General features: G+C 40.3%; 1 protein-coding gene across 1 annotated transcript; it reads right to left on the reverse strand.

The window, feature by feature from the left end:
* Window positions 1-1,510: 1,510 nt before the first annotated feature.
* Window positions 1,511-52,989, reverse strand: MOXD1 (monooxygenase DBH like 1). The gene is made up of 12 exons (XM_027795929.2): window positions 52,613-52,989; window positions 40,477-40,623; window positions 38,829-38,996; window positions 38,619-38,702; window positions 20,536-20,715; window positions 18,127-18,229; window positions 14,878-15,044; window positions 13,275-13,466; window positions 10,424-10,483; window positions 8,338-8,480; window positions 4,658-4,826; window positions 1,511-2,003 (listed from the first exon to the last, which is right to left on the reverse strand). The coding sequence occupies exons 1-12, from the start codon at window positions 52,877-52,879 to the stop codon at window positions 1,839-1,841; spliced, it is 1,845 nt and encodes a 614-aa protein (XP_027651730.2). The 5' UTR covers window positions 52,880-52,989; the 3' UTR covers window positions 1,511-1,838.
* Between the last annotated feature and the right edge of the window lie 19,100 nt (window positions 52,990-72,089).

Genomic DNA, 72,089 nt, shown 5'->3' on the forward strand with positions numbered 1-72,089 from the left:
GAGGTCTGACCCCAAAAAATCCATATCCTATCTGGCATACACCTTTCCCTTTACCTTATCCAGCACCAGTGGGAAAGGTGGCAGAATATACTGCTGTCCAGGTATATTTAGAGCAAGCAGATGCTCAACAGTGAAGAAATTTCCCAGGATTTGGTCAGAGTTGCTTCTGCCCCATGTGCAGACTGCAGCATCAGGAGCATTTAGCTGGTCCTGTGAACCTCTACCTTCATGGCTCATTTTAAAGTCCCTTTGTGCATAAATTTTGTAATGAGATTGTTACAGCTCCTAGAAAATGAATCAATTCTCTCATCTCTACTTGAGGCATTAGCTGCTTCAGTGGCTCTCTTCTGTGTTAATTGTCACACACATTGTCATTTTGGCTACCCACAAAGGAGCCCTTACAAGCTTTGTGATGCTTTCCTTCTCACTTCTCAAATGCAGAGAAGACAGTTCCCAAATCTCCTCTCCCCTCCTTATTTTCCTTCTTATGTGAAATTTCTTTGCGTCAGAAAAGCCTGCCCTCATTAAGAGGTGCATGACACAGACAGGTATAAGTCATTAAGTTAACAAACAAAAATATTCAGAAAAGCAGTTTATCTCAGCTCAGTCAGGTTCTTGATCGATGACATAAAACGTACATAACAAAATCTGTATGTAACTAAGTCTACAGAGGTTAGTTGTAATGCAGGTGCTGCAGTGGTCACAGAAGCCTTCTAAACATCCAAAACAAGGTGGTTTTATAGCCACACTCCAGTAAAGTTTATGCAGGACTGTGGAAAAATTATAGTTTACTGTAACTGCAGAGTGGCTATAAAAATAAGGGGGGGGTTGGATGTTCAATGTCCTTTTCTACTCTGTTGCATAATTTCATTGGGGAGCAATAAATCAGGTATCTTTTGGGAATCTTCCCTACCCAACACCATCTGAGTAAAAAAGTTGCAGATTTCCAAATAATTAAAAAATTGTACACGAGACACAAAAATAACCTCTTAACAGTTTGGCCTGTTGCGATGCTCAGCATGTGCAATAGCTCATGGCAAACTTGTACTCTGGTTCCCTGGTATATGCCAGAGCCTGGCCATGCGATAGATCTTTATTGCTACTGCTGTCCAGATCAAATCTAACAAAGGTGTGCCTACCTGTCATCAAAGCTTTACTCACTGTACAAATGCCTTAAGACAAAAGAAACTCACTGAATTGAGAGAGACTGGGGAAAAGAAATCCCTGCTGAGTCAAAGGACTCATACAGGAATGATTATGGGGAGATCTGAGGTTCTGCCTGTGTTTTCATCCCTTTCACAACCATAGTGCCTGCTTCTCTCAGGAGCTGAGACAGTCTGCAGTGTGTTGCTCCCAGAGATGTCCTCCCTGAATGAATCCTTCCTGTAGCTTTATGGCTGTGCCAGTCAAACATGCCCAAATACAAGTTTGCAAGACCTGTCCATGCAGCAGTAATTTCATAACCTGCAGATGTCAAGAACCAAGACAAAATAATACAGCACACATCAGGTTTAATGTGATTAACTCAGTTGCTTTTAGTTTATTAATTTTACCCATATACATAGTTGATTTTGAAAACACCACGTGAAAGAGCCAGGACAAAGTGTAAGAAAATGGTACAGGAAAAGATTTCAATATGCAACGTGCCAGTGTACCTTCTGTGTTTTATACATACTTTACATAGAAAACCAAAAACCCCACAGTTTTCAGAGGAAGCACACACTTTATTTTCAAATGGCAAATTTAGTTTATTAATAGGTAAAAAAATAAATCTACAATAGCAACAGTGCAAACACATCCGAACACATGGCACACAGAACACAAATGAATAAAATTTATTATACAGAGGACCCAATGTTTCCTAGGGTACTGGCTGTGACATATACAACAAATAACAGGGTGAGGAATAAACTGCTACATAAACAGGAAGATGAGCTGCATGTTATTGGTTCTGTCTTGTACGGTCTCTCTATTTCAGGTGGTAAAGCTGTCATGCCTTGGATCTGCAATTAAAATAATAAAAAATGATCAGAGTTTTATCACATAAAATTAGAAATCTGTATTTTGCTCTCTACCTAGTTGGCAGCTTGCGTGAGAATCTATTGTTAGTTTTGTACTGGGGTTATGACTCTTACTGTTGAGACATCAAGCTCAGTAAAAAAATATATTGCGTGCCAAATGATCAGCCAGCGTGCGCATCCATCACTCTCAGCTTCGTAACAGCTGTACACACCCAGCATCCTCTCCAGTAAAGCAAGGTTAGGCTTCTGTTGGTTGATTTGTGTGACCTTATTTTCCTTTCTGTAATTTTTTAGTTAGTTTGGGGTTTTTGTTTTTATCTTTCTGGTAGATAAAAGTGGAAGTTTACAGTGTTACAGTGCTCTAGGGATATTGGATGATATTTGAATGCATTCATCTGTATGTACAAGGATTACACTTGCATGTACAAGGCAGTTAATTGTGTACACATTATTTCACGGAATCACAGATTGGTTGGAGTTGGAAGGGATCTCCAGAGGTCCAATGTCCTTGCTCAAGCAAAGTCACCTACAGCAGCGTTATATTTCTATATATTAAGTATTTTTTACTTTTCCCTTAGAATTTTTATGCAATTTTTATGGAGTTGGACAAAACTACCTGCCTGCCATGGTTTTGATGTGAAATTAGAGAGATTTGGGTACACTGCTTGGCTATGCTTTTCCTAAATGTACTCTCTACATGTTACAGAAGCTCTGCAAAAAGCAAGCTCCTGGGCACAAAAGTTTTTGAAAGTTTGAATGCCCACCTGCATAGCATGTGCTTCCTTTGTTTTTTTTCATGTTGCAATTATCCTGCACTGCAGAAAAAAATAATCTAAATATTGACTTAATCTTAGCAAACACAACACGAAGCTGAAACTGATCAAGAGATCATCCCTACAGAAGGATGAAGGTATTTTCAACTCAGTTCCTCTGCTTCAAGTTTTTTCCTCCTTGTAACAACTCACTGATTGTTTGGCTATTCAGGTTGAATCTGTTCTTGATTTTGATGAGGATGGCCAATTTAATGTAGTATCACTAATAAAGGAAGGGAAAGGAAAGAGTCCTAATCTTAGCTTTGATGAATACGTCCTAGTCATTTGACATAGGAAACTATGATTAAAAGGAAGAACTAAGCACTCCCAGTTCCACTGAGCTCACTTTTTGACTGCATTCTTTAAGTCGTATTATTCCTTCATCCTGTAAGATAAAGGGGAACAGCATTTTCCAGAAAGCATACCATTAAAAAAAAAAAAAAAAGGCAGCCTACCCCCTTTTGATAAAATGTGTGCTTTCTGACAAATAATTAGTGAAAGAGTGCCTGCACTGCTGCTACTGGCCAGCAGTTACAGAGGTCAAGAAGTTTAACCAAAACTGGTGAATGGTTACATGTACTGTCAATAATTGCTTTTTCTTTGAAGGTCTGTAGTGGGACAAATATTAGAAAGAAACAACTTCTTTGATTACTTATAGCACACGGTATTTCATTGACATCCCGTAGGCAGAATAGTCTGATTGATGTTGAAAAGCCCTGAGAATGCCACTGTAGGAAGGGCAAACTGAAAGCACTGTGTGACCTGCTATGAGGTGGCGTGGGCTCTTTTGTGGGGTGAGGAGAATGAGGCAAAGGTCCTTTCCTAGGAAGTATTTAATCAGGAGTATCTTGTATCAGCTACTAGGCTGGACTAAAATCATGGTAGGACATAAGCCAGTACAAGAGAATCTCCCCTTCTGAGCAAAAAAGCTCAAAAAATTAAAATGGAATCTTAATTTGGACTCTGTAGAGGAGTTCACGGAGAAATATGTATTTTTCAGCATCTGCTTCAGGGATGATACTACATGCACTAGTAGTTCTTTATAAAAACATATCGACACTAAAAATGACAGCTTTTCCCAGCAGCCCTGTTAAAGTACCAGTAGACATTTACAATAAATAATAACTTACCCAGGAATTATTTTGTTATCTGATAGAGTTTTTTTCATAAGGAGAAGTGGAAAAGAAAAGCTATAGAAGATAAAATCTTCCAAAGGTGCACAAAGGAAACAGACAATCCAAATGTATGTTTTCTGGCCCAATACTATAGACATTTTAGACACAAGACCAACAAAAACCCAAGAGATATTGGAAGAGTACTTATATAATTTCAGATAGTCTAGATACCTGAGTTAAGATGTTAGATTCCCGAGGCTTCCTTATGCAGTCAGTAAGCTTCCCCCTACAGAGTGCCTCAGAGAACAAACCAACCTGATGTAGGGATTTTGATTCATCCATCATAAGACCCTAACATAAGTCCCTGAACAGTGAGGCAGCCAAGGGAAAACAGCTTTCTAACTTGGTCACCTAATCTGCACAGATACGGTGAGTCTCCGATCAGACCCAGACACACTGAAAGACTCCATACTCCTATTACTGATCCCATCTGCTGATCAAAGCTCCAATTTTTCTATTCTTTCCAAATACTTCTAGGACTTGAGTTAGATGAAAGTGCCAAAAACACATTCTCATCATTTGTTATTGTATGTAATTGTAATATAGCTGTGTAAACAGTCTGAAGATGTATAACCAGGTACTTATTCATATGCAATGAAGGACAGTAAATCACATCTGTTTCATGTCACTGTTGTCTACTCAGACTTACCGACCATTCTGCATTATCTGTTTTTGAACATCTCACGTTCACTGGTAGTTTAAGCACAAGTTCATTATAGGAGAGACCCTCCGATCTGGACCATTTGAATTTGTTCATTGCATCCATAAAAGACAGGTTTTTATATTGCTTAGGACTCTTGATAATGAAAGGCCAAGTCCTAAAGAAAAATAAATAAATATGTTTTTAAAAATACATAAATACCATCAAGCTGGACCTGCATTTGGAGAATCTACTCAGAAAAACAAATATACTATTATTAATGTCAACATTCTCAGCTAAGTTCTCCACTAGTGGAAACTGATGCAGTTTCATTTATTTTAACAGACTTACAGAAGGTTGTCAGCAGTTTAGGACTTGCTGCCAGATGCTTTTAGAAATGAAGGACTTTAACTTAAGGAAGAGAATTACCTTGCTGTTCTCTGATCTACAAATTGAATACACAGGCAATACAAAACAGATCTTCTGTTGTAACTTCTCAAAACAAAACAAAACAAAACAAAACAAAACAAAAGCCACACCCTCTACTTGGCTTGGCAAACAGCGTTACAAAGAACCATTTGCAGTTTGAAAGCTCCTTCCAGACAGCTCTGCCAAGCTCAGGTCACAACGCAAATCATAGGTCAAAACTCAGCCTAGCACAGGAGTTGCTCTAACATGCATTGGTTTGCTGCAGTGCAAGATTAAATGAGAATAATTGGTGCTGTGGACATTGCCTTTGGGCATGTCCCTACATGCTGGCTGCAAGGGGACTTTTGGCCAGGGGTAGGGTAGAGACCTGCTGTGCTGCTGTGAGAGATCCAACTATATGCCCACGGGTGGGAATCCTCCCCACGAACAAGTGAGGCCAATCCCATTTGCCAGCAGCCAAAGATGTGGAAAGGGAAGGAATGATACTTCTTGTCTTTTATTTAGTAAAGAAAACTCAAAAATAATAACAAAGGAAAAATTAAAAATAGCTGAAAAGCTTTTCCATTGTTCTTGCTTTCTCCTTGTTTGACTCTGCTGGGATGAATAGAAACAACTTGGTGGACAGGTCAAGTTCTTAAAACAGAAAGCCCAATACAACTAGTAGAAGAACTAAAGTAGCTAAAACTTTATCTAAGCAACCTGATTAATACTTTGGTCAGAGCATGACTTATCTGTCTGAAGTGCTTTGAAAAGATCCGTGTTGCTTTGCAGTAGGCTGTCTCCCACTTGCTTTGGGTAAAGTGCTGCCTATGCCAAAGTTCTCTAGTCAACAACTAGGCACAGAGGACATAATTTTAATCAAGAACCTATTTTACGCTGTTGTGGTCCATTCACTTTCATCTCAGCTCCTCATGATTTATACCACTGTCTGTGCCACTAGACTGAGGAAAAAAAGGGTTTTAAAGTGAGACACAATGCCTTGATCCTGCTTCCAGTTCGCCTTCATGTGTAAGTCAAGAGAGACTTTAGAGGAGTCAGTGAAGCAATTCCAGCATAAGACTGACACAAGAAAGATAAAGATCAGGTCACATATCCTTAGGCTGACAGAGCTTAATGAAACGAATTGTGGATTAGGTCATAAATACTAGAGGCATTAATAATCTCTTCTTCTAATTACTATTCCATGTGCGGCAGACAGTCTGCATACTTAACTCTATTCAAAACATCTTTATTTCCCCAGGCCAAACACACATTTTTTCCTTAAGTACAGTTATCATGAATGAACACTCAAGAGAGCATACATTTGTTAGACTATTTTCTTTCTAAGCTCAGAAAGACTCTTTTAGCTAGGATTAATTTAGAAACTGTGCTCTCCCTGTATTAAAAGAGATTGTAAATAGAAATAGTGTAGAAAATGAAGTAGACATTGATTGCATTGTGACTTTCTTCAAACTCTTCTGTCTTGGATATAAATTTCAGAACTAAGACCAGTAAGCCTGTATATCGAATTACTTTGCAATAATAGTTGTATATGGTTTTGTTAAACTGTATAAGGAAAGACAACTTTTAAAATGTAAATGTGATGACATACTATTAGTCTATCAATTTTATTTTAAAATCTTACTGTTACCTTAGTTTAGTGCAACCAACAATACAAATGTAATTCACCTTTCACCACTGACAGTGCATTCTACTTTCTATTGTTTGATTATTTTTCTGTACTTGGTTCATTTGGGAACTTTCCTCTTTAGACTATTCTCACTGTTCACAATCACTTCCACTGCTTATCTGCTATTGAGATACTTTTCATTTTAAACACTGCAAGAAACAGTTAAAAACTGAAATACACTATTAATTGATTTTTATATATTCACACAGATTTATCCTGTCTGTAGTGGGCTTCCTCCCATCTCCTACCAAAATTTAAATTTTATGTTGGATTCTGGAAATAACTCTTGCTCTTAATGAGTGATACCATTGTGCTGGTCATCCTACTGACATCAAAGGACAGATTCAACACACTGGGAAGCATTTTATTCTTGCTGAGGACCCTCATGATGAAGGACAGCAACACTTCTGCTGACTTACTAAAGAAACTGTAACACATTGTTTAAAATTTACCAGCCTGTGGTTTACCCCAGCACTGAGATGCCCTCTGAACTGCACAGACCTGAATGCAATGGTGGTTATTATAGATCCTGAGTTGCCTAAATGGTAACAGCCCCCAACCCCTACCATTCACAGAGTGGGTATTTAATATTTGTTAAGCATTGAGGTAGGAAGATCTTACAACAAAATTACATTACCTCTTTTGAGCTGAGCAGCAGGCCAATATTCAGATTCTTGTGGCTTATTTTTATTAGGAAGAAGAATTGATGAATGAGCTAGGTGGTTTTCTTTCTGACATGGATTTACATCTCAAAAATGTGCAGTGTCCTTTTTCACTAAACGGTAGGAGTCCAAGAGTAGTAGACTCAGTAGACAGTGTCTTTGCACAGAATTGCAAGCTCCTGCAGTCAACAGTTCACTTAAAAAGCTCTTTCTTCCTCTTGGCTAGGTTCCTACCACTGGTACCATGTTTTTCTCTCTACTTACCTTGCATATCATCCTCTGACTTCTTATTCTTCCAAAGCCTTCTATCTCTCATTTCTCTCCATTGCGATGCTTATCTAGAACTTATCTTTCTCTATGAACAATTTAATATTTTCTTAATCCCTCAGTTTCCTTTCTAATTTACAGCTTCTTCCCCTTTTCTGAATTTGTCAGTGTCACTGAGACAGCGTTAAGTTCTGTATGTGAGCAACAGCTCCAAGATCTGGTTGCACTGATTGACTTCAGCAGCATTATAAACAACAAATCTATCCAGGGTAATTCAATATCCATGCTCTCAAACTCTGTTTTCAAAATTATCTCTATATATGTTAAACACTTCTAAGTTTTAATAAATTGATAGATTTTCTGAAACAATGATGACATTGAATAGTGTTTTTACAGATGGTTGCGGTGAAAAAAAAATGCTGTGAGGAATATTATTTCTTTAACAGAAAAAGCTGCTTTTGTATTTACAAAAAAGGGGAGGGGGGGGGAATAATTTGGCAGGAGAAATATAGCAGCACAGCATAATGACCGAAAGGAAGTGGCATGAGTGACCCAGCAACATGTTGCACTACTAGAAAGCAATAAAGTTCATAAAAAAATGACCTTGTAATCCCACAGACAGAAATAGAGGTGCTACACATATTCATAAACAGTTTACTTGCCTGACTGGTCTGTAGATTTCCTTAACACCAATGAACTGGAGCTGTTCCATTATATCTGGAATGCTTGCACATCGGGTGAGGTTGATTCTTGGGTAATAGAGCAGATATGACAGGCACATTTCATTCCTGGTGCTCAGACCACCCTGAAAATGGGATTTTTCTTTTAATTAAGATAGCACTGGAATCTCACAGATAAAAACACCGATTAGCATTTATATGCTAATGAAATGTGTATCAGGAGGCCCAATTCAACAGGTTTATCTTGCACATTGAGTTATCAAGTAGCAAGAAGTTATTACATAATTTACAAAATACACTGCAAGCTCAAGCAGTACCTCCTGAGCTTAAAAAAATGTCAGAAAGAACATCAATACAGGAAGACTCCTATTATGTTGAAGAGAACTATCTGAGAAGTTCAGGTTTATTTTCAGCTATCTCCAAGATACTTACATCTACCACGTTTCAGAAAAAGGGCTTCAAAGTAGAACAGATGTAGAAAAAATCTGGTAGGATAATTAGTCTGCTTAATAAAAAATTAAGTGAGCTTTGCCTAGTAAAATGGAGGCCAGGATGGAATACGTATCTATATGGACTCTCCTTGTAAGTACATACACAGCAAAAGAGTAAGAAAGAAGAGTTATTTAAGTTAACAGATAATGTTGACTCAAGCACAAATGAACACTAACTATAAAATAATTAATTAGATTAAGATTTTTAGCTAGAAGAAACATTCTTAAACAGTCTTCCAATGAAAGCCAGGGGGCAAACAACTAATTTAAAATTAATCCTGGTAAATATGGACAAAATTATGAGCTGCATGTTCTTAAATCCTGTGTGGGAACAGTTCCACAAACCTCACAGAACCACAGGAATACAAATGGAGAAGACAAAACATGAACCAAGGCTCAAAAGCTAGTGTCGTCACCACACAAGAAAATAGGACAAAAACTCAAAGGTTTTCATTCTCACTCTTTCGCTTTGCTTTATATACCTACTGCATGCACGTACATGCAAGCCGTGATTCAGGGAGAGGTATCCCTGTGTTCTCTGGATGCCAGGAACAGGTCTTCCTTGCTGAACAGAACTCCCTGAGGTCTCACCTCCCAGAGGTCTGGATCCAGCCCCTTCCAAGGAAGCGGGATCAGCCCCTAGCAAAGGCTGGGTGCTGGCAGCTACACCCCTCCCATAAGCATAGTGGGTCTGGCATCACTCTCCAATTTAATAGCCAGCTGGCACAGTCCAGCTCATGTCCCAACAACCAAATTCGCTTCACCTTCAAAACCAAGTGGTCGCATTGCAACAGCCAGTGTCTGCTAACCTAAAAAGTTGTGTCTGCGACACTGTGCACTGCCCTGTGCCAAACCTGAGCCAGAACCCCTCGACCCTGAAGAGGCTGCTCACCCCCTGGCCATGGCCCTGCCTCGTCTGCTGCTGCACCAGGGGGCTGCAGCACAGCTGCTCCTTGTGCCTTGGCTGCAAGTGTGCACAGGTACGGCACAGGCTTCTCGGGTGGCACCCCAGGGGCAGCAACTGCCCAGGGGGGTCACTGCGGCTGGAAAACCCACCTCATGAGAAAGGTAGCGTGCAGAGGCTCAGCCTCCTCCTCCCAACCCAAAGCTCCTGTATTCTGCCTGGATTCTACATTAGGCACAAAAGCAAGTGGTCCTGTCTTGATCATGGCATCAATAAAAATCAGTATGTAAGAACTGGCAATTACAACTTTGAGGAAAAATGTGTAACAAGTTTATAAAAATAATTCATTAGAATATGCAGAATTTGCACGTTAATACATGTTATGAAGAAAGCAATCCTTATGCCAGCAGAGTCTGATTTTTAAAGAGCTTTCATGAGCTGGCTTGCTTATTTTTATAAACTAGTCATATGAATGCCTTTTGCAAGAGATCAGACTGTGATCGTAATAGTCCTGATGACTTTAAAACCTAAGAATCTATGAAAGGAAAGATAATACATAATTACATGCACACAGGCAAGTTAAGTCCACACTTTTTAATAGCATTTTATGAAAAAGATGTTGGTCCCCAATATTATCTGTGTACTTATTTTGATCCATTAAAACATTTCTTACCCATGTCATGCGAATTCGGTCCACAGTATTGTAGTGGCATTCCGTGATTAAATTATCCCCCTGAAACACAAGATTTCGGAAGTTCACAGTTCTGAAGTTTATCAGCATCAGCTTCAGGTAACCACAGATGACATCAAACACTTAAGAAATAGAGATCAGAGCAGTGGATACTATTTTTTGAAAGAGCAAAGGATTAGGTAATTGGTGTGTGCTAAGGCCTGGGCACTTAACATTCATGTTACCCCAGATCCTCAGGGATCCCCCATGGATCTAAACAGAGTCCTATCCAGAGTCTTGTATGTTTTTGGAAAACAGCAATGGAGATGCCCAGTTATAATCCTATTATCGGGAAAATTATGTATGTAGACAGTATGTATGTGTAGACATATACATGATTCTGGCTCCCAAACTCATCCATTGCTACTTTGGATAGCTTTCCCCAGGCCAATTTATGATGCCAACTTTAATAGAAATACTTGCCAAATGAGGAAAAGAAGGCTTTCCACATCACAATAACAACTATTTATCTGCCAAGCCTGGGAGTAGAGGAGTGGCAGGCAAAAACTTAACTACATTGACAGATATGTATGGGAAAGGCTGAATACTTACCTTCTCAAGTACATACAATTAACTTCTTGCTGCCTTGACAAACCGATCTACAGTTTGGTAGTACCTTTATTCCCTGTACCTAATCAAATACAAATCTCAAGATCACCATGATAATCAAATGGAAATTAAAATTTTGAAGAACATAGCCAGACATCAAAAATCTAATATTTTTGAGCAAATTCATATCACAAGGATGTAAGATGTTTATTTGCTTTGGTACATTTTTTGGGGTATCATCATGTTTCCTTGTCACCCATTGTATTACTCTTCCCTGAAAAAATTAGATCACCCTTCAAAGGTTAATAATTTCTCCTTTCCTGCGGGCTGTTTCATGGCCAGACCAGTGCTAGTACTAACTGTACTCCAGGCTTCTGGGAGAAGGTGTGTCAGCCTCCTGCCAGCCAAATGGAGACAGAGGTTTCTGAAGCAGCATGAAGTGGCACAGCTTTGCTGCTCCCAGCAGGAATATGCTGCTTCCCACCAACCAGGTCTCTAGCTTTTGAGGCTTAAGGAGTAGATAGCATTCACTAAAAGTGTTCTTTCTGTGACATTAGATCTTTTGCTTCCAAATTCAGAAGAGAGTGTTAGTATATGAAGAAAACAACCTGGACTCCACAAGCTGAAAGATGGATACACCCTTGAAAAAACTTGCAGAGGAGAGGATAACAGAACTTGCACAAAAATTTTTAATATTATTAGTTAATTGATTAGACTGTGGTCTGCATTACACCAAATGATATATGTAAAGCTGTACTGGTAGTTTTGCATAAGATGAAAACAAAAAAAAGGCATAAAAAAGGCTCATTTCAGAGAAAGAATTCCAGCTTTTACTTGAGCTGTCTTTTTTATGAAGTTGATACCTCTTTTAGTCTTTCTGCTTTCTACTCCCTTTTGTTCTTGAATTTTAAGAGGCCTTTCTCTATAATCTGCATGGATTTTCCTAAAAATATTACAGGCTTTCTCTGCAAACCTGTCATCTTCTGCCAGCCCTTTTCCTAAACCCTTCAACACTTCTTTCCTGGAGGAGGTAACACCATTTTGTCTTTGAAGTCCTTGTGGAGTACAAGCAGTTTGACTTCAAAGAATAAATGCTGCACCTGAACATCCAGGTTTTGCTGTAGAAATTAAATTATAAAGTTAATATTTTAGCTTCTTGCCTTTAAAGGACAAATATCAATGTCTCCCAGCATAGGAGAAGAGACCTAAGAGAGAAAGCGACTCGGAGAGAAGCCTGGAAGTTTAAAACATGGGGCTCCTGAGTATACTTGAAGTTCAGTCATTTCAATGGTCTTTTCAGCTCCCTTTTCCTTACTGGCTCCAATTGTAAACAAAATACAGTTGTATGACATTTTGCATCTGACCAATTTCATTGGTAACAGGCCTGTTCACGTGCAGCAGAACAAGAACTTCTTCAGTTGTTCTGCTGGCCAGACCTGGAGCACCCAACCTCTGCTGCATTAAACTTTCTGTTCTCAGGCCAAAGCTTCAAAAACAGATGCTGGCTGGAACTAACTAATTTTTAAACGAGTGACTCATCTAAAAACATACGGACTCTTTTCATGCAATACCTATGGATACCTACTGCTTTATAATATAATTGTAGTTGGGATTTTTCTGAAAGTTATATTACATTATTCTGACAAGAATAGCAGAATTGCATAATTTCTTCTTCCAAAAGGTTCTGCTTACTAGTGAAACCTCACACAGAACATAAACATGGAGTTTTACTCCCAACACCAACTACAAATCTGAAATAAACAGAAGACTTGGCTGATTTGTAGACATGTTTGCAAGGCTGGATGAATACTTGCTGTGTGTACATACTTGAGATGTGCTACTTGGTCTCAGCGGCTCCATAAAGCCATGTGATGGCACTTCCATTCTTCAGCTAGCTGGATGCACAACAATGGCACCACCAGGCACGTGTGATTTTATAATCTGCTTTGTTCAAACATTTGTGATAGGAAAATTTAAATTGAGTAATTGTGGACAACAAACACACCCAAAGAACAGCTTGAATTGATGGGTCTGTAGTGAATTGGGTGGACACTCCTGAGACACTGCAAATTTAATGCATTAGTTACTCTGCATAAGTTACTCTGCAGTAAGTGGAAAAATTAATAAAACATTAAAGAATTCTATGATTCCCTGATAAGAAACTGTAGAAAAATTAATCCTAAATGTGAGTAAATGTTAGGCACATGAACTCTTAAACACTCTCAGGGAAAGAATTGTATCTTACTGGCAAGATGGTTCTTTCTTCTTTCAGATACTGAAACTCCTGGAAGTTAAAGTCAAACTCATCATCATAAGCAAGCAGCTTCTGCTCCTCGCCGTTGCGAAAGTGGCGCATCCTGATAGCTCTGCCAGCAAGATGAGCATGAAGAAGTACTGCAAACACATTAATCCCAGCAGGTCTCTCAGCACCTAGAGCCTGGCCAGGGAAACCAACACCATCAGTGTGCCCAGATGCAATGTCATGTAATGTATTACAATGTACAAACAGAGTAAAAATATATTAATAAATGAGTTTTACATTCCCTCAGGTTACAGCAAAATGCAGTCCAAAGAAAAAACAAATCTGTATGTGAAATTAAGGTTTTATATACAAAAAAAGGCTAGTTTTTTTCCATGATTTTTTTCTTTTTAGGAAAAACTTAACTTACTCCCAATGCACACAGTTTTTACGCAAATCAACTGGCCTGCCAATAATTCTCAACAGATTAAGCCCTTCAAGGGAATTACACTAAAACCTGCACATAATTTCAGTGCTAGTGGTTGACACTAGTGAATGTGGATCTTTACTGTGAAAAAGAATACCTATGCAGTTTTGAATGATGTTATCATCAACATTGTACCAAGAGAAGCACTATAAACAGAGACTGTAATTATAATATGCTCAACTTCCCATCTTCAAGTCAACTGATGGTGAAATACTGTAAGTTTACATCTGAAACTTTTTTCCAGGTCAAAAACATTTTAAAATTAGCTTTTTGAAATTGACACAAACCTGACATCACTCCCATTCTAGCTGAGAACTATGGATCTGAATATATGCTAGACTTGTTTAGAGCCCAAACTAGAAATAATCTGTTATTGCAATACCTTTCAAGTACAGCCTTAAGGTCAGAAACGTCACAATAATAGATTACTCAAGTGTTTTTAGGCTGAAAAATGCTATGACAATAAGCAAAATTTAACACCACCAAGAACACATCTAAATTCCATATCTAATTTAACCTTCACTCTAAATCACATCATAACCAGTACTGATTCAACCTTTCTCTATACGTGACAAAGCATATGAGAATCCTGTGATACATTAATCACAGATTTTAGACAATACTTCCATTATCTGTGAAGTTATTTAAATTATCTTAATGAAAACCAAGTGTTTAATGAATGCGTAATATTGTACTTTGGGCCATGCAACAAAACCTGTTCAGGTCTTTAGTTTCTGTGGTTGGTCTAATAATACCTTTCAGGATTTCACTATGCCATTAGGAGCCATTTGCACATGAAATCTGAATTAGTCTCTCTCAACATCTTTTTGGGCTAACATTCCAGGCTATTAATAGCTTCGCCATGGAAAGCAACATATGCTTATATATTGAACAAGCACTGTGTCATCCACTATTACTCATATCAGTAAAGCAGCTTGAATACTGAGCACCTCAAATATCCTGATCAAAAAGACTCAGCATTCTGGAGGGCAACACGTAGCAGATGCCTTGGCTCACATGTCTTTAACCAGTAACTATCAATCTTCCCAAGAAGTTAAAGTGGCTGGCTGTCCAAAACTATTTCTAAGAATGAAAAGCAATGGATTTAGGCAGGAGACATACCTCTTCCAGACATTCCAGTGTGCAGTGACCCTCTGACACAAATTCAGGCATGCCTGGTGGGATATTGTGGAAGAGGCTGACCCAAAGACCGGCTTCAATAACCCCAGCATCGTATTTCCTTAAAACTGGAGTATAAATTAACCTCAGACCAGAGTTATCTATCAAGCCTGCAACAAAAGAACACAGTCATCCATGGCTGTAAATCAATATTTTAAAGAAAAGAGGAAAAAAAATCCAATTGTTTCATATTTTTCAAGGTATGTCCTAAGTTTTAGATGAAAATCGATGAATCAGCCTCTACAACCGGGGTCAAACCATATGCAGGAAACAATAAATAGGGGCACCCCACAAAAGGGTTGTTAAACATGGTATCATAATGTCTGTGGAGTTCAGATGTGAATGAAAAATATGTGCTGTCCATAGCCCTCATGTCTCTTCTGCTAAGTTATGGAATATGGACCTCAGAGAAAAGAGGTTAGATCACAGGCAGAGCAAACAATACAAGGAAATAATAAGACCTCAAAAGGTTCCATGTATGATTTCAAATGAAATATTTAAACAACAGTTTAATGTTATTGTGGTTTTTTTCTTTAAAATTTTCAAGTCGTGCGTTATTTTCTACCTGTGAATTTGTCTATTCCTTCACCCTAGGCCCTAGCATTAATTATACTTCCCTTTGGTTTGGACTGCCTGTCACATTACAGCACACCTCAGATGACCAAATCCCTTTTACAATCTCCCCAGTTAAAAGATCATCAACTAAACATGAAAATTGGCTTCCTGAATCCCAAACCTGAAGACAACATCAGCACCTTGCATAAAGTAGACAAGAGAACTACAGAGGACTTTAATGCTGCACTCACTCAAGGACTTCTGATTTCAGAAAGTAGCTCAGAGAACCAAAGCATGCTGTGAAAAGATTGAGTCTTTAAGACTCAAAGTGGTATGAATATATTTTGTTCACCTGCATGTTCAGCCATACGTGATTGTTTGTATATCTATGAATAAGTTTTGTTGCCTCCATCATCTACATGCTTATAATTATTTATCTTCTATTAGCCATTTTTATTAGGCAAGACATAAAGATTAATTTGTGTTGCACAAGCCCTGCATTCTGCTAGTTCATCTGTTACTTTCTTCTTTGTTGTCCCTTTGCAAATTTCAATTTTGAAAATTAAAAATGCAAAAAAAATACCAAATCTCTCAGAGAAGGTGAGAGACTTTCTAATGACCTGTACTAGTCTTCTAAAAAACAGAACAGATATAGCAGTGCCTGAAACCAAATTTTACATCAATGGGAAATCAGCAAGCTATTTCAAGATAAGCAAATGGCAGAGGAACAGAGCAGGGACTAAGTTACCCAGTCACTAAAATACTTGAGACAGAGTAGTATATAATTATTAAGGAACAAAGGATATGAACTATGCGCTGCCAATTTAGAGTGGTATTCAACTATGAGGCATTTTGCAATATACAAATCATGACATTTCAGGTGCTACATACTGTCCCAAAACACCCCAGTTTTAAAGTGTTTGGGGATCCATACTCATTACCTTTCTGAAGTTATTCGTATTATCTCATCAACTTGAGTATTTCCTATGTGGTATTTCCCCTTCAAGCTTGTTGCTAAATGCTAGAAATCTTTGTGATATGTAAGAGGTTTTGATAAACAACCTCAAAAGAGGCCACCTTTCAATTGAAAAGTGAATGTTAAGGATTTCAGAAACAGAAACTTTCAAAACCAGCCATGTTAGGAGAAGTTCAAACATTTTTTAGTCTAACTGGGAGCCAATGCTGCCTACCAATCTGGGTCACGTGTGAAAATATTACCCCAGATCACAACATGAGGCTAACAATGCAGCCTTTAACTGCAAGACCCAAAGTGGGAAAATGCAGGTGCCAAAATGCCAAAACGAAGGTGACCCAGTGGCAGGTTTGGTGCTGTGTCAGGGGGACTCACATGCCCCCACCTGAAGCGGATGGAGCACCCAGGTCTACTCCCTCACACTCCTGGCACAATCTTATACCGTGTGTTTTGGCAAGGAGGAGAGAAACAACCTGGATTACAGACACCCTGCTCTGCCTTTGCTGTCTGAATTTTCCCAGGTCTTTGGCAAGACCCTGTGTTCACCTGGGGCTGTGCCAGCAAGGCAAAGGTGTCCCATTGCTTAAAAAGGAAATGAACCATTATTCATTCTCTGTCTTTCTGTGTGCCACTTGAACTAAAACAACGGTATCATACAGCACAGTTGATTAAAACAAAACAGTGGATTTAGGGACACAACCAACTCAAACAGTTCTTCTCCATGCATCTTCTTGGGCTTTCAGGTAACATTTGATGGAAAAGCATGCAACATCAAGGATGCAATGGAGTTTACTCTATCCCATGCAAATGTGCATGCTGAAGGAGAGAGTCTGTCATTAAATAAACCAATTTTGAGATAGTTCATCTAGTACAACAAAAAGAGGGGGAATAACAGTAAGACAGAACACCGTGACCCACAGAGAGGATTTTCTTTTAACATGTGAGGGTGTGAAGAAAGGCCAGTTCACTGTGCTGCACTGGATTTTACTGGGTTCATATATAGCAATCACCAGAATATTCTCAGGTACAGTAATTAGCTCAATAAACTTTTGTTTCAGAACAAAAAACTATCTTTCTAAAAGTCAGCTTCAAAGATCCCTAGATTTTCTGGGGCTCCCTGACTTCTTCCTTTAGCTGCTTCTAAATATAAATGAATTTTAGAAAGAAGATTAAAAAAAAAACAAAACCACCATTACAAAAGAAAAGCTTAACTTTTAAGATCACCTGCTTTTACCCAGTGAACAGTCTAGTAACCTGAGTCCATACTTCACTTTCAAAAACTGACCACAGTTCAGGTAGATGTCTTTTAAAAAGTGCTATAAAAAACGAATAAAAGGCTCATTCCCTGTGTTGCTGTCCCACAGTCTGGGTGCTATGCTATGTGCTCTGTCTGATTGGATTTCCCAGCAAAAGGAAAGGGACATAACAAGAATGTAGTGATAAAAGTGATGTATTCACCTGGTCCACAATTCTTTGGAATCTCTCGCTGACTTCAGGTTAAGCTTTTGAGGGCAGTGAGAAAAACACTGGGAACCAGGAACAATTGAGCAGGAGAAAATAAGCCTCAGCTTTGCATTTGCTCTATTTGCCATGCAATGCAATGAGGCACTTGGGTCTATTACATCTTTCAGCTTTGTGTGTTATAAAGAGTGTGACGTACAAACCTTCTGTGTAAGATGGATTGTCATAATGCACCTCCATGAGGACGAACTGGGGGTCAGCTGCTGTGCCAATGGATAAGCCAACATGAGGAGGATAGGTGAAGCCCTGGAAATCAACACATGCATACAGAGTTAAGGTATTTTTTGTCACAGTTAAAAGTTAATTTGTTTTTTACAAATACAATGACTTTTTTTTTTTCAATGATACAGTCATATTAATGATAAATTAAGAGGTGATTTCTTTTTAAATTCTGAACATGGCATTGTGGTGTAACATATTTATTATATACTCGATGCACTAAATAACTAAGTCAATATAAAATAGTAGATCCTACACTTACTAGAGGATAAAGCCCTGAGAAAACTGGTCTGACGTCACCACTGACCCTGTTTGAAGTAAGAGGCTGGACCAGAAACTTCCTGAGGTTCTTTTCAACCTGCATTATCCTGTGATCTTATGATTATTTATCCTGTATTTATTGCTTGAGCAGAAAAGGAAAAATTCCATTTAAAATGTATAAATATTGCATCATCAAGCAGTTTGTCTGACAATAAAACCCTTATGAAGAGGTGAATCTACATCTTAAATGTTCCCAGTTTCTAAAAGCAGTAATTTCCAGGGAATACTGAGGTTGTACATAATTAGATTGTTTTTCCTGCACAAATCACTGTATTCTAAGTAAAATGATTTGAACAATAAAGGTGATCTTCACGGCTACATTTACATTAGCAAGCCATGTAGTGCAAAAGAAATAGCTCTGTACAGTGCAACAGCTTGTGCTGGACACACTGTTCCCAGATGATGCTCCCCTGGACAAGCTCTGTTCAGACCCCATGCACAGAACGCCATTTATTGTTGGGAGATGCTGGGTTCACCACGGCACTATCAGTTTAACTTCATCCCAAAGGGGGCTGTGCAAGTTCTCAAACCACTCATGATGATAAACAGAGTCTGGTAAGTGGAGATAACCAGGAGATTTACTTAAAACCTTGCTCCGGATTCAAACTGAAACACCAATATCTTCTAAGGGAACTCTTTACCAAATTCACTTTTATAGGAATTAATCTGCATCATTTTATATTATATAGCTAATATTTTAATATGCAATTTGAGATTCTAACTTTCTGAAATGTGCAATTTGAGATCCTATTCTTTTCTGATGCTTGATGGACATTTAATGAATTAACCATAGTATACAATAATAAATATTATCACCTCCATTTTACATAAAGGTAAATTGAAGTAAGTGAAGTGAGCACTCTGGGAAACCTGCATGTAACCCAGATCTGTCAGATTCCTCCCTACAGATCTTTAACAGTGGGATCATCCTTGCAAAAACCTCCATAGTGCTTGTCAAATGATAACTTATTTATGTGAGGTTTTTATTTCACTTAGATTAAGACAGTTGAAAGTACAAATACTAGGTCAGAGCATAGCTGATGGCAAAACTGCACAAAGCATACAGCAGGGATAATGCTCGTAGTGGATTAAACTTTTTTTCATGGGTCCATGTAGCAGCTCTATCTTCCTCACACTGCAGCACTTGAAGATGGTTTTGGACTGCAGGCTGGCAAATGAAGGCTCCAGAAACTACCATCACTCCAGTCCCTCTCTGTGCCCACACCATCGTTTGTGTGGGCACTAAGTGAATCAGGGGGCTAAAGAAGGGGTGGTATTCATTCGGCAGTAATGCTGCCTTATGTCAGATTAAAGCATTAACTGCAGCCAAAATTAACATATGAAATAAGCTGAAAACAGAGCCTGGGGTCAACTTGGCATCAGAGACTGTGTTTTCTTTAGATATGACCCATTGCCATGAGCAAAGTGGTCCTTGTGCTGGCTCTGCACCAACACAGGATCACTCCTACACTGAAATGATGTCTCTTTGGGCTGGGTAGGAAACTTCAGAATGGTATGCCTGAATGGGGAAACACTGTAACCAGGCCCTGGTGATGCACAAAACTAATTAAATCTACGCTTGACTTTGTCTGGAACATTTCTCCTCCATGTCTTTCATGCAGTCACCTACAGAGACTGCTTTTCTTTTTGGCATTCTCCACAGGTAGCAGATACTGGTCATTGCTGGAGGCAGTGTATCTCCATATCAGATGAGACAAGATGGTACAGGGACAGACTCCCATGCTCCCAAGCCATCTTTCTTTCCCTAAGGCATCAACTCTCTCTATACTATTTTCATTACTTGTAGCTTGTCACTCAGGATGACCATTGCATTTCATCCTTAAAAAGTTAACAAGAAGTTGAGGACTTACTGCTGAGGCATTTAGGTATTATGATTGTGTACCCTTGAAAACAGACAAAGTAATCGCTAATACACTAGGAAGAAGCTTCATGATGATACACACCCTCCTAAATCCCCATTGATGAACCTGTCAGAAAGCCATTCAGCCTACCTCTCCTCCAATGGCCCAAGCAAAAATGACAGTCTCACATGTGAGAAAAGAGTCTGGCATGTTGGGGTGGTAACACTCATGTCCGTAGTCCAGCACACTGTCGTTCAAATTGCTGCTGCACTGGTAGAGCAGGATATGGTGCACCAGATTCTCATGGCCTTTCTGGATCAATGGCTCAACCTGTCAATGTAAAAATGAAAAAGAGAAAGGAAAAGAAAGGGGGAAAGAGAGGGGGAAAGAGAAGGGGAAAGAGGGGGAAAGAAGGGGGAAAGGAAGGGGGAAAGAGAGGGGGAACGAGAGGGGAAATGAGAAAGAAGAAAAAGAGAAAGAAAAGAGAAAGGAAAAAAGAAAAAAAAGAGAAAAGAAAACGAAAGAAAAAAGAGAGAGGAGAAAAAAAAAGGAAAAAAACCCACATCTCAAATGTGATTATTTCAATGTACATATGCAGACCAAACTAAAAACTATATGGCACATTTATTTTAAAAGAGGAGGCTCGATGTTAGATTGTAGTTAGGTTGAGATGTTACTTCAGCATTCCGCAACCCCAAGTACTGAAAACTTCATTGCCCAAGTGCACCAGTGGGGGACAGGAAGAAAGTTTTGTGTCTTGATGAAACCTCTGTTGCCATCTGTCTTGTTCTCTCTTCTCCCACCCCAGTCTCCTCTTTCCCACTGGCACTTATTTTTCTCCCTGCCCAATCTTGTTTAGTGACATTCTGGCATGAAGGGGTATGAACCAGCTGAACGTCTGTTCAGCTAAACCAGCTTGGTATCTGAACTATTCACAACTTTTCATCCCTGCTTCTGCCTCTTTTGTACTATTTCAAACTAGAGCTGCCCATAGTTTCTATATATTTAGGGTGAGCCTGGAGGTATACCCCACATTACTCAGCAGCTCAAGGTGGACTTTCACATTTTTTTGACATCTACAAGAAATTAGAATTATTTTACAATCTGTTCAGTGGTAAAGACTTTATTAATATGAAGTCATTCCTAAGAGGTTGGGTGCTCCAGCCTGTTTATGGCAGTGATGAGCTGGAGGGCTCTCAGGGGAGCCCGGGTGCCCCCAGTATAATTTAACCACTGAACTTCAGGGGTGGCTGAAATTGTTTAATTCCCATGTAACAGTGTTCACTCTCTATTTGGATGGATGATGTTAAATCATCTCTGTCAGAGATGACATCCCTGGGGCAAACATGAATACTTCTGAAAAAAATTATTTTGTTTTTCAGAAAGATCATATTCCACAAAACATCAGCGTATAGAAAACAGTATTAAAATGAAAGGAGCTTCTCCCTTGCTTTTGCTTCCAAAGATTGCATCCAGTTCTATCATATCTACCATATCATATCAAGTTGAATAAGATAAACATTAATGTTTCCACAAGAAAAGTAAAGCTTTGGCAGTGCAAGTTTTAAGATGTAGGGTGCCATGCAATATTGCCTTTTAATATTAGGAAAGATACGGTCTTTTAAACAGGCAAAAACGTATGTACATTCCAAATTTGCATCCATTTGTTTTGCAAGCACATGAACCCCAGCTACCAGTGGACCAGAACAGGGTAAGCAAGAACAGTTTATTACATTATTAAAATATTGTCAGCACAATATTGTTACCAGAAATTTATTTCTCTGCACTTTGTTCAAACCACTAAACCAATTACAAAAGAGGAAGGGCAGGAAGAAGCAACCAGAGCCTGTGCATATCAAGGCCACCCTCGTTGATATGAATCTGCAAAATACCATTGAAGTTGGACTCTCAGGGAGTCCAGCTGCTGCTGAGTACCTGCATGTCTGTCCAAGAAGTGCACAACCCAAAACCACCCACTTCACTGTGCTTAGAAGTCAATGGAAGGATGCCAATTTACACGGATGCATCGAAGTTCTGTTCTCATGGCAAGACTGAAATATTTCACAAGAGGTCTTCTGTGCTGTTCTCAGTGATCCCTATTTCAGTTAGTGTTACCATCATCATGAATTACCGTACTGTGAAGTAAAAGGTATTTATGAAGGAGATAAGAGTCAGTTTTCCCATCAGATAATAATTTATTCCCAAATATATCAGACTGACTGGCAAAGATTCAGAAATCCATTTCAGCTTGATCTTGTGTCTTCCCTCTGCTCTGTCATATACCTGCATATTTATCCAAACACTGCAGAACCAAAACACACTCATATCGTGGCAGCTTGTACATTAAATAGCAGTATACATCTCAAGAATTCTGAAGCTGCACATAATGTAGAGGTTAGTCAGAGAAACAGTTATGGGAATATTATCCCTGTATCTACCAAGAAAGAAAAGAGTATTTTTGTCCCAACATGTGATAGTTCTGCCTGCTGCTACAAGACCCCAGCACCTGCTGTGCTTACAATCACTACTTCAAAACCAACTTCCCCTCAAAACGATGGGACATCACCAAAATTAGAAACTCACATCCTGTCATCAGTTTTTAATGTCAGTTACCTAAACAATAACGGCACTTCAAAAAGTAGCTTTGTTCAGTTTTCTTTAATGAAGAAAAGAAAAAAAAATACTAGGATAAACCCATCAGCATCTTTCTGATGCATCTCGTAGGACAACTTATATTCTTCAGATGCACAAATAAATAATGAAAAGCAGCAGCAAAGTTACACTTTTTACACATTTTTATTACAGCTTGGTTAAAGAGGTGCCACCTCTCTCTCTCCCCTTCTGAACAAATAGAGAAAAAAAGAATCTATTAGGATTGGTCAAAAATCTGTTAACAAAAATCTTAGGCAAATCTCATTAATCACAAATTGTTCGTTTCCCAGAAATGTATGGAAATATTTCAATGGGCAGCTCCCTAAGGCTCACAGCATCATTTCTGATTGAAACAAGAGAAGGAAGAGGAACAGACCCCCTAGACACACAGGGCTCCCTTTTCCTGATCCAATGAATAGCTAACTGTATTTACGTACTAGAATACCTTCAGCAGAAAAGAAAATTAAATCTTATTCTCTACTGTAGCAATTAGGTACAGCAGGGATTTAAACATGCCATTCTACATCCCAGGTGAGTGCTGCCCTATTTACTCAGCCATTTGTTATTTTAGCTTATAGAAAAAGTCACTTATTTAGGCTGCTTCCCTCTTCCTCTCTCGCTTTCCACAAAGAGCATCTGTAAAGCTTAGTTTGCTCCAAGCCGAAAAGAGATTCCAAAACCTCATTTTTTTTCAAGTAAACAAAATTCTTGTTTTCTGGCCAGACTTACAAACAATGATGAACAATGACTGAGTTTCTCAAACATGGGGCCAAATTCAGCAAATCCCTAATGCATTTAAAAGGCCACATGAGTAGTCTCAGGTATAAAATTAGTTGCTAGAGCAGGTATCTACAATTAAGTATCTACATCAGGGTGGCTTGGTTTCCAGAATACTTGTAACCTCAGTGAATGCTAATGCAGTTTGCAGGGTTCATCTCCTGCAAGGTTCTTCCTATTTTAACAGATCGTTATGCCTTGATCCATGACTATAGGCATTCATTTGTAAAATGTGGACTTTTTAACGCACACATTCAAAGTTTCAATTCTTTTGAATTTTTATGAATAGAGTTTTGGTTCTTTCATAGTCTTTGTCCCCAAATCACACAACTGAAAGCTAAACTAAGCTAAGGTTTAGTTTTGCAAGTCTCTAGTCACAATAATAATGGACCAACCCTGAAAAGTCACCTTGACTGTCTTGTTAATTTGTCTCAGGAAGTAGTGCAACTTTTAGTATACTTATAAGAAGATAAAAGACTGTGGTAAGTTAAGACAAAGGAGAGACATACAGGGAAAAAAAGTGATAAAAGTAGGCATAGTACATAACAGTCAATAAACTCTGCAGATTTATGTGAACAATTCCTTTTAATGTGGATTTTATTTATACATAGACTTGCTTACTCTGTTCTCGTAGTGTAAGGGAACTCTCAAATGATACCTTCAGCCACCAATAACTGAGTAATTTAGATGGGTTGCAGTGAAAATAGGAATCTGTCTTTCACTTGCAATAATTATGAGGAAACACATAATGAACTTCGAAACACAGTTCATTCTCCTTTCCTTGCTAATTCCTACCCACCTCTTGTTAGACAAGGGAGTCAAAAAAAAAGGTGAAAGAAGACTGAAGGGGAATATGCACGTAACTACCTATTTTCCCCATTTTACCTCATTCTTTGAGGCTCATCTGTGGTGTTTTCACTGCTGCTGACATGCAGGGAAGACCCAGCTGTCAGGGTTCATCTCTTTGCAGTGTTATGAATAAGCCTGCAGAGATACTGCACCACCGGGGCACCTCAGTGACTTCTTCCCCTGCAGGCAAAGTGCATTTTCTGCTTGACATTTCCTAACTGCCAGAGGCTCAGAGAACAAAAGTCCTATATCCACCCTACATGAAAGTGCCAAAAGCGTTTGGGACTGCAGAAAATAAGTGCGTGCAACAAGACACAATCCTTCCCGCTTTTCATGAAACCTGCAGAAAGAAGCCCCTGGTTTTTTATTCATGATGATTTACTTACTGCATCCTCTCTACCTTTCTTGAAAGCTTGGATGAAAGATCTTTCTAACTGAGCACACTGACATATATGAACCTATCTAACTCCTACTAACAGAAGTAAAAAATAACAGGTGCACTATAATCCTCCACCACAGCAGATCAGGGTTTCCAAAGGAGGTATTTTAAATACACCGCAATCAAATGCAAAATGAAGACACTACCACCTGCAACCAAAGGTATGGGTTAAGGTCATGGTGTCTGGCTAGCATGATCTGTACTCATCGTGCAGGTTGAGAGGTTTTACAGAGCTCCTTTCATCATACTGAATATCTTAGCTCTTCTAAAAATACTGACTTTCAAAGAATAAAAAATAACAAATTTTCACTTTATCATCAAGTTAACACAGATAAGACATGAGCTTTCCACCTGTGAATCTAACAAAAGCCCTATTCTAGTCAAGAAGCTGACATCACATGAACAAAGAAAATGCTTACATCTGCCAGTGCCAGGTTACTAAGTTTCCGTTTTTCTTCCTCTTTTCTCTATTTCCTATTATCCCTTTACCTATTGCACAAACTGAACATACCACATGTCATTGTTCCTTAAAAAAACAAGACAAAATTGTAACATAATAGAGCCCTGCATCTCAAGCTGTCAATAAGCAGGGTCAAGATACTAAGTATGATGTATTAAATAGGGTGAAAATGCAAATGGCTCAAAGGGTCCAAGAAGTCACATTCCCTACAATGGAAAAAAAAACCTCCATAAACCTAGAAGTCTTTCTTGCTTATTTTTGGTTTTCTCCCTTTTTATTTACTTTGCTTTCTTTGATGTTAACAGCTGTGGTTTGTTCATGCCTGCTTATGCAAACAATGAAAGTTCATAAACTATATCCATAGTCTCCCCATAGTGTCCCTGTTAAAAAATACAGCCCACTGAATGACAGAAAACCAAAAGCTGAGTTTATTTTATATATGAAAATGGCAAGAAGTTTTTGGCCTTGTTGCAGTGATGCTTCCACACTGAAATGTCATAGAAAAATGTGATTTTATTTTTTCTGGCTCAAAAGATACCTTCAACTTTATCTTACATTTTAAAGACACTGTGGAATAGTGTATTGCCATATAACTGAATAAAGCCACAGCCCTACACAACACTTCATGTATGGAGCCCATGGTGACACAGGGAAAAAACATTATTCTAGTGTCTCAAAACTGAGAGTACAAATCTGACACAAAATTTTTGTCTTGGCTCTGCTGCATCTAACAGAGTTTCTAGCTTCTGGTTGGTAATTTCATTTATATGAGCTTGCTGTGACTCTGATTAACTCAGACCAAAAAGTGATGGTGGTGAAACTGAGTACTGGCTGACTTTACTTGAGAGAAATTTTGTAGCAGAAGACTGAGTTATAGGGTTTCTGCTTTCTATACATATCCTCAGGAAGAGCTGTCTTTGTACTTCCTTCACAAGTATGTACCACGTACATACATTGAAATATTTGTCTGACAGAAAAGTTGTTGAAAGGTAGATGTGATGTCTTCTTATTAGCATTATCAAAACTTCTGATTTTTTTTGCTTTTCAGAAGTGCAGTTGTGGCATGAACAAATATTTATCTAACACATCTTGTTTACTGGTTTAGATTTTTCTCCAGAAAAGCAAATATTTAGAATACTTGGCTTAATAAAGTTGGAACTTTTCCAGCAAAAAACTCCATGTATTTTAGAAAAAAACTCAGTAATAATATGGTCTGTCATAAAAGTTCTGAAAGAAAAACACCTTGTTCGCTATCTAACTTTGCTTCTTGCACACAACCCAGAGGTGTGCCGAGTAAAAACTCAAGAGCTGGAAATATGTCTCTGAGCTGGGGTAGATGTTTAAGTCCATGACTCCGGGTCAGACTAGGATTTGAACCCTAACAACCTAACAGCTATCTTGTGTCAGTAGAAAAGCCTGCCTAGGCCAGCATCACATCTGGAACACTAATCTGCTGCAGACTTTCAACCCGGAGTTCATGCATTCTGGGGTCAGGCAGGGACCACCCTCACAGCATCACCATCCCACCCTGCCTGTCAGAAAGCACTAAATTCATGCCGTGGAATAGGTAGAGCTGAACGAGGTACCTCCAACGCTCAACCAGCTGCAATCTAGCATGGACTAGAGGCCGTAATCTATCCTGAGATCAGCAGTACCGCTTGCATGTATACAGCTATGTGCCCATTTCAGTTTTCCTCACTGCACAATCCGAATCCTAAATTCAGCCATCATTACTAACAAAGCCCTTTGAATCACACTCTGTCTTGAGTGCTTCTGAATTTACACTGTGCCACTTACTTAGAAAGGCGTATATTTTGGTGAGTGAATTGCAGGAGGCAGAGCAAAGATGCTGTTTCTGGTTCACTGATGGTAATCCATGTACAGCAAGGATCATTACTGCTTAACTTGAATTGTCCTTCAAATATAAAAATGCTCACCCAAATTATTATCATACACATGTTTTCACATCTTCCAGCTGGAGGAAAATACAACCTGTGTAGTCAGTGACATACTTTGTTTCTCCTATGTTAATAAAACAAGAGATGGGGATGAGAAAAAGGCCCAGGCGACAGCAACCATCTCATCTCCACCCCCAATCTCATAATGTGGTTAGTTAAGATTTCCTTGGAGGACTGAAGTTTTCCAGACCAAAAACTAGAGGTTCCATACAACTTAAGCATTGAATTTTGCATGATTCACCTTTAATATGTGTGGAGGCTGGGAGGTTTTTTTGGTTTTTTATTTGTTGTTTTGGTTTTGTTGTTGTGTTTGTGGTTTTTTTTTTTAACAAGGCAAGATTCAATACAGGATATAATCCCAAACTGAAAGTGCTGGCTTATTTATTTAAGCTGTATTGCTGGTATTTGCATTTAACTGGGTTTGGGTATACTTTAAAACATATAACAAAAATTCTAATATCACTGTGGAGAAAAAGTCCTTACCACATGAATGGAAAACCTTATTCAAAGCACAGATATTTCCTGCTCTTGGCGTAAAGAATGAAGTATTTGTTTACTCAGTGACTGAGCTGTTCAGCGAAGGCTCTTATTTAAGTTTTATTAGTATACCGCCTTAAGAAGTAATTACCATACCTCCATTTTAAGCTGCAGAATTTTATTGGAAAAAAATATGTACTCTCAGGTAAAAGTTACCATTGCTGTCCTGTTAGCTTGGAGAGGAGGCTATATATCTAAATTCATACAAACCATTCTACCCCAATATACCAGTGCTAATGATTACACTGTACATCCAGAATTTCTATAGGTCAATGTGCAGAAGAACTTAAATATTTTAATCAGGAAAGAAGACTCAACACAATAACCAATAAAAACAATTTAAAAATGAGAATTAGAGATGGATTTAGGTCTTGTTCTCTCTGCCATCAAGTCCGTTCCTAAACTCTTATTCCTAATGAATTGTCTGGAACTCTGCCATTCAAAAAGAGTTTCAGACTGCAAAGGCATGCAGTAATTTAGGCTAAATCTAAAAGAAGTGTACCTCAAAGAAATGTTCATAAAACATTGTTTCTGCCTGACGTACGTCCGAAGATTTAAGATAATGCATTTAGTAACAGTTAAAAAGTATAACCCTGAGGAGCAATCTGATAAAAAGCTCAGGTCAAGAAAAAACATGTTTCATTCAGCTACGCTTCCTGGCAATACACTCATTGCACTCCTAAGCAGCAGAAACATCAGCAAAGTGGTTGCGGTATTTTGTACGGCCATAGTCTCTCAGCGCAGTTGACACACTCCAGGCAGAATTAATTGGCAATTAATCAGCAACATCATTACTTTCTTGTGAAAATAATATCATAATAAAGTAATATGTAACCAAATATGTTTCAGATCTAAAGCCAAAATGGGTAGTCTATAAAGAGTTTATATTTATTCAAGAGGAACATGTAATTTGAATAGTATAAATAATAAAGTCAGTGAAGGTACTCCCTTTTGCTCATGAAATCACCATTCATGCATAGGGATGTCTGTCTGTTTCTGTCGGATGGCAATGAAAGAGGTTTTAATTCTATTGTAGAACTGTAAAGTGTTCCCTTTGATTGTGTAGCTTAATAACATTATACTTGTTCTCCTCCTGCTTGGGAGTGAACACACAGCTTTGCTCAAAGACAGAACATGAGAATTTACAGTGTGTCCATTTCTTGTTTTACACATACTGGGGTATACTGTTAGGAAACATGCTTTCTGACAAGAAAATGCTGACTTATGCGAAAGACTACTGAAACAGAAAACACATGAGAAAAACCTTAGACATCTGATACTGAGCTTCTACAGGAGTCACCACCCTGGATGCTCTGGCACCTAAAGTTTGCTGAAGGGAAAGTATAGGATAAAATGAGCACCAGGGTCATGATTTTGTCACGACACAGCCTCCTGAGTCAGCAGAACAAATCTCAGGAATGACTGCTCATAACCCTCTAAAAATTTATATTTACAGGGTTAACATACAAATATGAGATGAGTTACAAAATAAATGCGGTTAGGTAACACCTACATAAATACTAAGATTGCCATATTTTCTCACACTGAGCCAGGTCCTGGTAGCCTTGTGTAGGGCTCCAGCACCCCTCAACAGCACCATGAGGTCACATAAGAAGGGTCATTTTCAGATTACTTGGTTCTTTTGAAGTCATTTGAGAATACTGCATTAAAATTTTACTGTATTAATTCTCTAGAAACCAAAACTGTAATTGGCACTTCATAAAACAGAGACATTGTTCTAGTCCAAGCAACTCAAGAGACAGTAATGGAAAGGTCACTGAAATGAGAGGATGGAGAGACTGAAGAGCACTAGTTAGCCTTTTATAATAATTTGCTTCAGTACATGTTTTCTCAAGTTAGGGTGGTTTTTTTGTATGTATTTTAGTTAGATCCAAGTTCTAAATAATTTTCATATTAGGTAAAACTTCATTTCAGTCTCGATGCAAAGAGAAACTATTCATCATCTACCTGTGGTTCATTTATCATCTGTGTGGATTTTGATGTTATGTATGCTATGCATGGACATGGTGGAGTGATATTATCTGACCATTGCCTATTTTCCCACTGTTATTAATGTTTGTTGTTTCTAGTTTACCCTGGGAGTCAATGAATCTATTCTTTGGACACAGCTGCAACTACTGTGACTTGGAAGTGGAAGCAGAGATAGAGAAGGTGCCATAACATCATTCCCTGAAAAATAACTTCAGTAGTTAATGGTGGAGTTGCAGAGTGAGAGGTCAGTACTAAGGCGAGAAACACTTTAAACAAATCAGAAATTGAATTTCTTCTCCGTTTAAATGACATTGGAGCAATTAAGTGTGGCTGTATAGAATTGCTTAAGATGCTGCTACTTGTCTGAATGAGAATGTTGATCTTAAGAAGCAATGTCAAGATGCTAGTAGGACCAAGGTAGATCTGTTCTGTGATCCATCCAGACACTCACTTCACACGATGCAAGCCCCATCAAGCCAGATTTTACTACCTATGAACCTGGTGTTCTGGTGTTTGCACAGAAGATGCTTTATAATTGCCTGTCTAAGGCCCAGCTCTGCTCAGGAATATTTTATTGCCTGCTATGATAAGAAGTGCTAGCGGCTGGCTGCAAAAAATTCTTGGACACGCTCTTCCTATCTTTTCAGTGCACTACATAACCACAGACTTACTTTAAAACCATATACAAAGCTAAGGGTAAGAAGAAACAGAGACATGGTACAAGGCAAAATGGGGTTAATCAATAGCAATCGTCTCCTGAAGATCAACCCACAAATAATCTCAGAACTGGGAGGTGAAACTCAGAGTGTTTCACAAAAATTGTACCCTCCCCCTCTCCATGCTCACCGTTGGTTGTATTTTAAGTTAAGGCTCCTGTCATCTAACACTTGTATGTAACCAGAAATTGCATAACTTCTGACTTTCATTTTCACATGAAATATTTATTTTCCAATCATGTGCCAGCATAGTCAATACAATGCTACAATGGATGGATGTTGTTTTAATTTAAAAAAGAAAAATCAAAGGAGCTGGATTAAATTAACTAGATGTTCATGTTTGCTGATGACAGAAGTGGATTATTTTTGCATACTAAGTATGGAATAAATAATGCAGCAATAGCTGCATAATTTAAGCATTCCTCTTGTAAAGATGTATAAGTGAAATGAAAGAAGACTACCGCAAAATGAGAATATGTTCCACTAAGAAATGTAAAGTTTGCTGTGACAGTAAAATCTGTGGTCATACGTAGTTTCATCTTTGATCACAAAATGAAGTAATATATGAAAATGTTTTGCATATGAAATAGTTCAGCAGAATATAGAGAAGACAGTATTTCTTATTTTCCTGATACAGTTGCTTGGGAAACTTCTAATTTCCAGCCAGTTCAGTTAGACGATTCTTTAACACTGCAAAGCCTAATGGGCCAATTCAGGCTTGCACTGAAGAGACAGCCCTCCAGATCAAAGGGCAGATAGCTTACAAGCTCTGCAGCATAAGATGATCGTTTGGTTGCCAATCTAATTTACCAAGGCTGAAATTGCTTTGTGGGGGAACATACAGGAAAATACAGAACATTTGTTTATGTCGGGTTGCACGGTGCAATTTGCTAGAGTCGTCACATTTAGCAAAACGTAAACGTTCAAGCCAGAGAACAACAAGCAGTTACTGTCTGGTCTCACTCAAGTTAAAAATCAGTGCCCTCATTTAGATACTGAAGGCTACAAGCTGCCCTTCTGGCTTTCAATCAATCAGTCTCTTAAACTGGAGTCTCTTTGTATTTTCACACTGGGGTCTTTGGTATTACCAAGGCATTCCACTGTCATAAAGCAGAGTTACCCTTGGCAACAAGGTTTTTTTGGAGTTTTTACTTCCTTATCAGAGATTGCCCCTGAAACTGAACATGAAGATTAACTAGCAGCTGCTGGTGTGCTTTAATACAGGCTTTTCTTTAATTGAAAAGAGGCTCCCTTTTCTAAGGAGAGCAACAATGGAAAACTTTGCTGCTTCTATAAAGATATGCCCAATGTAATGCTTCTCAGCTAATGCTAAATAATTAAGTTTTTTCTGGTGATATGCTTGGCCTGTTTTCACTAGTCACATAATAAGTTCAGTGACAAAAAATTACACCAGAATGTGGTTGAGAAAAATCCATTTTTCCTAAGGGCAAATTAAAACAAACAAACAAAAAAGTACAGTTTTGTGATTTTTTTCCCCCATCACAATCTCTTCTCTCCCCTGACCATTTTTGTGGGACATGTCCCCTCATTCATTCATCTGAGAGCTACATATCTAATACAGGCTAGTTATCTGGGTTCTTCTGTCTGCCAATGGAGAGAACGATTGAACCATACCGGGGATGCTTGAGCTCACGTATTTCAGACACCTTCCCTGGGATGACACAAACAGCTGGTTTTGCCTCTGTAAGGTCATTTAAGCAGCTGCCTCAGACCTGTAGATAAGTCAAACTAGATGAGAGGAAGCCCATCTTCATTGTTGGAAATCTACTGTCTATAATATGTTGCCTGAGTTTAGTTTAGTATTCACGAGGTATACTTAAGAGATACTGAATTTTGACCACGCAGCCTAATCCCTCGGATGGGGCTTCTTCCCTGTTTCAGCAGCACTAAACCTGCTTGCTCCATTCTCATAAGTGGGTTCAGTAAGAAAGGAGTACTTTATACAGGAAACTGGACATTTAAGAGCTTACAAAATGCAACCTACTATCCTCCTTTCCAATGCCAAACACCGTCTAAAACTGGGCATCCTGTTAAAAAATTTCTCTTGCAGAATCTGAGGGATTTTATGCTCCTGAGCACAGCTGCATCGCAACCTTTCTGCCGGTGTTTCTCTGACTATACTAGTTTCAAAATATCCCAAAAAGTTTGGAACTATAGGAAAATGAGTAATTATTGTCAAAAAGACATGTAGGTACAGCTAAATGACCCTACTACCCAATTGCATTCCTTATTTTACATAAACTGGTTTTCTGACTCTTAACTGTAAAATTTTATGTCCGACATGTTTTTGTCTATGGGATTATTACTACTGAAGCCCATGGAACTAATTTCCCTGAGGAAAACACAGTATATTTCAAAGAAATTAAGAAAATATAGAGGGGAAAATTTACAGATGTTGAAACTAGCACAGACATGCTATACATTAAAGCTGAAAAGCTTCACACAAATCGATTATGGCACTTCTGGCATGCAGAATATACATACCATTCCTTCACCAGTATATACTGTAAATTTTCAGAAGTTTACACACAGCATTAAACAATTTCTCAGGTGTAGTGGGAGACCACAGGTATAGAGAATGCACAGAAAATCTAGAGACAGTAAAGGAAATACTGTATCTTAAGGCTTTTAATTGCAACAGAAAAAACAGCAGTGGGGCACATGGAAGACCTGTGGTTAATGTGAGGCCAAAGCAATGAATCTTTACCAGATACAGTTAATTAATAAGAAATACAATCAAATTAAACTAACAGAAGACATGGAGTATTGAAACCTAAGCTAAAGACAGTAATTAAAAAAACCTGTATCTGTAGAACCACAAGTAGAAAAAGCAGTAACAACAAACTTTGAACATAAAGTAAAAGCTGTATTTACTAAAATACTGAGAAGCGTTTCTCATGACTGTGAAACAAATTTTCACTTTCATGCTGCTGGTAAACATTTGCATGATGCCAGCTCACAGAAAGCAACCATTAAATTCAGCAAATAGGCAGAAAAACACAATCATCAACAGTCTTACAAACTGTCAAAGCAGAGACATGTCAGCACACATATATCTGCACACATTGAAAATCATGAAAACCCAACATCTCGACGGTACAAGAATGAAAAGATTTCAGAAGCTCCAGTGTACTGCCACTGAATAACTACTTTTTTTTTTTTTAAAATGGAATACGCAATATGAAAGAGACTTTTAAAAGTTTACATGATTTACAAGAGGAAGAGTGCTGCAAAGACTCCCTGTGTCAGCATGTGCTCCTCTGGGTAGGCACCTTTGGCCCTGCTAGTCCCCGCTCCCAGCCCTGGCGTGGAGGTGACTCTGCCTCCAAGGGCTCTCCACACCCAAGGAGCTGCCCTCAGCCTGGCCTCAGCAGGGAGACAGAAACCTTTTCAACGCAGAGGTCAGTGCATGGAGATGCCTGTGTATCTACTCTACCAGTGGGTCCCTCCCTCCCTCCCTCTGAGATGTCCTGCTGGAGCGGAGGTCCTGCCCCAGGTGCAGTCAGTGAAAACAGAGAAATTTCTTTAGGGATGTGATTAAAAGGCATATTCAGGACCAGTCAGAATAACAATATTTACAGAGAACTGAGAAATCCTAGCAAGAAATGACCTTAAACCCATCTTCGGAAAGTCTGGGCTAATAAGTGGAAAGCTTTTTTTCTAAGAAAGCTGCTTCTGAGAAAGCTCACAGCTAATTTACGCATGTGAGAAAAGTAAAAATCCCTTGAGTAACAAGCCTGAGGCACATACCACCACCTGAAGCTCAAAGCAGCAAAACAGGCCAATGCACACATTGCTGCAGGAGCAGTTTGCAGACAGGCAGCAATGTGCACTCCGCCAATGAGAACAGCCAGGGTCCATCACCCCAGAACCACTGCGGAGCCATCCTGCAAACAGCTGACTCAAATTAAAACAGTTGCCTGCTATTACCTCCAAGCAATCCCTTTCACCTGTTCTGCACATTGTTATTTTCAAAATTGATCTATTACCCTGATAACTGGTTCTGCTAACAAGAAAAAATAGAAAAAAAAAAAAAATGTGAGGGAAAACCTATAGAAGATTAAAAAATTTTCAAGCAACCACCATTCAGCCAGGTAAGACAGCTTGAAGCTGAGGAGTGATGTGTTCCATCAGTCACAAAACCAGTTCAGTGCCTGGTATTGTTTGGAATCTGTGTAACTCTTATCACTATTATGCCCAGCTATTGAGAAATCATCTTATTTTGTTTTATTTCTTAGCAGGCATAATGAGTTATTTCTCCAGGAGTTCCCAGAGGCATCAGAGAAAATCTCATAACAGAAGGCATTGTAGGGACATGTAGGAAGACACAATCTCTTCCCTAGGGAAGAAGTTGCAAGACATAAGAAACAAAGGAAGATTAAACAGAGAAGTCCTAACCCTGGCTGGGTGCCCCGTTATCGCAGTGAAGCCCTGTTCTCCATTGGTAAGTGCAGCTTAAGGAGAAATTACTTATCCATGGCCCCATTCTAACTATGAGATGAACACAAGATTACAATCTTATCTCTTGCACAATTTACATGTCATGTAGTGCAGCTTGATCAAGAACAGTCAATGAAAATATGCTGTTTCTCATTACCTGAGGTTCTTGGAAAGTAGCATGAATATTATGTGAAGAGAAAGAAAAGACATAAGGTTTTACATAATTTACCTTTGACATATTTTGAGATCTCTTACGCTAGTTATTTCTTTATCTTGTGCTAACAGAAGAACCCAGACCTTGCAATCACTACCATTAAAAAAACCCTTTGATTCACTTCAAATCAAAAGCTTGCTCATGCAAGCAATCAGGTGGACGACTGTACGAAAGTGACCAGGAAGGCAAAGAGAGCATATTGGGACATCTGCAAAAAATGTTTCTCATTGCCGAGAGAGTAATTCAATTATGGTGGGCTTTTTTTCCCATCAGAAGAAAAAGCATGGAAAAGAATGTGTTCTGGACATCCTCTCTATTCAGCATCAGAAAGTTTTTATTCGTACAAGCACCCGTCTGCTCCCATGGGCCATTGGCCTGTTTCCACCTGGGGATTTCTGTTGTGCTCCCTATGCACACCCTCCTGGTGATTTCACCTAAAGGGATTCACCTCACGAGTCCCACGTCTGCTCCATGGTAGTAACCACACGAAAGCAAGCAAGAATAACTTCAAGATTCACTTCAGAAGCATGCTTCTCATCCAAACTAAAACACTACTGTAGATGCACCCTAAGACCAAGCGCTATCACTTACCCAGCTGTTGCACCACTAGATTGTATATATGAAACTTATTTGTAAATGCTTTGAACATGTTCTGCCTGACAACGTATAGTTACACTTTTTTCAAAATAACTCATGGTCAATGGAAGTTAAAAAGTCCTTTTTAATTCAGAGTCTGGATTCACAATCTGGCATTCATTAACCAGAGGTGATTAAAACTCTTGGTCTCTACCTTTAATGATAGGTCTAATTTTTTCACAGTTTCCTTCATTAAAATACTATGCTTTCCTGATGAAATGGATATTTTAAAAAATACGTTATTATAAAATGCTCAGAGCAATTTTCAAGAAGACAGGAATAACAGAGAACAGCTGAACAGCATGAAAAAAATTCTTATTGTGGCTGTTGCACCTACTTGAGACTCCAGGTCACCAGCAGATTTACACATATGCACAGCTAAGCACACACTTCCATGGTGTTGATGGCACACATCATCCAACAAGAGCTTAACTGCACTTCAGTGCTCCACAAAATCATACAGGACAGAAATGGGCAAACACAGCTCACATGTACACTAGTTAAATAGAATGAATTATAGCAGAGATGAATTTGTACCATTTTCTAAATGCTTTTTTTTTTTCTGTCTGTAAAAGTGAGAAGCGTAGGTTTGTATGAAAATGGTGCTACAGAAGGCATCCAGAATCAATAATTACATAAGTATTTAACTAACAAACACAGACTTTGATCAGGCCAAGTAATTCATCTATCCTCCCCTTTGTGAAATTCAATCTTTGTTTGCATAGCTAATTTCCTCCTGAGTAGCCATAAGCCCCATCCTTTGTGTATCAGTAGGCTTCAGGCAATGTTTAATCAGTTTGCAAGAGTGCATAGATACAATTCCACAACAGCCCTCTATGTGTCATCTACAAAAGTCACATATATGAAAATATAAATTGTGCTCCTAAAAAGAAATGTTAAAGAAGTGTTCCTCTTTCCGTAATCCTTTTTCTCTAAGTGTTTTTGAAGCAGCAGGATTAAATGTGTTTGCTTTTCTGAAGGTGGAAAATCACACTGAAGATTTTACTTTAATTTTTAACTTTATAAAAACCAAATAAATAGCTGATTTCAAAATATGATTCCTGAAATTGTAATGTTCATCATACATCATCATAAAAATAAAGAATACAAAACTATTCTGGAAAATTAGTCAGTGTATTTCTGAGCTAAAATCATGTTTTAGCTTCCACCAACCAAATTATTTTAAAAAATTAGTAACATATGTGCAGTCAGGAAAAATATTTAAAAAATAAATTCAGAAAATACAAATAGTAAATAGTTCCAGGGAACTTTTTTGCAAAACAGCATGTATCTATAGCTTGCACCAAACTTAACATGGAAAGCATGATTCTGATATTACCATTTTGAAGCTTTCTCACTTGAAAGCAGAAATCTGGGAGGCCTGACATATATACTACATTACAAGCAAATTCTGCTTTTCATACAGATCTGTGAAAGTAGCTGCCACAAATTTCTAATGTGATTAAATATCAAGTGCATGAAGGGAGAAATTTGGACCTTGCAATTCTTCATTCTGATAAAGTGTGGAAACCTATAATATTTCAGAATAACTATAGGTATTTCTCAGACATACACCGGAGATCACGTTAAGTTCCCTGAGTTAATTTAAAATTTCAGTCTTACTGAACGCATTAGAGAAATCTGACTGACAATAATCCAAAAACTGGAAAAGAATTGTGTACCTAAAATCATTCATGGGTTTAAAGAAAGATAAAAATGAAGGCCAGAGCTATCTCACTGTGCTGTCTTAAGTGGTTTAACAATAATATTAAGTTGTTCTGTTAGGAGGTCTTCAGTATATTGCTCCTGGGAAGGAATGTGAGAACCATTTTTCCCGCAGCACTCTTAAGCATTCAGTTCCAAACTGAAAGAAAAGTTAGAATATGTGTTATAAGAAAACATGTTTATGCATGCGGGTTTTGAAATCACTTTGGATCCTGCTGAACCTTGTGGGGATGTTTACATGTTTTCATTAATTTTTAAATATACTACAATATCCATCTCTTATTTCATAATACTCAGCTTTTACACAGCCAAAGACAGCGGTGTCTATGCCCGTGTGATGTTACGTGGCATAACTCCACTGTGGTCACAGCATGAGAGGTGACTGGAATCATTTAAGAACTTGGCCTTTCATTTGAACAAATTTCACCATTTAATTATTTTTTAATTTTAAATTACTCTCTGTTAAAAGAATTTCATTAAATTCCTATATAAAAGCAGAAACTTGATGGAACATGCTTTTAGACAATTTTACTTAGTCTTTGCCAGAAACGATTACAGACAGAAAGAATTTTCGATCTTATTTTCTTGGGAGAGCTTGTAGAGGCAAAAGGAGGGTCCTCTGTCACTGTGCGTGGTGACTGTCAGGGCACACCAGGATCAGGTCCTGGGTGCACATACACGTACACCTGACATGTTTGTGAAGACAGAGAAAAGGTCTTCTTTTCACTCCAGTAAGTAGTGAAACAAATTTTGAGAGTGCAAGAACTGATTTGAAGCATCTGAGCTCCTCTAAATTTGCTCAGTTTGAATCACTCACCTTTGTCACATGATGTTTCTCATGTTGTACAGGAATCTTAAACATTTGGCACCAATATGTTGTATCTTTGTCTGGTACAGGCACCTGTCTTAATAAAAAGGGCAAGAACACAATATTATACAAGTCACATTACCCTGTTGCATAAGCCCAAAGCTTTGGCTACCACCTTATCCCCAGCTCCACATAAACCCAAACCCCGGAGTGACTTACGTCTTTGTTTGTCAAGTCAAAGTATGGCAAAGAGGCAGATAAGACTTCTTCTTTCTCAGGATTCAGTAGACGTAGACTCTTCGTACCACGATTAGACCCGTGGTAATTTTGACCTGCCTCTCCCATGTCTTTGTGGTGGTAGGCCCATATTACCCGCACTGTGCTCTCCTGAAAAAAAAAAACCCACACACAAGGAAAAAAAAAAAAAGTACCCATCAGGAACAGGAACAATATCTTCAATATCTTCCTTACACAGTTTGCATAATTGCTATGATAGCTGTGATGTAGGTGTTCCTGTATTTGAACAACGACAAAGTTCAAAGAGGAGCAGTCATCTACTGACACATTTTTGCCTTAAAGTTAATAGTGTTTTACACTCATATGGTTCATTGGACATCACACATATGCAGAAGTTGAATCTCTCTCTGATAGATTCCTTCATTAACGTCATAAATTTAAATCATATCTGCAAATAGCAGAACAGACTCATAAAGAAGTAACCAACTAAATGCATGAATTATTTTTTTCTAGAGATGTCACTTATTTGGCCAGCAATTAGGTTTCCCACCAAAACATTTTCCAGGCTCAGATCTGTAAAAAAAAAAATGTGAATACCTTCTGTGAACTGCCATCCTTACATGCTAGGGAAGACAGACATTCAATTACAAAACAGATTTACATCTAAAAAATCGATCTACAGACACAGCACAGATCAATTCTCTGTAAAACATTCTCAGATTACAACAATCCCTTGAGATAAAGTACTCTAATAAATCTTCAAGTGTTCCAGAATGTTAAATTATACTGAGAATTTGGAGCAGGTGCGAAAACCATAGATCCATTGACTGCCCGGAAATCTGGCGGTTTATACAGCTGTGGTTTGCTTCCTGCATCTTTCAGCACCTCATGTTGCTATTATTGCATATATTGTAAAAACACAGAAAAACACAGAAAATGAAAATAGTGTTGAACTACTATAGCAATGCTTCCAAAATGGTTGGTAAACATGCCAAAGCATAGAAAGCTTAGCAAATGTCTCTAACCTGTCCGTCATTTCCAATACAGAAGTCATCAACTTTGTTAAGGTTATGCTTAGGGAACAGTACAGCAGTTCCTAGGGCAACAGAAGAATTTAACACTAAAAGTATTTTACCATGGAAAGCATTTGATCATAAAACTCTTCACCTTCTTAATTTTGAATAAAGAAATAAATATATACTTCAAATATAACTGCTCCAAACTTCTTTAAAAGTCTATCTTTAAGATCAGTACAAGTTAGTGTGAGACCTAAAAAGTGTTTCTCAAGTTGGCATCTCTTGAACGATTGTAACTGTCAGATATGGGACTTGGTGGCCCCGAGATACCAGTTTTAATCCTGTGTTCACTTGGTGTGTTAGAAATTAGAGAACTTAATGTATTAAAGCAGAAGGACAAAGGAGGCTGAAATCAAAAGATAAGAGCTTAATAAAAATAGCACAAGTATTTTACCTGGTTGTTTTAAGTTGACCAAACAGATGTTTTAGGAAGTGAATTTCTCTAAAACTGTTCTTTTACTAAGATGACATTATAATAACCAGCTTCGTAACCACATATATATTTGGCCTGCATGAATTACTTCATCTCTCTGCATATAGGAGGAGCCTCTTACCGTTATGCTCTTGTCATTTGTGTCACAAGTATGCAGTTCTCTGCTAAAAGCCAATATTGTATGTGTGCTGTTTTCCATGGCATATTCCAGATGGTAATCCTGTTGAGGGTCCTTTTTTAGTACTCTGTTTTCATCTGCAAAATAATCCTGTTGAATTGAAAAGGTGGCCCATTATTAAAATCTAATATTACATTAAAAATGAAACTTGATTCCAATACTGAAGCCCCTTAAAACAAGTCTTTATCTAAAATGCTGAAGTATCAGAGTTTGGTATCAAATGATAAATCTGAGGCACCACCGAACTTTTTTTTCTATTAAAAATCTCCAAAAAAGCTAGTCTCCTTGATAAGCAGCATAAAGAGAGTATTATAATAATACGGTAGCCACTGTTAGAAAACCACAACAGCTACTCTTATTGTAGACCCCAAAAGATCAGTGTATGACATTTAAAGTGTTATGGAGAAACTGGTCAGATTAATTTCTACTGATGGGTGCTTAAGCTTAAAAATATCGAATATACTTCTGACAAGATAATTTTACTCTTTTTAAAAGGACTTGTGGTAAAGAATTTCATCTTTCTAAATGAAGAACAGTCTGTTATCTTAAACATACACAATATTAAGCGAGACTCTTGTTTTACTTTAGACTGGAAAAATATGCCAGGGACAGTCAAAGTCAACACAAAATAACAAACAGCAAAAGGTAGCAGAAAGAGAAACAGGGAAGTGCAGCTCCGGTCAAATTCATAGCAATTTTAATACCATGCTGCCTGTACATAACTGCAGAAATAAAGACTGCATCCAATAAGCAAGAAGCCTAATATATCATAACTGGGATGTCATGAACTTTGGGAGAAATTACAGAAAGAACAAATTTCACTTACTGTTTGCATCAATGATATTATCATTCCCTCTTTTCCCAAGTTTTTCTTTGTTTTTTCTTCCCCACAAAAAGCAAACCTCTTGAATGAACACCAACTGGAATCAGAAACCCTACGGCTTAACTAGCAGAGAAAGCGCTCGGTTCATACAGAAGGTGCTGGGCTGGGGTTAGGTTGGGGTTCTGGCAGGGAGGGCTGTTTGGGAGAAGGACGCTCCCTGCCTGGGGTTCAGCAGGGGCACGGCACAATGGGGAAGTGGCTGCAGCCATGCCGGGTCATTAACCTCCTCACCCCGAATTCCTGCATCCCCGCACAGCTGGGACCCGGCCCTCCCTCTCCTCCCACCCTGGCCACCTGGAAAGGGCTGGCCGATGCCTCAGATGCACCTCCTCTGGTCACCCTCCTTCGAGTTTTAGGCTGTTTCTGCCCCGTTCGGCGTGGGGAGGGGGGCAAACAGACAGATCCATCTCCCATGCCCAACAGGCTACAGGCGGACACCATTAACTGTGCGGTGTCCTTCGCAAAATAACACCACGCTGACTGCTCCTGAAAGGTGTTTACTTCTGGACCTGTTTGGACCGCCATCCACTTTTAGAGAGATTTGTAGCTTTCCCTTTTTATTAAAGTGGAGGTAACCAAGCTGAAAAATTGCCAGACATTATGTCCAAGTTTTTGATACTGGTGAAAGTAGCTGATACATTACTAATTCACCAAAGGATCATTTAGGAGCTGTGATCTGAAACTTAACTCCAGCCCTAGAAATCTCTGTGTGTGCAAGAGGCCACATGCACACTAGTCAGAGTTCACAAGGGGGTCTGCCTTTTACACATGTACAAACAACAGTATGCCCAAACCTTTCATTAAGGTATACTAATTTCGAAAAAAAAATATGTAAAATTTCCTCAGTCATGATGAAGTTTCAAGGAAGAAAAGGGTAAAAAAACGGCCATTTTTCATCAGTATGAAAATATTCAGATTTAAATTTGTCTTGCCAAAACTACTGAAACAGTTTGGATTTTTTCTTTTCTGGAACAAAACTAAAATTAAAAAACATTGAAAGGTACCAAAATGAGTTTCCATATTTTTTTTTCAGCACCTCTCATGACTACAAATGAATTGGTACATATGTGAAAGAATGTAGACATGGAAAAATAATCACCAATAATAGCAAAAGAGGAGTCTGGGACCTGAAGCTCTATGCTGAAAGAAAGGGAACTGATGAGTTATGTTTGTTTAGAGAAAGAATTTGGGATTTGCTTTTCCAGAGGGAAATAACAGGCCTGTTCTGGGGTGGTAGTTGAACATGGGTACTTTATGGGCTCAAAATCCTCCACTTTGTAATAAAACCCTGTATCAGAGCTCGGAAAGAAGCAGTGTACTTCTATACACAACACCATCCCTGCTCTGAAAACACTCCTCTATGGAATCTCTGCTTCCATCTCAAAAATAGTAAGGGCTTGTCTGGACGAGAAATGGAACCTTGTGAACGTCAGCTTTTACTGAAGCATGATATCTTTGCTGAAATGTTACATTAAATTGGAGGAAGGCACCCTTTTATTCGATTACCCACACATTGAGTTATTGAGGAATACAAATTCAAGAACAGCTTTTCCTCATGTGAACAGTTGAAAGTCTTTGCCTGAAACCAGTGTGAAGGAAAGCTCAAAATTGTGAAGCAAAGTTAGGTGTGACAGTGAAATATATTTTGTTAGTGAACTTCGCCATTTCTTAACAAGTCTAGAGAACACAGCTGTAACAAAAAAAAAAAAAAAACACCTCTTGTGATATAGCCCTGACTTCCACGAGCCTGCGGGGAGAATGCAAAAATAACTTTAAGAAGTTGTGTAATTAAGGTATTAGCTCAGATGTGCCTTAATAATGTGATTGTCAGTGTAATTATTTCACTTGCCTGGATGACAGTCAAAGACAGGTCACAACTGTGGCTCTGTGAGGGCTCGTTTTGAGGCTGCTGGGGAATGCTTCACGGAAGGTGGTCCCAAAGCCAAGGCCCCAGGAGGGGACCATGCTGCTCCCCACGGGAGGAGGGATGTGTTGGGAGAGCTGCCCTGCCTGCCCGTGCGCTCCCGCCTGCCCCGGCTGTCGAAGTTGAGCAGCAGCTCGCTCAGTGACTAACCTTAAATTATTTTGTGGGTAGATGTTAATCTGACCAACTAATGTTAATCTTTCCCATGTGAAAATTTCTGTGAATTAATGAATTCCTTGTCTCTACTTACTTTCTCTGCCTGATACAGGCCACCTTGAAACAGACCCTGAATATCAGGGTGCCGAGAATACCTGGGAAGCAAATTTACGTAGTGCCCAGGAAGGCAGAGATGTCCATTTATTCCCAACTACCACTCCACTAAGTCCATTGGGACTGGCCTAGAGGAATCAAGTGTGAGTACACTTGCCAGGAGCTATTTAGGAGTTAGTGAACAGCCTCTATTACTACTTTTATTTCCTTTGTTGAAAGTTATCCAGATGTTCATCACAAAAATAAAATCAAATAACGTAACAAAAAAAATTCTGAACAGCTTAAGATTTGATTGCTCAGCCTCTCACAGGAAAAGGGTTTGTTCACCAGTTGTAAAACAAAATACGGCCACACTGCCAAGGAAACATACTGATCTCTTTCTTTTCACAGAGAAGATTTTAAGTCCAGCTACACAGACTTTGCTCTATTTACTCATCAGAGCTAAAAGCCATTAAGACACATGTTTGTGTACAAAAGGTAACAAACAAAGGGACATTATAAAAAATGAAAACACACTGACAAACTGTGATGTCACATCCTTCTCAGCAGTATCTCGGAAAAGTAAGCAAAAGTTGGTTGTAGATATATCTATATAGATATACGTCTGTATCTTTATACATCTCCTATGCTTTCTTTCGTAGCAGAAAAATAGTAAATGAAAGTCCTGCCTCTATGGTACAAATGCAATAAAAATCACATCTGGACAGCCGACACTCCATTTAAGTCCTTGTGTGTAGTCAAAGGAGAAAGCTGCATACCTCTGAGGCCTTTGAAAAGTGACAGCACGGAGGATGGATCCACCAGAGGCCAGAGAGGGGACACGAGGCATCCAGGCTTCAGCTGGACTGAGGATATCTAAATACGGTTTGAAAGCCTCTCAGGGCCAGACTGATGTAATACAGAACCCACCTAAATTCACAGGTTTCACTCATTTAATTCTGCAGAGAAAGGAGTGTGACATTTTCATCAGCAGAATTACAGTGCTTCGATATCTGTCACAGATGGTCTGAGACATGCCTTGTATTGGAACAGTTTATTCTTCCTATCAGGCAGGAAAACTCTCTAATGCGGTGACCTCTTTCACACAGATTTGGTTTTGCTACCCCATACAGTTATCTATAAAACCTGTCTTTTGTAGGATGGATTATACTGATACAAGTACCCTCAAATTTCATGGAGTCTCAGCAGAAATCCACAATAACTATCAAGTCCTTAAAACTGAATTTCTGAAGCACTCACAGCACAAACTTGTCAACATGGATTTATGCACTTGCACCCAGATTCTTCAATTTCTTATACACACAGAAGTATATATAATACATTAAATGAAGGTAAAGTTTTAAAGTTTCACATCAACTTCACATCAGAAGCGTAAGCATTACAGAAAGAAAAGGGTAAAAAAACCATTTTGCTAGCATTAATATATATGTTAGTTATTTAAATAGCAAGTGTTTAAAACAAAGTTTCAGAAATTTTATCAGTCATGCTACATAATAACAAAGATGTTACTTTTATTTCAGAGTTTGCTTATGTAAACTGTTTACATGTGAAATGTTTAAAGTTTCTGTACTCCCTTTAATAATATTGCACAAAATGGCATTTTAAACTCTGGACTAAGTCACGCGATCAGTCAAGTAATTAGGAATCTCCTACCTTACATTACCTACAAGTTGAAGCAATATATGGAAAATGAAAAATCTTCCTGACAGTAAAAATTATGTTCTTTTCCAGATGTGAAGCCAAACATGTTATACTGTTTTTCAGATCCCATTAACCACTCCCTTTCTTAAAAAAAATGTTTTGCAGCATATATGGTTTCTGATCGCTGATGATTGCTGTTCTACAAGCAGTCAGGGAGAATAATTTCTCAAGGATGTGAAAAGAGGCTCGTTTCTCCTTCGAGAATGTAAGCACAGCTGCAGAGGGAAGCCTGACCCCGAAAGCACCACCAGCTGTCATCGCAGGCAGGAACAGGTGTTTATGGGACTCCCTCCCCAGATCTTTACAATGTACAAGATTGTTTTGTTTATGATACCCATTTCCCATCCTGAATTATATACAGCACCTTTCAACCTCAAGGAGCATAAAATAACTCTCAAATCCATCCCATCCAGCAATCGCCTTGCAGGCTTGGCTTGTAAGCAGCTCTGCTGCTGGGATTTATAGTCACCACCCTTCTCTAACTGGGAGACCACTGCTATTTCAGCAGCAATTTTACACTTACAAGTGAGTAAAGGGACAAGCCAGGCATGGGAAATGATGGAAAAACAAGCTGTGCTGCAACTAGTCCTCACCAATGGTCAGTAGCCAACCCATGGAGTTTCAAACATCCCCAAACTACCAAACTGATGTAGAAGATGAGGGCTGAAGACGAGTCTGGCAAAAGGAACTGGGAAGCTGTAATTAAGATGAAAGGTGGCACAGGAGAGGCTCTATCTTAGTATAAATAGGATAGAGAAATTGCTATAGTACAACAAAACAACTGACCAAAACGCTTGTTTGAAATAGGCAACAAGCAATGCCTTTCCCAGTTTCCAAAAAAAAACCCAACTGTGGTTAACATTTCTCTTTTTTATTGTTGCATTCAGTTTAGATGGAATCCTGCTGCTCATGGTTCCAGCACACACTGGATATTACCACCAAAAAGAAGCTGGTTTTACATTGTATTTGGGAAGAAGCAAACAGGGCATGAGTTTACAAATAAGCAAACCAAACTTTGTGAAACCTCAAATAAATTTCAGCTTCAGTGTCAAGCAAAGATCTTACTCTGCTCTTAGGGAAAAGCTGAGCCCGCCCACAGAAAACTAACATGAAGCAGGAGTCTGAAAGTACCACTGCTCCATACAGAAACACCTTGAGAGCATTCTAGTTGACTGATCCAACCTTGAGATTGGCCCCAAGTGAAGAAATATCCATAAAAAAGGGTACAGCAACAGCAATCAAGCAGTTGCAAGAATTTCCTGACGTAACTGGGATTGGTAAATTCAGCTTCTGCGCTATGAGCAGTCTGTTTGCAATTAATTTACTGATTTATGTTGGTTCTTTTTTACCTGCACAGCAGATTATCATGAAGCAATTCAGTCCTTGCTAGGAAGCCTGGATCTCACTCACATGGGCAGTTGCGAGAAGCTGCGCACAATTCCTGGTACAATTTCAATTAAACTGGCTGAATGATACTGGAGTAAATGAGGATTATTTCCTTTGAGTGTACTACTAACTTTGACAAGGGCATAAAATTTTTACCTGTAACAAATAATTGTGAGTGTGTCTGCATTTTAAATGCCAGCATACATATATACACAAAGACACACATTTTCCACTTGTGTATTTACAGAAGCAGATGTATGTGAGTGTGCATGTACATAGATTTTCTTTGCAAAAAGAGGGTATGCATTTTTTACACATGAAACACAGTTATTTACTTAGAGACATGTCTTCCCTCATTCAAACTGTGTCATTTGAATACACTTCAGTGTATTCCTTATATTTAGTTAAATGCTGCCCAAGGCAGCTTCCCAGTAGCCTACAGCCAGCAGCGACACCCCTTGGTTTCTGTGGCATTCCTGGGCCATATAAAAATATCACTTTCCCCACACACAAATGAAAAACATCGAAATGTGGAGAGCTCTCTAACTTACCACACAAAGGTGTAAGAAGCACAAGCAGTTAGAAGTTGAAATACATCGCTTATCGGCGTGGATAATTTGACTTTGCAGCAGAGTCCCAAGCACCTATCTGAGTCTTTACATCAGGAACAAATGTTGATTTAAGAGGTTATATTCCAGCTATATCAGAAGCTATAAAGCTAGATTAAAGGCTGTCTTAACACAAATAGACTAGACAAAACATGTAGCAAAGTGTTTTAAGGGAAAGAAAAATCTGAAGTAGGAGATACTGCATGATCCAGCCTTCGAACTGCACTTTATCTCAAGGAGCATTCCTTACACAGGAGCCACATTTAACCTTGTTCTAATTACTTTAATTACTTCAATTATGAGAAAGTTTTAAATACACTCAAGGGATTTTCAACTATTAGTGATACTTGTTCCCAAAAATTCTGGTTTTGCCTTGGAAAATCTGCCTTCTTCCTTCTCCTAATTCTAAGATAATTGTTTATATTAAGAATTAAATCATTCCCCCATTATTGTAAGCCTCTGCATCACTTACGGTGGCTACATTTCCATCCTGCCCCAGGTACTTATTTTTGGAGAGCTGTAAGAAAATTTTGTTTTCTTGGTGTTTCCAAAATCCAAAGGAGAAGAAAAAATACCATAAAGAACAAAAAATTCTTGTGAAACAGCACCCCAAAGTCTGCAAAACACAAGAGCTACAGAATTCTTCTCATCTTTTGTTCACCAACTGTTGCTTCCCTGTCCTAACTATTGTACCTCTGAAAGGGAACTACAAAGCACCCAGCCAGTGGAGATGTACACTGGAGTGTCTCTTTATGCCCCACATCGAAGCCAAGAGGGACTCATTACTCATCTGGAGATTTTGCCCCAATGCCCAAAGGCATGAAATACCTCCAACAAAGCACCAACTGAGATATGTCAGTGTGGCACTCGCTTTGCATCTCTCTCTTGGTGCCTTTCAAGTTGTTTTCTAAACACTTCTTTTGTTGCTGTTGGCATGAGTGCACTTAAAAGCAGCATATAGTTAAGTACAGAGAATGCTCACTGTTTTCTGTCCTTTAAAATCTCTTCCAAGTACTTCCCTATGAGCAATTAAGCTAACTCTATGGGATACATTTGATAACAGATATTCTTTAGTTTGGGTGACAGTTAACAAGCAAGGCTGTAATGAATAATAAAGTACTTTTTAGTGACACACAGTCCCTATTCACCCTGAGCAGGGACTATTTTTGTGCAAGTTCAACAGAAGATTCTAACAATGCAACCCTCTTGTATAACTTGCACAAAATAGGCATTCATCAAGGAGGATTACTCTCCCCAAAATGGGGCTCTCAGCAGCTACGTGCTGTGGGTGGGGATGCACAATTCCAGACAGGGGTGGAGACCAAGGAAAAGGCATGGGTCTAGCATGAAAATGCATGCTGTGTCAATTCATAAGAACAAAAGAGATGCATTAAAAAAAAAAAAAAAAAAAGAAAAAAAGAAGAAAAAATTAAAACTAAATGTAAAAGCTAAGGCTACCCCAAGAGCCTTTAGGAAGAGTAACACGTGCTGCAAGTGACCATGACAATATTTCAAGGTAACATTTTGCTAAGTATTAACTCTCCTTCCAAGTCCACCCCCTCCCTATAGAGACAAAGGCAGCTTCCAGCTTTTCAGCACCAGCCCCCATAGGTATCTTCTACTTGTTCTTGAACATGCTCACTCAACCCCACCCCACCCCCACCCCCCGTAATTTGCCACCCTGTCACCACAGGGCTCTCAGTAACACTGGCAAATAATTTGTTCAATGGTCACCCTCTTTTTCTCCTTCTGCTTGGTAGAGGTGCCTTCCTCACAACAGCACAGTAAAGCTATGCAAATATGTATGCCATTCATACTATGTCCTCTGCATCCTCCCAAATTATGTTTAGGTTCCCATTCCAAATACCAAACTTCTGAAATGTCAGGATAGCAAATGTATAGTTCTCCAATGATTTAAATGCTCTCCAAAAAACTACTGTGGTATACCATGAAGGTTTGTTCTTCTTTCATGACATCGTAATGCTTTTCACCTTGATACATTTAGGGACAACTAAACGTCAGGCTTTCAAATCATTTTAGCCTTTACTTATGCCAGCCACTCTTTTAGCTTAAATACAGCTCAAACATGGAAAAGCAAACCAAAACAAAAAACTCATTACACCCAAGTTCAGGATACACCTAAAACTGAGGAAGTAAAATCCGATCTTGGATATCCAGAACTTTGAGTCACCAGATTTTTTCAAGTCAAGCGCTGCCTGCTGATGGTGAGAGTAACATTTCCTTGCTCTGAGACGATGAAGAATAAATGCCAGAGGAAATGTTTTCTCTCTTTTCTGAAAATTGGCTGAAGTTTTCCTCTATATTGATACACAGGTCTCCCACAAACTACGGAGTATCTGCTTTTACCTTTACTGATGGCTATAGTCTAACTACATTTACTTGTTTTCTCCCAGAAGAGGACTCTTCCCTACAAGAACACTTTCTATTTTTAAAGGAGAGAAAATTTGGGGGTGGGGTGGGAGGCTGAATTCTCCCAGGAGACTAGCCGTTTCAGTGCCCACTTGAAAGACTATAAAGGTGTTTCAGAACATCTTCTGAAAATCATGCCACTAACAAGCACCTCAAAACTTTCAAAGAAACCAAAAAATGACCCTTCTAAGAGTTTAGACCACGATGCACATTTTCCGACTGATGATCATGGAATAAAAACATATTTCTAAAACCAAAAAGAAAAGTAGGTTCTTTCATTATAGGGTGTACATATTTTATAGAGTGCAGCTAGGCATAAAACCACATACTTTCAAGGGTACTATCTATGAAAAATTATTTTTCAGTAGTAAATAGCACAAATGATGGTGATATACACTTAACACAGAATGCATTTTTTAAATATTAACTGTGTTTGTGTGTCCAGTAGAGGGAAGAATTAGGTATTATTGAAATAGCATTCTAGAACAAGTTACTCATTCTATAGCAATCCCTGCTGACTGGCCAGAAAAAGGCCTTTTGACAAATTTTGTTTCTTCACCGTCCTTGTTTCTGGCCTTTCCTTGATGGTGCAAGTATGGAAATATTTTAACGGAGCGATGTTTTAAAAGACCACAGTCCAGTTTAAAATGCAACCTTGCTGCCTAGAACTGAAGAAGGAACTGGGATGGAGAAAACCTTACCTTGCAAGCAAGCTTAACAGAAGTGTTTCTTCTGTTCCTTACCTACGCAAAAGTGCAACAAAATAACTCATAGCGCTTAGCACAGCAGATGTTTGTGCCCTAAATGAGCATTTCAGGAAAATTCCAGGTGTTCTGTAACAGGGGGCACTTGCCTCTTCCATCCCAGTTCTATTTGTCATGGGATGCCAGTGAACAAAATCTTTGGAAGGAAAAAGAAATTTGCACGGGGCTATTTTTAAAGGATCCTGAAAACCTGCAAGGGGTGTTGAAAAGAGCCACAAAAGTTCTTCAAGTGCTGGGGAAAATGTCCTGCAGTGGGATGCTTAAAGAGCTTGATCTATTTATTTTATGCAAAAGAAAACTGAGGAGTGACTTGACTGCAGCATATAAATAACTTAATGGAGGCAGGATGCAGGGGGAGTAGAGTTTTTAATATAGTAGGGAAAATACATAACTGGAACCTGAACCCAGAAAAACTAATATTGTAAATCAGGAGTAGCACAGACTTACCACTGCCACAAGCTATCAAGGGAAGTGATGGATCCTCCCTCACTGGATGTCTTTACACTATGTTTGGATGTCTTTCTAAAAGGCGTGCTTTCCCCTAACAGGATCTATGAACTAACAAAGCACAAAGTTTGTGTTTATTTTAATGGTTAATAGATGTATCTTTTGAAGTATAAGTCTCCAGAAAGCCCAGCCTTCTGTGAGCTAAACGTTCATTGCTCAATGACCAGAATTGGGTGGGTTTATTATTAGTGTTTTATTTAGACTAAGTTTTTAAGAAAAAATATCTTAATTTTGAAATAAGGAGAGAAAAAAACCTAAAAATCATCAGTCTGAACTTAGATAAGACAAATATATGCCTAAACTTCGTATACCAAATTAATGGGGGGGTGGGGAAACAGCAGCGAGAGTATATTAAGCGTTTAGATTTCTTATGGCAAGATGTTAATAAAAGTCTACATTCTAAAGAAAAAGCTCACAAAATTTAATCAGCAGCTTCAAAGCTCAGCTAGCTCTAACATAAGGATGAAAAGATTTCTCTTAGACCATACTCTTAACAACTGGGTGTTAACTCTGCTCTCAAATTGCCTTCTAGAAGTTATTATTGAGGAATTGGGGGCAGTAAGATGTCACGCTGGGCTTGATTCCCCTTTCACTGACGCGTGGGACGAGCTGTCCCTGCTCCCCTGGCCCCAGAGCAACTCCTCTAGGCTGGATCTCAGGTCAGTGAGAGGGAACTGAAGGTGCGGGTCCCTTCCCCTCTCACGGCTCCTACCCCACCAGCCACCAATGCCTCTTGGAGGAGATGCTTTGCTGGGAGCACCAGCGGAGCTAATGTCCCACACTCCTGTTCCCAGCTGTAGCCCTGGCAATGTCTAGACAACTACAGAAACATACCTAGAAGATTATGCCAGCGCAGCTGAGCTCCTGTGAGGTTGCTTTACCGGACCAAGAAGTACCAGGAGTCCCGGTTGATCTAAAGGACTCCGTAAGTGCTTTTCAATATCTGAGTCAAAACACCTCCAAGTGAGGAGAGGAGAAACACCAAGGACAGGAGCAGCACCGGCTGTGCCCCTGCAGATGAGAACACCAGCAGGCTGGGAAGCTGGTGGGATCGTGCCCTTGTGGCTGTGGGATTACAAAGAGCAAGCTCAGGCGGCACCAGGGCGGCCAAGCTCCATCACCCGCGGGCAGGGCGAGGGGGAAGGTGCCGCACCTCGCGGGGGGACACTGCCATCCCTCCTCTCTCCTCGGCTCCGGGCTCGGCCGGCCGGCGGGGAGAGGGTGCCCAAGGAGAGAGAAAAGGGCTGTTGCATTTTCTGGATAAAGAGAAGGAAACCTGACACCTTTGACGAAACCCATGTAGAAGTTTAGAGGGAAGGTTGGCAGGGAGCGGATCGAAAAGGAGTAGCTCCTCCGGGGGCAGAGTTACGCGGAACAATAGGGATAACCAGAAAGCTGGAAGGAAGAAGCAGAGAGGTACGGAGATGAGGGGCGAGGAGGCTGCAAAAGAAAGAGGGGCAGGGGAAGAGGGGCGTCCCGAGAAAGAAACTGCGGGGGGAAGGTGGGCGGACAAAGGCGACCCGGGGCGCGGGAGCGGGATGCCGGGAGCGCTCTCCCCCGGCAGGGGCCGGCGGCTTGCGGGCGAGGGGAAGGAGCCGGGCCTTACCTGCAGGTAGGGCTGGCCCCTCTCCACGCCCCCCACCACGATGTCGGCCGAGGCCATGCCGCCGCTGGCCGAGAGCCCGAAGCCCACGTAGCCGCGGGTGCGCACCTCCAGGCGGAAGGCGAGGGCGCTGCCGCGGCGGCCCCAGCGCAGACGGTAGGCGCCCGCGCCGTCCAGCACCGCGCTGTGCGGGTAGCTCCGCGGCGGCGGCCCGGCGGCGGCACACAGCAGCCCGCCCAGCACCAGCGCCCAGGGGCGCAGCCGCCGCATCCTCCCGCCGCGCACCGGCGGCCGCCTCTGCCTCAGCGTGTGCCCCGGCGCGCGTGTGTCCGGGCGCGCGTGTGCGTGTGCGTTGTGTGTGCGCGGGGAAGGGGGGCCGGGTGCCCCGGTCACCCCGCCCCCGCTGCGGGCGGCACCGTGCCGGCCGGCCCCGTCGGGGCAGCGCGCCCTCGGCAGCCGCTTTGTTCGCTCCCCGCCCCGGCCCGGCGCTGGCTGCCGCCCCCGGTTCCCCCGCGCCGCCCGCCGGGGCCCGGCCCCCGCCGCGCCGGCAGCACCTGCCGTGCCCTCGCCGCTGCTGCGGGCTCCCGCGGGGGCTTCGCGGGAGGCGATCGGCTCACGTTAACGAGCGAAAATCCTCCTCCCGACGGGGGCGGCGGAGAGGAGGCGGCGGACGGGGCTGCCCCGCTGCTCGCTGGGACCCCCCCGGCCCCGCGGGAGCTTTGACTCCGGTGGAAGAAGCGCGCGGGCGGGAGCCCGGCGGCGAGCGGGCGCTTTCCAGCTCCCCGCCGCTTCTGCACTTAGCGTGGGAGCACGGTGCCGGGAACGGAGGGCTGAGCAGGAGGTGCCCCCGTCGGGAGACTTATTTTTGCTCCGTAAGTGGAAAACGGAGGAGGACTCCCGGAGTGATTGGCACTGAGGCGCCCGCAAAAGCCCAGCTCAAAAGGCCACCCGCCTCCCCTGACGCTCCCGCGCCCGTCCCCGCTGCCGCCGTCGCTCGGGCCGGCCCGGCCATGCGGTCCCCGACACACCCGCGAGAGAAGCTGCACCCCCTGCCCCTCCGCGCACCGCCCGCTCCTCCCCGCCATCTCGGTGGAAAAGTAAAGATCAGAAAGAGGGTCTGGAGCCTTGTTCCCCAGCCCCCTGCAGATCCGCCTGGAAAGAAAAAACAGCAAAGCCCCCAAACCGGGAAAGCCATGGTCCACCCAGGAGTGGTATCGACTCTTGAAAGCTCCAAGCAGTACGAAATCAGTTTCAAAACGAAGTTACGCTGTTTGAATTGTCTTTTGTTCATGTTTAAACAAAAGAGAAAGAGCCTGGCACTCAACCGAAATGAAACATTAATTCTATGAAAAGCGATCAAACTAGTACATAAGGGAAATCAGTAACACTTCCTTTTTAGCCTTTTGCATGAAAATATTTCACAAATATCACCACCTACTGTGATGTGAGGAATACATCAAACTACAGAACAACTTCTAGAAGAGAAAAATGCTTGAAAGTGATAAACACCAAATATTACTTTCACCTAAAACATTGTAAGACATGAAAGAAAAACAAGAATTAGGTACTGGTGAACTGAAAGCAATTTTTAAAGGGAATAGGTTGGTGTGACCTTTCTTCCAGTTATGGCAATAACTTCAAAGGTACAAACTCAGACAACTGGCAAAATAGGAGATGGTCAGTGTCTAGGTTCTCTTCTAAAAATCGCTGACACCTACAAGTGGATGTGGATTAATTTAAGGGGAAATTGCAAGTGCGCAATACATCTCAAGGCCAAAGGTGTGACCTCGGCACTCAGCTGGGGGGATGCACCCGTTGTTAGGACAGTTACAAAAAAGTATGTTTATGTTTTCTGCGGTCAGGGGCAAGGAAGGAATGAAGGACATTTCATAAAATTAGGGTTTTTTCTTAATTTTCTTGTAAGACTATGTACTACGTTCTTACATAACAGAAAGGCGAAGATGAAGTCTCAATCATGTGGACGTGACAAGCTCACACAAATTCACTCTCAGAAACAATGACTGAATTATGTATCTGGTGGGAGAATTGCTGTCTTTCAACCACAGAAGTGGTCGCTGAAGTCTAACTAGTCCTTCCTATAGCAGGCATTGTGTAAGAGTTTGTACAAAATAATGGAAAATGCTCACTTTAAAGCACTCCATCATGTCTCCATTTGGTAAGGATGGTACCAGTGATGTTTTAGAAGCCTGTACGCAACACGGGATATTGCTATATTAGGAAAGGGTGATGGAACGTCCCATACAGCACACTATGCTGTACAGCACAGCAAACAGAAATAGGGTTCCCCAGCCCGGCTGGGTGCCGGTGCTGTGAGGGAAGCAGAGCTGGAGGTAGGTGTGCACCACAGAGGCTGTTGTCAGTAAGTGCTGCGCTCTTCCCGGTAGAAAAGCCAAAATCTTGGCCTCTGCTCCACTCCCACACCCCCACCTCCACCCAACTCCCCACTCCTCTTACAGCAAACAGGCACAGACAGAAATCTGAAAAACAGGCTCCAATGAACTTGAACTTGGGGTCAGCTGAGATCATTCCAGTCATTCAGCCAAAAGCCAAAGCAGCAGGATCATCTAGCGACTTGGACAAACTGCAGTATCCCAGACAAGACAAGCCGGAGGCTCCTTACAGTGAGTCGGGTAAAAGTAGTAACACTCACAGGGAATGGCCTGGTGTTTCTGGCAAGCTGCAGGGGCCAGCCCCCGCACAGCCTGGCATGCGACTGTCCTGTGCTGTCAGAGCCTGTGGCTGGGGCATCCCTATTCTGTGGCTCTGGAGCTAACCCCAGATTGCTTCCAGGCTTTTTTTTTTTTGCTTTTTTTTTTTTTTTTTTTTCATAGAAAAATGACATTTTGGAGGCTGAGAGCTGGAATGGAAACAATACTCAAGTTCTTGAAATCTCCCATGGGATTCAATGATCTTCCCTCTGCACAGCTCGAGGGTCAGTCTGCTGCTTCTCAGCAGCTCTGAAGCCCTTATTCCCAAAGCCCCGTGACCCTTTACCAAAACCTGAGGGTACTGGTAATGTGTCTTCCAGCAGTGGAACCACATTCAGCAGCACTGCTCACCCCAGCAGGCTGGCCACGTTTAGACTAGTAAAAGTGCAGGAACAGCAGCCCTGTTGCTTTCCAATCTCCAGCAGATATTTTTCCATTAAAACAAATCATCCAAATGGTTTTGCAGAGCTGCACACTTGATCTACAAATACTGTGACAAAACCAACCTTTTTCAACTTGCTGCTATTTATAATTCCAAGAACAATACACAACTAAGAAAACTTTCTTAGTAGAGTAAGAAGAGACACTCTGTGGGCAGAGTAGTACAATTCCCAAAACTCACATTAAGAGACTTTGGTGACTTCACTGAAATTTTTTTGCATCATTAAGAGACCAAACATATGAAGAAACCACAATCTAAATCCGAGTCTTGGTTTAGAAGTAGTGCTGCTGGCAGGAACACAGGCCGACATCAGATTACTGCCTTCTCCTGGGTGAACCCAATCCTGCTGCTTCTCTTCTCAAGGCAGGCAGTCCCTAACCAAGCACAGAAAGATTCAGCAAGTGGTTGTTGGGGTTTTTTTAATCTCTTACTACCAATACTGAAGATGATCTTCCCAATTGCTCTCTCACACCATTGCACAATATGGTTTGTATACTAAAATACTGATTAAAAAATGGCACCTTCTTATTTATACCACAAATATTTGAGGACAAAAGCACAAGATGTATAAAGCATTAAAAACTTACTAAAAACATAGACATATTTTGATACAAACCAGCGTGCTTTGCTGTAGGAGGCACTCCACCCACCAACTTCCTAAAATGTCAGGAAAGAAAGAACATGACACAGCTGAAACAACAACCTGAAACTATCTGGAAGAAATCTGGCCCTCAGCTGGTGAGCTAATTAAGCTGTGTAAGAAACAAATCTTAAAAATCACGTGGAGCCAACAGTGACAGTGGGCTTCATACAGAGCAACAACATGACTGTCTCTGTCAGAAACACTGCTTACCTAAAAAACACTGCTGCACCAAACACCCCTTGTCTAATTAGTATAGAAACATTTGCAGCTATCTGCATAAGGAGTTTCTCAGGTCCTGCAAGAAATGCTTGCAAATGCATTATATACATGTGGCACCAAGCACCAGTGAGTAATGCTGTCAAGAACAGTACATAGCAATTACCATTAAAAAAAAAAAACAAACCAACCCTGCTATGAAATCCATGCAAAAAGGATTTGAACTGTGTATGCCCTATGTGACAGATAGATGGGCAGACAGGTAGAATTGTAATTCCATGTGTATTAACTTAGTAAAGATAAAGATGAAGTAACTATTTTAAAATGGTGCTTACACTTAAAAGTACATCTGTTGAAAGGTATTCCTCTTCAAGAAACGTCAGTGCCAGAACAGATACACTCAGTGAAAGCTAAAAAAAATAATTGTAATCAGTTTAAATTCAAATGAAAGGAAACGGAATCTTCCCCACACCTGAGAAGAAACAACTGTCTAGAAATGTCCTTGCTGAGATATCCCCTGGTGGCACTTGCTGTGAGTCAGCTCTCAGCATTACACTGACAAGTGCCTCCTTTCGCAGAGGTACTCATAGAAGAAGGGGAAAGACAACAACCGCAACCAAGAGAAATGAGAGCCTCTCTGCTGTAAAGCCTGTCGGCTTTTCCAACTGGTCTAATAAAACTCTTGCCCTCCAATTTTCTCTCCCAAGAGAAGTAAGAAGTTTTTATGAACTTCAGTCAAGGTATTTGGAAATTTGGCAACATCTGCAGAAACCAGCCTGCCAGTGTGGAAAAGAAAGCTAAATCATTCTGCTAGTGCCCCAAGCACAGGATTGGGGAAATAATTTTTTTCTTACACTGATTTTATTTTTCTGTCCTCAGGCAAGTCATTTAAAACATCAACCAACATCAACTCATCATAAGAACAGCTGAAAGCATACTACTCTATTTATACTAGTTTGAGATTAACTGAGTGTTTAAAACGTAGTTTGTAGGTAGCACAGGACACATCCAAAACTATCTTAACTTGAGCCAAAGTCAGGCTGCTTCAAGAATGGAAGAGTGGAAATGGCCCACCTCTGTACTCACTGCTCCCAAACATTGCTTCCAGCTCCAGTGATTAACGTATATTACTTCATAAGAAGAATTTGTATCTCCTTGGTATGCCAGCTTGAAAGCAAAATCAACTGTGTCTTCCTCTCTACTAACCCCAGCAAAAGAAAAGAAAAATGCAAAACAAGCACATAAAATGCATAGAAAGAGAATTAAGAATACTTATAAAATCCTTTGGGCAGTTACTCTGTTTACCGTGATCAATTACATTGTTTGCATTTTCCAGTTTACAATGTAAAAATAATGTTCGAGTATTTGGGAAATGGGGTGGAAAAAAGACAAGGGGAAAAATAAAACTTTAAAAACCAAAAGATTGAATGATATGCAAATTCCAGAAAAAATACATACTGAAATGCTGGAGAGCTTGTATCCCCACTTTGACTGATATCTTGCTTTCAGAGGGTTTCCATTTTCAGAAGATGTGATGGAGCCATATGCTTCCCCACTCAGAGCTGGTCAACGCCTTTGATATCTTTTCAGAAAAACACAGGAGTGCGTAAGAATGGTAAATACACAGCTTCTGGTACGTTTGCATGGCTGTGTTGCTGTTCTCCTAAGTGCAGCCTCAATAAACGCCAATAAATAAGCACGATGCTCTGTTCTCCCACCTTACTTGAGTAGGTTAAGGCAAAATAGTTGTTCCCAACTTGAAGGCTTTTTTCTCTAAGTTAAATACTTTAAGCAAATGTTTAAGAGTAGCTAGATCATCATGTGCGCCCAAGGAAATGTTTGGCACTGGCAAAAGCACAGGTGGAACATTTCCACCTTCCTCTTGTTGAAGCAACCTTGGCTTTGGATCAAGACAGAAGAGTTTTCTGGCTCCTCTTACTTGTGCTGGTAGTAATGTTTCCTAGGAGCCCATCCTGCTGGCTCAGCATTTCAGAGACAACGTCAAGTTCAACCCACAAACCCTCCTGCTCTCACTCCCCCATCTACATTGAACACAAACAGGATTGTCAGCAAAGCTGGGTTTATCCTGCATATGTATTCTCCCACTGTAACAGGCTTCCAGCTGGATGTGCAAGCTACTTCTCTTGCCATCTGTATCACGTAGATTTCAAAATCTGGATTTTTGTAGGACATTCCAATGGGGGATAGAAATCATTAACTTAAAAGTTTAAATAAAAGGTGCTTCACTTCATTTTCACAGATGAGAACAGACTTGTTGCCTTCTGTTAGCAAGGTGGCAGTGCTGTTGGCTAGCTAGTTTATAAAACTTTTTATAAAAGACTTTGCATTAATTGGTAATTTATAACCTGTGTTGTGGTCAGTGTTCATTACAGAGCACAGGATACATGAGAAACAGGGTGAAACCAAACCTTTTTATGTCCCTGGGATATCCTGCTGCCTGCAAATGGACAGAACAGGCAACTCTTGCTGGGCCGCTCTCTAGCAAGAATGTCTCAATGCCGCAACACACCAGCACAGGGAGACTAGGTGTTAGGTCACTACCCATGATCGGGTTAAATCTGCATAATTAATTGACTCATTAAGGAACAATAGAGAACTATCATCTCTTTGCCCTTGGCTCCCCAGCTCCTATCAACACCTAGGAGCATCCTCAACAGGGTAGCACCAGGAGGCAATGTGTATCTCTTATTTCCCAGAACTCTGCTAAACCTGGGTATTCCACAGAGCGCTAAACCTGGGTATTCCACAGAGCACTAAAAGCTGTCATGTTTAGTTTACATACAGATGTTAACGATTGTAATGTGTAGGCCTGAATTAATGAGAAAATCATTATATATAATGAGTATGAAAACAGCATATATATTGGAGAGAAAGCTCTGTAACTTTAAATGCACACAAACCATAGCTGAAAAAAAATTAACATCCCCAAATTTAGAATTAAGTACATTAATTTTTCAAAACAAACGAGGAGTCTGAGGCTTCTGGGTTTGGGTGCTTTATGGTACACCTCTAAATTAGTTCCTCCTAGTGCCATTAAAAATTCCATCTCAAAGATTTTGGTGATCACACAAAACATCTGGCTGGATTAAACACTCTAAAATAATTTCTCTTTTCTAATATTTCTTCATCTAAAAAGTATCTCTTATACTCTTCCTCTCATAGGGCCAGATAAATCCACTTATATAGAGTAGAGGCATAGTGCAGGAAGCCAGTCAGCCCCAGGAAGAAGAACAACTGGTACCGGGTGGACTTCCATGATGATGACACCAGTGAAAAAAGTTGAGTCAAACTGCTTCTCTCTGCTGTGCCTTTGTAAGTTCAAACATGAGTAGAAATCTGGAAAACCAAGATTATTCAACTCATTTTTTTACTGATTATAACATGATTGTAGAGAGATTATCATAGATTTTATTGGTTAATTAAATATTGTCTGTTGCTATCACCACATAATACTATTTCAGAGAGAAGAGTATATGCTAATGGATTAATAGTGATTTAATATTAACATATCTTTCATTTTAAAAAAGAAAGTAAATAACGCAGGTTGTCAAATAATCATCAAACTGAGAATAGACCTGTTGATTTTTATTTTTTTTTCCTTAAAACAGACTGGATAAAATCAAAATTAAAGTCTTTATCAGAGTAATGCATTTCCCAGGTGAAAATTAACTTCCTGAGACCACCTGAGCCAAAGCCAGACTCCAGGGCAGGGTCACCTGTGTCAGCCCTGAGAGGTGTCTGCCTAGCTCCCCTTCACAATGTCTGTCAGCATAGATATTTTTTTTTCTTCTCCTTTCTTCTTCTCCCTTTGGATAGAATCCACTTCAATCCACCGCCATTCTTCTCATAGGGAAGCTCTGTTAGATGGCTAATTTTGGAAGCAGCAGTTTAAGTCTATAACTGCTGTTCTGCACCTTATGTATTTATTTGACTGTGTGGATGCAACACAGCTGCTCTCGGAGGAGAGGCAGGTGCTTCCTGGTCCCTACCCCTTGGTGTTTTGTTCTCCGTCTTGGTACAGTTCAGAAACCAGCTAGTGGATACAGGTTTTCAACCCATGACTTCGGTAAATGGCTGACGACCATCCCTCCTGTGCAGCCCTCACGAAGCTCAACAGGCATCCAGTTTTCTAAATCTAAATGAACAATCTTTACTTCTTTTCTAATCAGACAGATGGATTCAGAGAGCATAACTTACCTCTGGTTTTAATTTTTGTCTCTTATTTATAATGTCAAAATTGTCAGAACAAACACAAAACAGAAGGAGACCAGAAGGTGGGAGCTGGTGCCTTTGGGGGAATGTGTTGTTCTGCAGAAGTGGAGAGCACCCCCATGCACTGCCCTCTGTGCAAAGAGCCTGCATAGCCAGCCAAAGCTACAAATACACACAAGAAACAAAAATGTAGCAGAAAGAGGGTGCCAAATGTACAGCATCCTTTGGACAACAATGGTAGCATCTGTCTTGCCAACAAATTATGAAGATTAGCTTGCAGTTACTCCATCACATAAAAGTTTCCAGATTTTTTCAACACAGCAAACTTGAACCCAGCCCTGTTTCCACTGAAGTCAGTGGTAAATTCACAGTGCAAACAGGAGAAGTAACCTTGCTTTTGAGAAGGAAAACATTCCTTGGTGGAAAAAAATTACCCATCTCTAAAACTTTGAAGCACTCTGCTGAGCTGAGTTTTTTTACTTAAAACAGATGCAACACATTTTGTTCCTGTATATATAACACACACCCCAAACACTTTTGCACACACAAGATGGCTTGTATTTAAGCAGAGAAGAAAGTTTTGTTGAAATATGGAGTTTGTAAATAAAGTGTATGTGTATAGTGTGTACTGTTTGAAGAACGAGATTCTTGCCTGCTAATTTGAAGGTAAGTTTACTGTAAGATTTCCAAAAGATGGTATTTAACATGGTCATCATTAAAATGTCTGGATTTTTCTCCTGGATTTGTTGAGTTGCTTGTCATGGTCATAGATGCTTTTGTCAAGTTTAAAACCTGGAATGACAAGCGCTATTACTGTGAAAGTGAAAGGAATATGACAAAAAGCAATGAAATGAAAATCCTTAAAATTGACAAATGACATCACCTCTTGTCATTAGTGATGTCAGCAATGGATCACTAACTTCAGGGGACACAAAGCAGATTTGGAGGAGGAATACAAAAATGCAAGACCATAACAGCAAGTGTAGAAAAAAATAGTTACAGGCATATGATAGAAAAAGTACCCTGGCAGCAGTGATGCTTAAAGAGACTGAGGCACCTGGCTAAAAAATGGACTGAGCAGGAACCCCCAGCGTGAAACGATGAGAAAGAGGAGAACTGGCTGTGTTGCCAGGGAAGGAGGCAAGAGTTGCTGCGCTCTGTCCCCTATGCCAGGGTCCACACTCTGAAAAGACGGTTAAGAAACTGAAAATATACAGAGAATGACTGAAAGACTCACTTGAAGGCCTCAAAAATCTCCTTCCATTTCTTAGCTCTGAGCCAAAGGTAAAAGATGAGTTAATTATGGCCTGTAAATACCTATGGATAAAATTACAGTAAAAAATATAACCTGTAAATACAGATGTCACCCGACTGCATCACTGAAAGCAAAAGCCGTTCAGATTCAAAAAAAGGACAACAGTATGGAAGGATAAATGGTAACCATAAATGCCTGACCAGCTTCCCAAATGATGTGGTGGGTACTCAGGCCCTGCAGGCTTCAGGGCAGGACCCATGGTCCTTATGCAGGTATGTGCCAGCTCAACCCGGAGCTGTGAACTGAGTGCAGAAATTTCTGGGCAACATTTCATATTAATCAGGCATCAGAGTCACAGTAGCTGTTCTGGCCTTTACATCAACAAGAGATAGCAGGACACAGACTTTAAATAAAATTCTTCATGGGAAAGTTAAATCCAATGCTTAATAACAAGTTATCATTGTAAGATTTTAATCAAAGTAATACACTCTGAAGCACATTCAAGCTGCTGCACATGTTCTGTTCTTGCAGTATCTGAGCTGGGTTAAAAATTGCTTTCCCAGCCAAATCCCACATATCCACCATCACCATTTTCTCCTCATCGCTCCCTTCCTTCCCTACACTGCTTCTGCTCCTCAGTTTACTGCCCTAACCAATCCGTAACCCAGCCGTCCTGGTTTTGGCTGGGATAGAGTTCTTCTTCTTCTTAGTAGCTGGTGCATTGTTGTGTTTTGGATTTAGTATGAGAATAATGTTGATAACATACTGATGTTTTAGTTGTTGCTAAGTAGTGCTCAGTCTAAATCAAGGACTTTCCAGTTTCCTTCCCCATGCTCTGCCAGCGAGCAAGTGCACAAGAAGCCCGGAAGGAGCAGAGCCAGGGCAGCTGACCCCAACCAGCCAAAGGGATATTCCATACCATAGAATGTCATGCTCAGTATGTAAACTGGGGGAAGCTGGCCAGGAGGGGCAGATCGCTGTTCAGGGACTGGCTGGGCATTGGTCAGCAGGTGGCAAGCAATTGTATTGGGCATCGCTTGTTGTTCTTGGGTTTTATTCCTATCTTTTTTTTTTGTTGTTGTTATCTCCTTTTTCATTACAATTGTTATTGTTGTTATGATTATTATTATTACTATGTTTTACTTTATTTCAATTATTAAACTGTTCTTATCTCAACCCATGGGTTTTACCTTTTTTCAGTTCTCCTCCCATCCTGCTGAGGAGGGGTGGGTGGTGGGAGTGAGCATTGTGTGGTACTTAGTTGCCAGCTGGGGTTAAACAATGACACCAGTGCTTTCCAAATGAGTAGACACAAAATCGTGCTTTTAAAGTTTTTAAACTAGTCTAGCTCATTATGGTTTTGACAAGAAATCACTTTATTTTTCAGTTTTGTTATACAGCCCTGTCCCATATTTGTACAAGGACATCTTGTAATCGCTTTGCAACACCATCATTCATTCACCTTCTCAGTAGCTGGCTGCACAAATGGTTTATGACCATACAAGAATGTCCTATCTGGTAAAACATGTTCCAATGCTCAGTTTTGTCATTTAGGAGTTACTGTAATAGAATTGTTTACACTTTTTTATCCTTATTTTTTTTATAATACAGCTATGTTGAGGATACAATGTCATCATTACATATTATTTTATGAATCACTGACATTTTTTTCAAAGACATCATGCAAGTGTTGCAGAAGAAACAATACGCATGATGGAGTGATTTCTAGGTTTTCTGTGAAAGTTGTAAGTCCAGACCACAGCAGATCTCAGACATTTCTTCTAAACATCGGGAGAAAAGCAGCTGTCAGATGTTCCCATATGAGCACTACTGTATGGACTGGAAGTTCTCTAATGTTCACAGGCACAAACATTTTCAAATTAGGGCTCACTTCACCAAAGCTGGAGACTTCCGAAAAAATCTAAACAAATCATTGGAGGACAAAATACCAATCCAAAGCATGAATACGTATTATTTCAATTCTTGGTGATGACAGGTTTGTTAATATAGCCATAAGACTGAAGCCTGAAACCCATACTTCTATAAGAAACCTTTCTACATTTAACTGTACCAGCTGAGCTCAATAGCCAGGGACTATTTGTGAGGGCTTCTGGGCAGAGTTGTATTTAACTCTTTCTGCTGGAGATACAAATTTGGGTCCTTGTTTGCTTTACAAGCCATCAGATGACTCCTGGCGAGCTAAGCTGCGTGGGTGTGAGGGGAGAACAACGATAACGCAGAAGCAACTGCCTGTTTGCTGGTTTTTGCTTTAACTGAGGCGTTAATTCCTTTTGTATTAGTCACAAGTCAAGGTATTCACAAAGTACATGGATAATCTCATTTTGACAAAACATCACTGGTCTGAAGGAAAAAGAAACTACCTCTCCCTCTAACCGAGCTTGCTTTGAACTACTTCCAGGAGATGCAGTTCTTTTAGTATGAAGAGCTGACAACAAAAAAAAAAAGAAAAAACCCCAAAACAAAACAAAACAAAACTTAAATATTTATTTTTACTTAGGAAAACATTTACTTTTAAATACAAGGATCAGGACTAATTACTTGATACCTAAATTTACTTCAGGTTAAGTTGTGTGGTCACCTCATGGTTGGGGTGGGGGAAAGCAGGGAATAGGTTGCACAAGAAGACAGGGAGATCCCATCCCTGCTCTTACTCTCCTACTGAAGTGTCAAAGCAGGGGCTGGCCTTTCCCCACTCCCAGAGAGAAAAGATTTCTATGCGAAAAAGGCATAAAGATAGGAAAAACTGCTCTGCTCCCCATTCCTGCAGGCTTGATGGTTGGAGCTGGCCAGTCGACAAGCTGTAAATCAGCCAGAGGGCTCCTTTCGCAAAGCTGGCGGCTCCGGGGCTGCGCTGGGGGCTGGGCAAGCAAGGCTCCTGCACCCATTGCACAAGCAATCTATTACCAGCACAAATATAAGAGCAGTGGCTTTGGAGCAGCCTGGATATGGCAATATGTGGGTACAAAACAATCTTCTCAAACCTCCCTCCCAACGAAGGTCAGAGTTAGCTGTATCCCCAAACTGCATTTTTGCAAAGGATTGCTTACCTTAAATGCCCCATACTGGTGCCAAGATTTCAGACAGCTGACTTGGGTGATGCTGTGTGATGCCATGGCCCGTGAAGCACCTTGCAAACAGAAAATACTTCCACAGTCCATGATTTCTGTATCATACAGCATTCTGAAAACAAGTGATATTTTCATACAGTACTTTAGCTCAGAGCAGGAAAAGAAGCTTTTCTTCCCCCTCCCCCACCCCCCCACCCCCCCTTTTCCTTCTCCCAGTAAGAGAAAAATCACCCTGTTGAGATCAACTGGATACAGAAATTGCTCAGCAGGGAAAAATACCGGGAATTACAATCCCTGCTGGGAGGGGCAATTCCATTAGAGAGGACCTACCTTTCTTCTTCGGGAAGGAATATATATGATAAAAATAGGCAGGCGACTGAGAACAGCAGCGCTGGGGAATTGCTCTGGGCACAGGATAGCTCTCCATCAGGAACTGGTCTCAGCAACCCTGCCCAGTGGAACTTGCACTTCCACCACCGCTTTGCAGACTTGCCATCTCTAAAGCTAAGCCCTTTAAAGACACCAGTTCCCGATACCACATCTTCCTTTCCCGGGCAACACACTACCAGCACTTATCGGCAAAACTTACCAACAGCATTTGCTTTGATGGCCCTTTGCCCTGTTAGTGTTTTACACATCTACTTTAAAATATCAATACCACTATTGCCAGCAGACAGTGATTTGTTCTGGCAGCATAATGCTCTGGAGCTCACGTATCTGGACCCATATTAGCTCTGCTTTTGAAGCAGAGCTCCTCAAGAAAGCAGTGAATTCAGTGCTTTCCCCCAAATCCTTTGTGGAAGATGAAGAAGGAGGTCACAGTACACATCCATCTGTGGTCACAACCTCAGAAAACTCACGTGATACCAATGCTGTTGTTAACTGCTTCTTTCCAACCTAGCTGCACAATTTTCAGTTAAGTAGTGGCATTTCATGGACTTTAAATCATAATGTTTTTTTGTTATTTAACTTCATTCATCTTTCTCTACTCCTACAAGCCTGACATTGCAACAGCCAAACTCTAGATTTTCCATCAAGGCCATTAAATAGATGGCCTACGAGTAATGAACTTTGGTTTGTTCGTGCTGTACTGTAATTTCAAAGTGCCAAGTATAGATCAGAGTCTGACTCCTCAGCATTTTTCAGGAGGTTCTGTATTATTTTAACACCATACTTTTGTTATCCCTGGTAGGATGAGAGGTTACAGTCCAAACCCAGACTTCCCTGCAAATTGCTAGTTTATGTGCTTGCAGCCTCTTGTCAGAGGTTTCTCTGTGGAGTTCATCGCTGCTAGTTCAAGAGATATCCACAGTCACCTGTTTATTCTTCTAGCAAATCTTCATCTGGACTAACTATCTAAAAAACACCCTCAAGGGTTTTCCAGGCAGCAAGTGCAGATCTTGGGCTGCAGATCTTGGGCAGATCTTGCCCTGCATATCACCAAACTGTGATCTTAAAGCTGGTGGGAAAACGTCACCGATAGGGTGACTGGTGTGCAGGTTGCCCAGGTTGCTCTGACCCTCTGTGAGTGAAAAGGCAGCCTAGGTAGGAATGGCACAGCATCTCGGGCTTCAGACTCTACCCCTAGGATGTTGCCTGAGTTTCAAGCAGACAGTTAAGGCTTGTTGGTTTGGCTTAGTTTTTGTTAAAATGATGTTTTAAAATGTTTTCCTCATGACTTCCTTGGAAGCAGCACAGTTCTGAGGTGCAGTTGTCACCTACTTGTTCTCATCCGAGGTGACACACACGCAGCACCCATAGTAGCCCCAGTCTTGTGTCATCCTGTTAAGTCTACTGCATCCCCTTTCCCACAGCATCTTTAACAAAGTAAACACTCAAGGTACTTTGGCACCCATTAAAAGCCAATCAGTACTATTAGCACCATAATGACTAATACTCATTAAGCACTACTCAGCCCAGTGGGAAGCATTCTGTAATGCATGTCCTCAGAAAATTTTACAACCCTGGATAAGTAGAAAAAAACCAAAACAACAAACACCTCCTAAAAAGAGCCGATGATAGAGGTCAGGTTAAACCATGTTAAATTTGTGTTCTTTCCTATTCTGATTTACAAACTCCATAAGCTTTTTCTTTAGTACTCAGGAATTTTTCATCCGGTAAATGGTTTCCTGACAAAGCATTTGATAACGTTGTACTTTTTGCCTTTCTTAAACACTTGTAGGCTGATTTTGTTAAGGACCTCATCAAAAGATCTTGTGTACGTATCTATAGGGCAAAGCCTAACCAGGAAAGACTGAGGACCAAGCTGAGGAAACTTCTCACTTCTCCCTTTAGGAATGACTACTGAAGGCCAGCCCAAATTTGGGGACCCCCAAAAAACCCCAGGTTTAGTTGCCAGATGAAAATATTCAAGGTGTCCTTGGCATCAAAGAGCAGCATGTCAGATAAGTGTAAGATTTTGCTTATATACTTATATTCAGTACCTGCCGTGGTATTTTGAACACACCTTTCAAAAAATCAGTCTTGATCAGTCTTGCCTGTGCATTCCTTTGGGGATCAGAGTTGCTGCATCCAGCGGACAACACAGCTTGGGGCAGAGTTCTTGCTAGAAACATTCCAAAAGAATAGCACAGGAGTACTGCAGATATGATGATGCTGGTGCAGAGGAATCACGGCAAAAAGCACAAACGAACAAACATGAACTGGGAACAGCCCATTTCCTTCACCAGCACCTTCCCAATAGAACAGCAGAGATGAGGAGGCACAAAAGTAATTAAAATACCAACACTCTTGGGCCCTTTGCAACCTTAAGGATGCTGTCAAGGCAAATATATTTATGCCTTCTTGAAATTTTGAATATGATTTAATAAAATAATGGACTTGTTAAGTGCTAAGTTTTTTGGAATGGTATATGCTTTGTTTTATAACAACTCATGAATAGCCAAACTGAATTATGCCTGTATATCTCAATTTCTTGATGTTGCTAAGATACCACTGCTTTGGTCTTCCTAATCCTTTTACAAGCCTTCCTAAGACATCCTGCCTCTGCCCCAATCCTCCTTAGGTTTTCACTCCAAACAGACCCCTGCCAGAAAACAAGAACGTAACCGGGAAGTCAAGAAAAGTTCAGGGATCTGAGCACTTCTCTAGACTCATAAAAATCACTCCGCCAGACTACTGAATCCTCAAGATACAAACAAAACACAATATGCAGGCAAGTTCCTGTTCTTTTTCTCTCCCAAGGCTGTAAAACAACAGCAAAGATGGTTTTTCTGGCTGTAGAAAAGGCCAGCTTTAGAAGGCTATTCATAGAAGAGCAATTTCCAAAATTTGAGTCATCTGTACTGCGTGACAGTCAGCCACCATTTAGTGCCTAGAACAATGTGGCACAGTGTTATTCAGCACAACCCTCCACAGTCATGTCCAGTTTCTCAGACCTACAGTTGTTATATTTGTTTCTGCCCTTCTCTATAGCACAAGCTATAGAAAGATCCTTTCCTGTCTCCCCTACCTCATCCTCTCTCTTCAAATATTTTTCATACTGTCATTTAGTCCTGTGGTCTTTATGTAATATTTCTGGGTTTTCAAAGCTCTTCTAGTATATGTGCATGGTTTACAAAATATCCCTTTAGCCTTTTTATGCAGAGTTGTGTTTTCAAATGGATGACTCACAAACACCCCCCCCCCCCTTTTTTTTTTAAGAAAGAATTTCTACCGAAAGTCCAGAGGAGGTGCAGTTTAGCTAGAGAATTTATATATATCTTATATCTGGGGGAAAAGAGAAACTTGAGGTCAAACTTCACTGTCCTGGCAATGTTCAGAAGTAAATCTGGGGGCAGCTAGGGGGAAGCAGGGGAGGTGACAGGAGGATTGACTTGCAAGGAAATGCTTGGCTCAGTGGGCACTTGCCTGTTTCCAGGTGCAGTTCCATCACAAAATTAGAACTGTGGGATTAAAAAATCTCCCTGCAGCGTCTGCTGGAAAAAAACAAACTGAATTTTCTTCTTTACTGGGAAGAGCTATGCTGGGATCAAGGCTACAACTGGTTGAGAAGTTCATGGAAGTTACTGAATTGATGATGTCAAATTGCTCCATCACTGAATGCCTTTGACACTGAGTGAATAAAACGTTTGTTCTCATCCTAAAACTACTGACTTGCATAGCAATCATGTAGCCAACCTAAACGACCTTATTTGCAGAAAGAAAGTCGGCACAATGGGGTGGGCAGAACCTTAAAGCAGAGCTGGTTCTGCCCATACCGGCTCCAGGCAAAGGCTGGAGGAGGGGAACAGCTGCCAGTAGGAAAGGCAAGATCAGGATAAATTGTGCAGAGTTGCTTTAAAACAAAAAACAAAAAACTTGCCTCCTGTCTGAGCGAGCTGGTGTGGGGAGCATAGGGAAGATGCTGAAGGAGGTGAGTCTGGGTCCTGGAGAGCGACCTCAGTTTCTGAGGGCACCACTCCAAGGGTGGCAAAGCCTGAGAAGTAGATTGCAGCGCCGGCTGCCTTCTCTGTGCTGGTTTGTGCACCTCCCCCACTCTGTGAATCAGACACAAACCCCCGGCCACCCCTTGCAAAAAAAAGTGTTTGCTTCTCCTGTTAAGTTTCTGGAAGGACAGTAAGCAGTGCTTCACAGGGACAGTTTCAAAGGGACAGGGACACTACATGGTTAAGTAGAACAACCCAGCAGCATCTGGCAGGGTCTCAGTCCGTATGGACAGTCATGACCTGCCCCAAACAAAGGTGGTGGAAAACCTTTTGAAACAGCCCATCTTTCTAGGTAGCTGCTTGTTTAGTTCAGCATAAGGAGCAGCAAAGAAAATATCTTACATATCTTACAGAATCATACTGATATCTTTCCCGAGTAAATCCCAAATAGCATATAATGCACTACCCTCAATTTATACAGCACTGAAAACAAATCTGTATATTTCAAAATATATTTTATATTCCGAATATTTTTAAAGAAATCCATACTCCTTAAAACAAGTTAGGAGAAGGTGTTTTCTACACTTCATTAAAACATTCGGATATCAAAACTGTGAAAGAAACTTCCACAAAGACATAACAATGAAATTCTTCAGTCTTCTGAAGGCACCACAGACTTTAAAAAGACTCATCTGCCAAGCAACTATTAAGAGACACCCAGGTGGTTCTCTCCAGTAATCCAGCTGCATTTTTTCACTGTAGTCTCAGATTTTTCAGGTGTTCAAGGACCTGACTATATTCCTATTTTCAACCAGACGAGCTTAAATAACTACTACATCCCAGCCCAGCACATGCTGGCTGACCAAGCTGCAGAAGAGCCCTTTCCCTGACTAAAACTCAGGCATCAGAGAAGCATGCATCTATTCCTCTTGCAGCAGATGGTATTTAGAATTATTTCACCCTTTAGGTAAAAAACCTGCTTTTGCCTTAAGACTTGGAAATTCCCGATGCCCTGCGCTTTTGTCTGGCCGCTCAGGTGCCAGATTGCCCTTTTCCAGGGATGCCACCGTGGGGCTGCAGTAGGACAGTGGCTCACTGCTGCAGAGATAACCCCTCGCCCCCTAGAGCTTCAATGCTTGCGGTTCCCTGCTTGGGAGTTTACAAATTAATAGAAACAATGCACATCAGAGACAAATCCTTTCATTTCATTCTCTGTTTAAAGTTCTTATTTTATTGTTGTAAATACTGATTTGCTAAAGACATCAAAACTTAAGGCTGACACAGGATAAGTAAGCCTCAACTTGTTTTTGTCATCTTACAAAGACAGTTTAAATCTACTTTTTAATAGACATTTCTAATCCTCCAAGCTTCTTCAGCCTAAATCTCCCTGACAACACAGTGGCTTGTCTCCAAGATTATATTTAGTCTTTATCTGGTTGAAGAAGAGCTGTCAGGGAATACCGTATCAGACAATGAGGCTTCTCCCTATTTCAGTGACACACTGTGGCAGAGAAGTTTTGAAGAACACAGGATAGGAAGCTGTAATTCTTCCCTTGCGCTGGACTCTGGGAACCTAGCTTTGGTATTCAGTTCCCTCTGCAGAGGGACCATCCAGGTGTATGTGAGGGGAGAGGGGGAGAGAGGAAGAGTGGGGGGGTGGGAGGGAGCCAACACAGAGCAGATGGCAAGGAATATATTTATCTATCCTCTCTGCAAGTTGCGGGCTGCTGATGTTCTCCTTTAGAGCAGAAAGGATCCTCTCCTTGTCCCTGCTTACCTCCTTTGGATGAAGGTCCACTCAGTGGGCAGGGCTCAGAAGCAGCTGAAGCTGACACTGAGGAACTCACTGTGGATCTTGAGTGTAGCTGAGTCCTCCCTCCTAAACTGCAAGCTTGGCAGTTTCAGTAATAGCTCCAGCACATTTTCCTTTTTTGAATAAAGGCAGGAAGGTATATTACCATTTATACTTCCTGGATTATTCAGTTTGCCTTCTCCTTCCCACCCTTGTTACCTCTTAAGATTTCAGTCTGCATTACCAAAGACCAAACATGATCTGCATAAACATTAAATCAAGGAAAAACATAATCGTAAGTCAGTCCAGGATGAATCCTGAGGAACTTGGTGAGGTGGGGGTGAACAACGCTGCTAGCAACTTCCAATTTATTTTTTATTTTTACCTTTTTCCACCCACTTTTTGCAAGATGTATTTTAAAATGTGACATTAATATAAACAAAGCTGTGATCTTATTAACCTTCTTGCACTTACAAGCCTTTTAATCTGGGTTGGTTTTTTTCTTCAATCAGAAAAACCTATTTTATCAGCACTACCAAAGAAGTGCTGTGTTCATGGACAGAGACATGATTATTAAAGAGCAGACACTTAAAGCGAGTATTTCTTCTTTAGCATATTCTTGCAAATATAGAATCATAGAATAGTTTGGGTTGAAAGGGACCTTTAAAGTTCAACCAGGCCACCCTCCCTGCA

This window comes from Falco peregrinus, chromosome 7, assembly GCF_023634155.1.
Source record: "Falco peregrinus isolate bFalPer1 chromosome 7, bFalPer1.pri, whole genome shotgun sequence".
NCBI lineage: Eukaryota > Metazoa > Chordata > Aves > Falconiformes > Falconidae > Falco > Falco peregrinus.

What these genes read in the sequence shown, in the direction of transcription:
- MOXD1 (XM_027795929.2), bottom strand. Translation starts at nt 52,879, where the DNA reads ATGCGGCGGCTGCGCCCCTGGGCGCTGGTGCTGGGCGGGCTGCTGTGT. An exon ending in AAGAAAGAACCATCTTGCCA is followed by an intron (nt 10,484 to 13,274) that starts GTAAGATACAAT and finishes CTTGTGTTTCAG; the next exon opens with GGGGATAATTTAATCACGGA. An exon ending in CAGATAATGCAGAATGGTCG is followed by an intron (nt 2,004 to 4,657) that starts GTAAGTCTGAGT and finishes TTTTAATTGCAG; the next exon opens with ATCCAAGGCATGACAGCTTT.